Source organism: Helianthus annuus, chromosome 17 (genome assembly GCF_002127325.2).
Source record: "Helianthus annuus cultivar XRQ/B chromosome 17, HanXRQr2.0-SUNRISE, whole genome shotgun sequence".
Classification (NCBI taxonomy): Eukaryota; Viridiplantae; Streptophyta; class Magnoliopsida; order Asterales; family Asteraceae; genus Helianthus; species Helianthus annuus.
Window position 1 is genome coordinate 95,993,081 of NC_035449.2, and position 72,089 is coordinate 96,065,169.

A 72,089-nucleotide genomic window follows, 5' to 3' on the forward strand; every position below is an offset into this window, starting at 1 on the left:
CAAGCTAAACATGTTTAAAACATGTTTAACAAAGTTTGAAAACAAGTTGGATATCAAACCAAATGGTTTTGATACCTGAGAGTAGTTTGGTTACAAAATACGCATAAACACGCATTTTGGCCGAAACTACGACTCGTCACTACACCTAAACCACGTGGTAATCAGTAGGTATAGTCACTAGGGACTATAACCATCGTGATTACGCTCACGTTGCGAAGTTCAAATGAACTTCGTGTTGACCATTGACTAGTCAAATTAGAAAGTCAAACTGTTTGACTTTCACGACAAAAACGCGTAAAAGAACGAAGGAATACTTACAAAGGGTCCAAGAAGCAAATCTTGATCCAAATAGCTCAGGTATGAAGCAAAGGCTTCAACTTAGAGCACATTAGATCAGATTTGTGTGGAACAAGTGCAAAGGGGGTTGGGTATTTATAGATTTCTTAGAACCGTTAGGATCGTTTCTTGAAATCCGAGCTTCAATCTCAACCATCCACTTGGGCACATGGTATAGAATATAAGGGGCACTCAAATACCAGCCCATAGAATCAAAAATCAGAGATTAAAACCATGGGAATAGGTGGGAAAGACCAGATTCATTGTTTCTGCATTTTTGCTGGTCTGGGAGGTCCTTACGGACCGTATGGTCAACTGCATACAGACCGTATGCAGCCTGCAGACCAGCATCTTTCAAAAATTAACAGTTTAGCCCCTGCACTTGAGAAACTTGCATTTTGATGCAATTTTGGCACGTTTAAGCCCCGTTAACCCCATTTCAAGGCTCTAAAATGAAGTTAAAGTATAGGGAACTTGAAACATGCTCAAAAATATCTCGGATGTCGGTTCGTTTGGTCGTATAGTTGCGTTGTTCGGCTAATTACGACGGAAGTCGTAACGAACGCAAAAACGATCCAAATTGCGCGACGAATGGAATTTTATCATGCCAAACACTAAAATAAAATATTTTAATGCTTACGTAAATTTTTGGATGTCCGGATGTATTCAGAATGTAAGATATGTGCGAAAATGCAAACTTATGCACTTTTTGACGCTTTTAGTCCCTGAATGTGACACTCTAGGTTTTCCCGAGAAACCCTCTTTTATTAGCAATGTGTATGTACGAATTATTAAATGAAAGTTGTGATTATCTTGTTATGCTATGTGTTGTATGTATGTATAAAATATGTATGTGTGTATAATAGTGAACCGAGACCACAACGTACCCAACTCGAGACCACTCGGTCTCGAGTAAACAGTAAATAGTTGGGGCCGGTTGAGCCGCAAACTCCCTTAGCCCACTCGGAAACCCACTTGGGGTGCACCACCTAGTATAAAAGCCTAAAACCCTCACACACTCTCCTCTACCCTCTCTCTCTCACCTCATCTTCTCTCTAAAAACCTTAAACCCTAGCAACACCACTCTCTCCTCTTGTCTCGGATCAAGTGTAGCAAAGATCAAGCTCTTGTCCTAGCTCGAAGGTCCTCCTTTTGGCTGATTCCACACTATTCTCACACCAACACCATTCGGTTAGCATTTCACACTTTTAGAATTTGTGAAGCTTGATTGATAAATGATATGCATGCTTTGTTTAAATGTTTTCCATGAATAATTTGTATGAGTAAATAATGTAGATGATCGGTTAAGGATGTCGAGTGATTATATGTTCTTGGTTGGAAATGATCTACATGTTGGTTATGCGTTAAATTGAATAAGAATGTTATTAAAAATGGTGTGCAAGATTCTTATGACAAATGCATAAATACACTTGAATCTAAGGATGAACCGGTGGCTATGTGCTAGATTTAGGACAGATGATGATTGAATTGTGACCCGGTTTGGGGTTATGTTGGAATGAATGAACATAGGTTTATAGGATGAACATGTTTGATTTAAAATGATGAACTGTTTGAATGTGATATGAATATGATATGAAGATTTGAATTGTTGTGTTTGATCCATTTGATTAAGGTTTTAGACAAGAAAACATGTTTGTGTGATCTAATTGGTTAGTACACAAAATCATGGAAACAAACTTTGTTGGATAGTACAATACGGGCAGATGTATCAGAATCAACAGGCAAACGAGTCGAGACCACTGGTCTCGACTCGAGACCATGGAGCTACAACTCGAGACCGCAACGGTTGCGACTCGAGACCTAGACCAAGCAACTCAAAAACGGACTTCAGGGACTCGAGACCATCAAGGTCACGACTCGAGACCACATAGTGACAACTCGAGATTGGACTCGAGACGTCAGAGGTTGCGAGTCATGCCTGCACCACTCGAGACCAGCCATTACAACTCGAGACCTCCTGGTTGCGACTCGAGACCGCATGTCTCGACTGGGCTGCTTACTTTAGTTATTGGGCCACAACGTGATTTGTTTAGGCTGCCTGTTTAACTGGACTATGTGTTAGTTGTTACTTTTGACTTATCCAATAGTAGAGCAGGCCCAATAACTCAACATGTAACTGTATGCATGCTATGTGTTAGATTATGTGTAAAATATACGTGACATCTCTGCACCCAAACCTGACCTATACTGGTAACCATGCTAGGACGTGGTGACCAGCGTGCTTGACCAAGTAACCTAATCTGCCGAGCAACCCAAGGTGAGTGCACACACTAAGAGCATGCGTCCCAGGGAGGGACACGGACAAACTGCCAACTTTGGGGAAAAATACTTTTGAACTATTATTTTCGGGGGAAATCCGAATGGGTACTTACTATCTCCGGGGGAGATACATTTGGATATTATTTATAAATCACAACTAGCCAAGCTAAACGAAACTCTATCACCTTAAGTCCCTGCTTACAGTACCGATTAATCGCCGGGAGCGAACGGGTTATTAGTTGATAGCGCTATTAGGTTTGACAACCTCACACCGTGACCGGGGGGATCGGGCGTGAACTAGTAGGCCTTGCATCTTGGTCAATGATGATAGACATTGACTCAGGGCACAACAACTTTCCGTCAACAGTTTCGGTATCTACAGTTTAGTGAGCTTACAGATGGGGTAGCTCCCCACAACGTGATTATAAATGCTTTATCTAAACAACTTACGTTTTCGAAAACTAAAACTTAACACCCCGTGGACTCGCCAACATTATGTTGATACCCTACTGCATGCTTTGCAGGTACCCAGTGATTCAGGAGCTTACAGCTTGCGGATGTGTAGTGGTCGTCCAACCCGTGTGTTGGGTTCTAAACAAACTTGAACTAAGAACCTTGTTTTAAACTATTTTGTCTATGCTTCCGCTACTTATCTGAACTATTACTTAAACTTAATACTTTTGAACTTTGGCTATGATATTTGCTAACCTTGTGGTTGGTAAGTATTACTTATATTATTAATTAAATTGCTCAGTATAATTGGTGGTTGGATCCTGGTCAGTCACGCCTCCAAGCGGTGGTTCTCCGCATGTGGATTTTGGGGGTGTGACAGATTGGTATCAGAGCCATTGGTTATATTGAACTTGGTTTTAAAAAGGGGAAATCTTTTTGAGAAAAACCAGACTATAACCTGTGACTCGTGACGACACTACACTCCAAGTGCAAGACTCAACACATTAGACCTTATAGCTCGGACTAGTGTTTACTTGCTTGCTTGCTTTATGTTTTCTGTTTTGCTATGCGTACTAGTGTGCCTAGTTAGATAGATACACCTCCCTCTTCTATCTCATTCTCGCTACATTACGACATCACACTCATACTATGTTTTCTGACTATGAAGACAATGCGTGGACGTGGAAGAGGAAACATTAACATAACTCAGGCTCAATTCACTAACCTGCTTAACACGGTGGCTGCAGCATTCACAGCTCACCCTGGAGGTAAACTCGTTATTTTAGGATGTTTAGATCCTACCGCCGCATCGTCTTTTTACCCCTAAACCTATTCGCTTCGCTTCTCACAACAGGTCAGCATGCACCTGCGCAACCACACGTGTGTACTTTCAAAACCTTCATGGATTGCAAGCCTCTCCCTTTCAATGGCATAGAGGGTGCCATAGGTCTTCTACACTGGATTGAGAAAGTTGAAGCCGTCTTTGCTGTCTGTGAGTGTCCCCATGCAAATTGGGTGAAGTTTGCTACTGGTACGCTTGATGGAAACGCGCTTTCCTGGTGGAAGGCGCAAATTCAGATGTTTGGATTGCAAACTGCTAATGCTACTGCGTGGGAAGATTTCAAGGACATGATTAAGGAAGAGTATTGTCACAGGGATGACATCCACAAGCTCGAAAACGAGTACTTTGAGCTCAAGATGGTTGGATCAGAGATCGAGGCATACACCAAACAGTCCAACGACTATGCTGCTCTTTGCCCAAACATGTCTCGACCTATTTATCGAAGAATCGAATTGTACATCAAGGGTTTGGCTCCAGAAATCCGAAGCCATGTGACTGCAGCCAACCTCAATACCATTCAGCCGGTCGTTCGTCTTGCTCACAAACTCACTGATCAGGCCGTGGAACAGGGCAAGCTGCCCAAAAGGATCAGTGCTACTGCTGGAACTTCTAATGACAACAAGCGTAAGTGGGAAGGAAATCAAAGCAAGGATGCTAACCCCACTCAGGCTCCAACACAGCAAAGGAAAACTGAAAACAACAAGGGCCCTCAACAACAGGGTGGCTATCGTGGGAACCACCCCAAGTGCAACAAGTGCAATCGACACCACAGTGGGCCTTGTGGGAAAGTTCAGTGTCAGCGATGTAACAAGATGGGGCATGAGGCCAAGGACTGTAGGAGTCCACGTCCCGCAAGGCAGAACCAGCAGCAGTAGCAGCAGCATCATGGGAACGTCAAAGGTTGTTTCCAGTGTGGAGCTGAGGGGCACATTAAAAAAATTGCCCTGAACTGAACCAGAACTGCAACAACAATCAGGGAGCTGGAAACAACGATCAAAACAACAACAATGCTGGGAATGGTGCAAGAGGAAGGGCTTTTGTCATTGGAGCTGGAGAAGCAAGGAATGACCCCAACGTCGTGGCGGGTAAGTTCCTACTCGATGATCACTACGTTTCTGTATTATTTGATTCCGGAGCCGATGCTAGTTATGTATCCCTACGTATTAGTAAGAAACTTAAGCACCCGCCTGCATTATTAAGTTCTAAGCATATCGTCGAGTTAGCTAATGGTAGAAACATCGAGGCCTCACATGTTATCAATGACTGCAAACTAGTACTGTCTGGTCAGACCTATAGCATCGATCTTTTCCCTATCGTTCTTGGAAGCTTCGACGTCGTCATCGGTATGGATTGGTTAACCAAACATCGCGCGGAAATCCTCTGTCAAGAGAAAATGGTTCGCATCCCCCGCCGTTCTGGCAAACCCCTCATCGTACAAGGTGACAAAGGCGGAGAAGTCACAGGCATCATCTCGTTCTTAAAGGCCCAGAAATGTTTACGAAAGGGGCACACCGTTATCTTAGCACTTGTCACCAACACTCAGGAAAAGGAAAAGAGGATTGAAGATTTTCCGGTGGTACGCGACTACCCCGAGGTACTTCCTGAAGAACTACCTGGACTCCCTCCCCACCGTCAGGTCGAATTCCAAATCAAGCTAGCTCCCGGAGCAGCGCCTATAGCTCGTGCGCCTTATCGACTGGCCCCCGCAGAACTGAAGGAGCTCTCTACGCAACTACAGGAACTATTGGATAAAGGATTTATCAGTCCTAGTTCGTCACCCTGGGGAGCACCAGTGCTCTTTGTTAAGAAGAAGGATGGCACATTCCGAATATGCATCGACTATCGTGAGCTAAACAAGGTTACCATCAAGAATCGTTACCCTCTCCCACGTATCGACGATCTATTCGATCAATTGCAAGGATCGAGCTACTACTCTAAGATCGACCTGCGATCAGGATATCATCAGCTGAGAGTCCATAATGAAGACATCTCCAAAACTGCATTCAGAACTCGGTATGGTCATTACGAATTCCTTGTCATGCCCTTTGGAATGACTAACGCGCCTGCGGTATTCATGGATCTCATGAACCGAGTGTGTAAGCCTTACCTCGACAAATTCGTAATTGTGTTTATCGACGACATACTGATCTACTCGAAAAGTCAAGAGGAGCATGAACAACATTTGCGTCTCATTCTCGAACTCCTTCGCAATGAGCAACTGTACGCCAAGTTCTCGAAATGTGACTTCTGGCTTCGAGAGGTCCATTTCCTTGGGCACATGGTCAATAAGGACGGGATTCACGTCGACCCAACTAAGATCGACTCTGTAAAGAACTGGCCTACACCTAAAACTCCGACCGAAGTTTGCCAATTCTTGGGATTGGCAGGATACTATCGTAGATTTATCAAGGGATTTTCAAAGATTGCTCAGCCCCTCACGACTCTCACCCAGAAGGGCATTGCTTACAAATGGAATGAAGCTCAGGAATCCGCATTCCAGAAGCTAAAGGATAACCTCTGTAGTGCTCCTTTTCTCTCGTTACCTGAAGGTACCGACGACTTTGTGGTTTACTGCGATGCGTCTATTCATGGGCTCGGTTGCGTGTTGATGCAACGCGAGAAGGTTATTGCCTATGCTTCTCAACAACTTAAGACTCACGAAAGGAATTACACTACGCATGACTTGGAACTGGGAGCAGTGGTTTTTGCTCTTAAGATATGGAGACATTACCTGTACGGTACCAAGTGCACTATTTACACCGATCAGAGGAGTCTCGAGCATATCTTCAAGCAAAAGGAATTAAACATGCGACAACGTCGATGGGTCGAACTCTTGAATGATTATGAATGCGCAATCAAGTACCATCCGGGCAAGGCCAATGTCGTGGCAGACGCCCTCAGCCGAAAGGACACTGCACCCAAGCGCGTGCGAGCGCTACAACTTACCATCCAGTCTAACCTCCCTACTCAGATTCGAAATGCTCAGGTTGAAGCTCTGAAACCGGAGAACATCAGGGCTGAGTCCCTGCGAGGATCGAGGCAACGATTAGAACAGAAAGAAGATGGCGCTTACTATGTGCCAGGCACATTTGGGTTCCACTCTATGGAGATCTACGTGAACTTGTGATGGATGAAGCCCATAAGTCCCATTACTCAGTACATCCTGGTTCGGATAAGATGTATCAAAGGTAAAAACTTCTGGGAGGTACAGGGCTGGAACAACATTACTTGGGGATGGCGAAAGCTTCTGGCTCTATAGTTCGTCCATTTGTTTGGAAGTCTATTCAGAGCGGTCGTCAGACTAACGCATGGAGTGATAACTGGTGTACATGCAGCCCTCTAAGGTCGTTTATTACTCCGCGAACTATAGCTAGAGCGGGTTTTTCATTAAATACATCGGTGGCGGACCTTCTTGATGATAATGGGCAATGGCGATGGCCTCAAGAGTGGTATGATCTTTTTCCGGTGCTCATAAATCGTGATTCTGTTCATCTTATGCCCGAGTTGGAGGATCGGTTTCGTTGGAAAGATTTAGAGGGTAACTTACGGTTTTTTGGTTCTTGGGAGGTTTGGAATAACCTGAGACATAGAGATAGTAAAGTTATATGGGTTAATTCGGTTTGGTTCAGTCAATGCATTCCTAGGCATTCTTTCCATCTATGGTTGGTTATAAAAAATAAACTGAAGACGCAAGATAGGATGGCTGTTTGGGAGGCAGGTAGTGCTACCAATCTTCGGCTCATGTGTTGCCCCTTATGCAGATATGATCGTGATTCAAGGGATCACCAATTTTTTCAATGTTCCTATGCTTCTGAAGTGTGGGGTTTGGTTAGGGATATGGCTGATATGGGTAGTGTTAATAATTCATGGTCCTCGATTATTCAGTGGATGGAACGTAATGCTCACTCTAGATCTCTTGAAAGTATAGTTTCCAACCTTCTGGTGGCTGCTTCCAAGTACTTTATATGGCAAGAAAGGAACACCCGTCTTTTTTCTCATGAACGGCGGACTGCTAATGTGCTTTCGAAGGTCATCATTGATACGGTTCGGCTCAAGATTATGGGATTCCGCATTGGTGGAGATTTGAAGCAAAAGAAGTTAATGGATAAATGGCTAATCTCGAAGAAGAATGTGGATATAGATCCAGGCTAGCGATGTCATAGACTTCTAGCTTAGTTTTTATTTTTTGGGTTGTGTTGTAGTCTTCGAGTCGTTTTTGTTTTGGTTGTGACTTTTTGTCGTGTCGGGTTTGTTTGGTTTTTCCTAGTCTTGGTATGCCGAGACTAGTAGTGTGTATCGATGTCTTGATACACCCTGTTTTTATTTGGTTGATATATAAAATTCACCGGGGTAACCCTTTACCCAAAAAACAGTAGCAAACTCTTTTCACCTTTGAGTTAGATACTGAGAATAATAACATATAATGATTGTTGCTTTTTATGAGTTAATGTGGAAATTTTTGTAAACCTACATAAATAATGGCAATGAAAAATAAAGGACAAATTAACCATAGTCTTACATCAACCACTAAACAAGAAAACTCACAACGTGCCATTGTCGTCTTCTCTTTTGCACCCATTACCACCTAGAAGTCACCAAACAAGAAACTAAAACCATAGAAACTAGAAATTGAATAAGAAAATAATGGTAATTTATTATGCTTTCTTGCCTTGTTCAAAAACCATAAGATGCTTTCTAACTCTTTCTCTACAGAAACTGTTGTTATTCAAACTCAAAAACCCTAAAACATTTTGGAGGCCCCTTAAACATGGTGGCCATAAGCAATTGCCTCATCTGGATATCCCAAGAGTCATCCCTGTGACCCATCCCCGCTTCCATTTGGTTTGTTGTTGTTAATCATTACATTGTTGTGCATTTTGGGAAGTGTGGGATGATAGAAACCGATATTTTTGTACTTGGAAAGCTTTTGGGTTTTTCTACTCAATTAGTTAAACCTCTATGGATCTTCTTGCTTATCAACATAACGTTTGAATGTGCCCCTCCTTGTTACTATATCTTATTAACTACATTTGCTTTGGTTATCATATATTGCCATACCATAATTTTTTCTCTATGTTTTTTTTAAACCTACATTGTTCACCAACTTCTTTGAAGTTGACCCATGTTTTCTCACATATGTTTTAGGTGCTAATAATTTGTATTATCCAAGTTTGCTGAATGTAGGATTGGGACATTTTGTCTTAGTCTTATATAAATTATTATGTTCATGTTTTGAAACAAGTTGTTTTGTGTTGGTTTGCTTATTTGAAAACAATGTAATTTGGTTAAATGTTATATTTAAAGCTTATTTAGTTTCGTGTGCTATTGAACAATCTAGTTACGTGACACCCCGAGGTTTCAGCCGTCAGTTGGGGTGTTACACAAGGCGATTCTAGAAAAGCCCGATACTACTGAGCAATTAGCTAACTGGCCAATCAAGTTCGGGGAACAAAAAATCTCATGTGTACCTTGTACGACTATAAAAGCTCAAATCCGTGCAGATTTCATAGCTGAAATTTCCATCGATAAAGAAGGAAAGTGTGACACTTCGGGTTTTCACCACATGTTCTGTTATTTAATTAAATTGTTATGGAATTATCTTGTTGGGTTGATATATATATATATATATATATATGTATATATATATATATATATATATATTTAGAAGAATCCGTTAGGAACCACCCTTTATTGCGAGAACCACGAGAACCAGTGTGAACACAAACAGTAATACCTAAAAAAATCTAAAAAACACTCAAAAAAAAAAATTCTTTTTACTATTTTTTTGGAAAAATCGCTATATTTCGTTCATAAAAAAAATTTTGAGTCACAGTTATCCATGTCACACCCCGAAATATCAGAGCATTGGCGTGAGTGGACTGGTATCTTCATTGCACAGCAGAAGCAAAATAAGCTAAGACTTCTAGAAATTGAATGCCACTAAGTACTCGACTCCACATGGTTCTCCTATTCCAACTGTGCCATGGTTTTTGAAAAGTAACCTGAAAAAGAAATATGCGAAAAAACAACATAAAGTTGAGCGAGTTCATAGTTTGTTTGTAAAAGATTTGAAATAAATCTTTTGAATAACCGGTTTGTGAAATATTATTGAGAAAACGAATTTAGAAATCATTTTCTTGTCAAGTTATATGGAAACTTTGTATTTGTAACGCATTATGTTCGTAGAACTATGTATTTGTAAACTCTTGTATTTGTAAAGTTTGTATAACCGTCAATGCCCACCCTGACTTTGACTTTATGCCCGCCTAACCCTATGCTTTGAATTTGTATAAAACATGGTATGTAATTTGTAAAACCCCGGTATGAAAGCAACAAGGAAAAAGAGATCACCAATGGTTTGCAAGGCCATTGATATGTGTGAAGTGATGCAGGAAAACTCAAACTTAGCAAATTTGTCTCTGGGAAGAAGACATAGTCACCACATGGGCCACCCTGGTCCGCATGGGTATGGGCTCGCTACACCCAAATAGATCTATCACTCATGTCCCTCGGTCCTACAATGGCCTTAAGTGTTGTACCCACCACTCACATGATCTAAATGTACCCTTCCTTAGCTAACCATACCAATTGTAATTGTATGTAATCATCTTGTAACATGTACCCACTGGGAGTCCCGTTTCTCAAACGCAGACCCACCCAGTCCCATTATTATCACTAGACGGTCCCATCCCTTGTCATGAAAATCATTCACATTTCGATAATACGCTCTTGTTTTGTAAAAACCGGTATATTTAGTATGATCCATTCGTAAATCATTTGAGTTCCTCGAAATCCATTCGTAATATGATTTAGAAATATGAGTTTTTGTTCGTTCAAAAACTTTGTATGTTCTTGCAATACGTGCTTTGTCTAAAATATGCAGTCTTTGTTAGTCGAAAACTTTGTGTGTTTCTGCAAAACGTGCCCGTCTTTCCACCCCGAAAACATTTATAAAAATGTAAAACTGTTAAAAGGTGGGGTTATGAACTCACCTGAATTGCCTTGTAGAAAGCTAGCTAATTACGACTTCGTGATGTCGTTTCCAAGACGGGACTTGCTAGCGTGCATTCTACGATATTCCTAACACGGAATATCTTATAAGTTTCTAACTAAATTGACGTAGCTAAACTACGTGTCATCGAGCTCTACCGAATCGTTGATCGTACGATTCGACTGTAAGTTGTTAACTTAACGAAAATGATTAAGTTAAACTTTGTTTAGTTTGTTTATTGTCAGTAATAACTAATAAGTCTTAGAAAGACTTAATACTCGAGAGATTTAGAGTGTATAAATATTTATATAAAAATATATAAATATTTAGTTATAGTCGCGTTAGTCGTCTTCGAGAAGTTGTAAGTGTATGTAACGAATATATGAAAATAATATACAACTCGTATCATATATCGCGTCTTGTATATATTCATCAAAGTATATGTATATGCCGTTTAGGCGTTTGAAATAAATATAAAAAGTTATATTTATTTAATAAAAGAATCGTCGAGTTATTGTGTTTGAAAATAAATATATAACTATATTTATTTTTATAAAAGAATTCGTGTTGTACGATATTTGAAATAAATGTATAAACTATATTTATTTTTATAAAACAATTTCGTTTTGTCCGATATTTGAAAAAAAATATAAACTATATTTATTTTTATAAAAAGAAGTCGTGTTGTTATTCGAAATAAATATATAAACTATATTTATTTTTATAGCGGGAATCTGAGTTATTTGATGTTCGAAATAAATATATAAACTATATTTATTTTTATAAAGGAATTGTCGAGATTTCGAAATTTAGAATAAATATAATAACTATATTTATTGTTGTGAATAATATTCGTATCGCCGTTTTGTTTAAAACAATCGTGATAAACATATTTGTTTTGGAATTTAATTCGAATCTGTAAAGTTCGCTTTATTATGAAATACATTTTGTTTACGGGTTTTTCTCGAAAAACGGGCAGAGATTCCTCTGTTTTTTGACGCCCCGACAACACAAGTTGTCGTTATTTTTATCAAGATTCAACAATTCAACACATATTATATATATATAGTTTACGTGAAATATATCAAAACGCCAAATATTAAAACCAAGTCACTAAATGTAAAACCGTTAGTCAGGTCGAGCTCGTTTTCACGTAATCCATCAAAAACTATTATAAAACGTAAGTATTAATCTCAATGTTAATTATTTACCAATTCTTCATGTCGAAACGCGAAAAAGTTGACTGAGTTGACCGAGTCGACTCACCGAGTTGACCAGGTTTGCCTGAGTTGACCGAGTCAAGCCAAAATGCACTGAGTCGAACCGAGTTGGACTGAGTCGAGCCGAAATGCACCGAGTCGAACCCGAACCCTCCTTAAATCTGATCCGAACAAACCCGTGGGTGACCCGAAAAGCTCAAACCGTGGCTGACCCGAGACCCGAGTTGTTGACCAGCGTTGAATTATCTTGACCATGCCTGACCTGAACGAACCATGACTGAACCGAGCCGTGTCTGCTTCGAAGCTGAACCAAACTCTAAACCAAACTGAACCTGATCGGAAATCCCGAGCTAACATCTGAATATCATCACCCGGTGGGAAAAATAGAGAAATAAAATAAATAAATAACTAAACTATACGATCACTCTCCGGACCTCCGGCGGCCGTTGCCACCGCCATCGGACTCCCCACTCTTTTCTCTGTTTCCTCTTTCTTTCTCCGTCTCTCGCCGCCGTACGCCAGTAACCCAAATCAGAGAGAGAGAGAGAGACGAGGTGTGTAGGTGTGTGGTTACCGGAAAAGAAATGGTGAACGAACCCCGCCGTCATCAAAACCTCTTTCTCGGTTCTCTCTCCTTCCGTCTCCGTGTTTCGACTGGTTCCGCCACCTCGCCGTCGCACGGCGATGGCTCTTTGTCGTCACTCTTTCTTCCTGCTCTCTGTTTAGTCGCCGCTGACCACCACTTGGTGGTCATCTTCTTCAACAGACGGAGGGGGGGTTGGCTGTTTGTCGGGTGAACAAGCTGCCGCCGGTCGCGGCTCCACCGGTTTCACCGGCCGACGAGGAAGGGGGTGGTTGTGTGAGTGTCTGGTTTGGGTTTCTTTCACAATCAGAGGAGGAATGAGGTCTCTGCTGTTTGTTTATTATGTAGTCGAGAGAGAGGAGTAGAGATTGAGGAAATAAATGTCTGTGTATTGGAAAGATGAGTTCCTTCTTGTGGGTTGCAGGTTAAATCGAGAGGGTGGAAGGGGTATGGGTCTTTTATAGAGAGATTGAGATCTAGTAGAGATCTTATGTGTTTCAAATTTGTGAGACAAAAATCTCTTGCAGAGATTTTGTATAGATTTATAGAGATTTTGTGTAGATCTTTGATGCGTGTGTAGTGTAATATATTTTAGATATATATTTTAAGCTCTTTTTACACTTTTTAGCCAAGTTTTAAATTTATAAAACACGATATTTACTAACACTAAACACACATATGGGCAAGTGCACCCATCGTGGACGTAGTATAGTGTTGGTAAGATAACGAGGTCATCCAAGGACAAAAGAGCTTTTAGCACCGGTTTATCCTCAACGTCTAATCAAATCAAAATGTTAGAAAAAGATTTTTAAACTAAGAAAATAAAACTAACTAAATGCTGAAAAAAATAAAATAAAAATAAAACAGATAGACAAGATGAATCACTTGGATCCGACTCGTGTATTAGTATAACCTTTGATTATTTTCACACTTTTGCACTTGTTTAAGAGATTATCTTAGTTATTGTAGTAGGCCCCTCTTTTGAAGGCGACGTTACCCTCAACCCAGTAGTTTGAGTCAGCAAGGATACAATCCTAAAGGGTCGGATTATTGAAAGATAATTAATTAAGTTATTAATGCAAATTATGGTAGGCCCCTCTTTTGGAGGTGACGTTACCCTCGACTAAGTAGTCTGAGTCAGCAGGGATAGTCCTAAATAGCCGGATTATAGTATTAATAGTAGTTAACTTATGAGGGGATCAAAGAGTTTGGATCCCCGCCATCCAATACCTTTGGGTATTGAAGGAGGTCCTACTAAATTTGACCCAGGTCCCTTGCAGGACCTCTAAACGCTGAACAAGGGCAAGACCCTTACCAAACCGTTCCCTTAACCCCCGACCAGGTAGCCAACATACCTCCATATAGACCGTGGAGATATGAATGGTGAAAATCTTTTATTTTATATAGACAGTAAAATAATGCCAAGACACCACGGACAAACGATAAGGAAGAATCACCTTCAACATAAGAAACTAGTTATTAAAGTCATTAATACAAAACCAATTAAGAAGTGCAAAAGATTAAAAATAAAAAGTATTATACTAAACACTTGTCTTCACCAAGTGATGTAAGAGACTTACACACTCTATGATGGACCTGTTCCGGTCCTCGATGCAGCCCCGTCATCAGTAGCTAAAACCAAGGGCCCCATAAGGCCCCGGAAGTTGTATCTTATTGAGTGGACTTATCAGCATCACGCTGAAAAAAGTGTCCAACTCTGCGTGGATGATGGTGTTGTGATGGTGGTGGTAGTGGATGAAGTGTGAGAGAGGTGGTGTGCCAAGGGATGAGTTGCAATGAATCCAAGCACTCCTATTTATAGGCTGAACAGAGGCCTGGGCACGGCCCCGTGTCCGCTGGGCACGGCCCCGTGTCCGCTGGGCACGGCCCCGTGCCTGTCTGACACTATCTCTCTTCATTAATTGTAATTCGCAATTACAATTAATGCGCCTGCAGTACTTTGGGCACGCCCCCGTGTTCACTGGGCACGGCCCCGTGCTCGCTGAGCACAGGGGCGTGTTCAGCCTTCTGTCTTCCTTGTTTTGCTTGGGAGGATGCTGTCGAGGGGTCGGACAATCCACTTTTGTTCCTTTTCTTGTATTTATGTTAGATTTAGCTGTCTTTTTGCTTCTTTTGTTAATTTGAGCTCATTTAATCCTGAAAATACAAAAGGAAGACAAAAACACACTTTTTCCAACATTAGTACTTAAAAAGGGTTAGTTTTATGCCTCATTTGATGTAATTTATATGTTGCATTTTACACACATCAAATATCCCCACACTTGAAGTTTTGCTTGTCCTCAAGCAAAACTCTTTAATATGTGGCTTACACTCCCAAATGGAATGGGTAGAAGAGAAGGTTTTGGGCTTGTCATAGAGTGTCGGGATTTTCCAAGATTGTTTAGGTTTTATTTTTATTTATTTACAATACTATTCGTCATGATTTATTAAAAACTGTTCATAAGATAAATTATTTATTAAGGCATAACATACCTTTCTAAAATTCCATTTATATACAAGTTCACATACCTCACGGGGGAAATCACTCACATTCAGCCGAAGATGTATTTTTAGTGAATCACTCGAGAGCGAAATGGAACTTATTCCTACCATAAGCTTGCCAAGCAATCAGTCCTCCTCCTTTTTAACTTTATACATTTGTAAATATCAAGAGGACTTTTTTGGGTGAAGGGTTAGGCTTGGGCTAAAGGTGGTTAGTTGGGTTAGTGGTTAGTAGAAAAGGGCGAAAGTCGTAAAAAGCGTCGGTTTTCGTAAAACATTTTGTTTTTGTGACTTTTTATTTTTAATGAAGTATTTATTCAAACAAGCTTTTGTTTGAGGAGCTTTATTTGTTTATTTCCAACTTCATTGTAAAATATGTTTTTTTTTTCGTAGTCACACGAAAACCGAGCTTGTTACTAAAATAAAAGGTAAAAATAAAAAGGATTTTTGGTGGGTAAAAAAGGTTTTGGGTTAAGAAATGAAAAGGTTTAGGCTCAAAGGGGTTAACTAGGGGGAATTTTTGGGTAGGTGAAAAGAAAAATAAAAATAATGGTGTTGAAAGAAAAAGGGTTAGTCCTAATGCCTCTATCATTTACTTACTTGGGTTTAAGTTGGTAAGGACCGGGAATGTATTGTCATGGCAAGTTCTAGAGTCGTAAGAACCAAGCGGCTATTCACACAAGAAACGAAAAAATGAGCATTTAGCATAAAGATGTATATTTGTATGCTCAATAAAGGCTCAAAACTCACTTTTGTGGGAATGGGTTTTTTATGTGATCAAGTATATATAATCAAATTTTAACTAAGCTTGTCATGCCGTTTCATAATTTTCTTATGTTGGTTCTTTTTATCACGACGCTATCGGTTGTAAATTTGTAAAAATATAACCTTGTTAGACTTAGAATTCCCAACTAAAACATAGACAAGTAAAAAAAATGAATTTTTTTTGAAAAAATTTGGGGTGATTAGCAGTTCCAATAGAGTTGTGTAAGGCTTGTTATTAGGACTTGCAAAATTCAAGGTTTTAGCATCCCCCCCCCCCACACTTAAATTACACATTGTCCTCAATGTGTCCCAAAAATAAATTTTTAGGTTGATTGAATGTGTCAAATGGTGTTAAAAGCAAAATTTTTATGTTACTGGCAGTCTGGACACGGCCCCGTGGGGACCGGGCACGGCCCCGTGTTCAGGTGCCAGTAACAATAATTAAAGAAAAGAAACAGAAGCCTGGACACGAGGGCGTGTTCGGTGAACACGGCCCGTGTCCAGTTACCTGAACTGGGCATTTGTCTGCAGGATGTTCAGCATGGAGCCGTGTTGGCTGGGCACGGCCCGTGCTGAACTTACTGTAATGAAGAAATTGTTGTCGGTTGGCCCTGTTTTTGTGCATGGGGTTATGTTTCTTGTTTCCCTTGTCATCCTTGACCACCATGAGTGTGTTTTATTCCTGCAAATTAAAACTAAAAGATTAAACTTAAACTAAGGATAGTTCCGCGGATTGCCTCCGTGGTGCGCCACGTTTATAAGGGTCCTTGGCTAGACCCAAGGCAAGGTTATATGTTTTCTGAGCGGGATGTTTTGCATCCCATGTTGCACCGTCGGAGAGCATAATCCAAACTCGAATCAATAACCTTCATGTAATTGACCGGGTCATCGTCCTCTATTCTCTTCCCAACCCCGAACTTTACTTCATCATCCCCATATTTTAAAGTGAGTGTTCCGTCATTCATGTCTACCACTGCTTGTGCGGTGGCGAGATGGTCTCCCTAGTATGAGGGGGACTTCGGTGTCTTCTTCCATATCAAGTATGACAAAGTCGGCCGGGTAGACGAAATTGTCGACCTTGACTAGGAGATTTTCAATGACACCTTGCGGGAATTTGACGGATCGATCAGCAAGTTGTATGCTCATATTTGTAGGACTCGTTTTTCCTAGGCCGAGTCTTTTGAACATTGATGAGGGCATGAGGTTAATGCTAGCCCCAAGGTCGGCTAGTGCATTACGAACGGGGGAGTCCCCGATCGAGCAAGGAATTGTGAAGCTTCCGGGATCGAGTTTCTTTTGGGGGAGTTTGTTGAGTACGAGGGCAGAGCATTCTTCGCCTGAGTTAACTAATTGCAGTGTTTCAATTTTCCTTTTATGAGTGAGGAAGTCCCTCATGAACTTAGAGTATTTAGGCATTTGGGTTAGGACGTCAATGAAAGGAATGTTGACATGCAATTGTTTTAGTAGACTTTCGAATTTTGCGAATTGCTCATTGGTCTTTTGACGGATTAACCCACCGGGGTACGAAACTCGAGGAGCCTTGGTAGGCTCTGGTGAGGGAGGGGAACCCTTCTCTTGTAGGGGCGGTGTTACGGTCTCCTCGGTAGGCGGCGGGCCTTCCGTAGGACCCACGGTGCGGTTCCGTAGTGTTATGAGATGAACTTGCGCCTCTGGGTTTGTTTCGGTATTACTTGGTAACGCGCCTTGTGGTCTCTCGGAGAAATTTTGTGCTAGTTCACTTATTTGTTTTTCGATGTTTTGAATACTAGCTTGTTGATTTCTAAAATTTGATTCTAATTGTAGAAACCTATCCGAGTTTTTCTTTTCAGTGTCGGAGATGAGGCGAGATATAGTATCTTCAAGACTTTCTCGTCCACCTTGTTGTTGAGGGAAATTTTGTGACTCATTTCTTGGTTGTTGAAAGTTTGTTCGTTGGTTTACGCTTTGTTGGTTACTACCTTTGTCGGGTTCTCTCCAACCAAGGTTAGGGTGATTTCGCCATCCTTGGTTGTAGGTGCCCGTTGGAGGACCCGACGGCCTTGGTCTATTATCAATGTAGTTTACCGATTCTTGTTGATCGTCTGTTTCTTTCATACAACTCCAATTTTCATGTGGCCCACCACACCCTTCACAAGCCATAACCGAGACCGTTTTTGTCATTTCCAGCTTTTTTATTTTTGAAGAAAGGGCCTCGATTTGGGCTTGTAAAGAAGTGCTTTCATCAACCTTATGGGCGCCCGGGGCAATGGATTTATTGCCTCGGGGGGTGTGCCACTGAAAATTGGTTTGAGCAATTTCCTCAATTTGATTATATATTTCATGCGGGCGGTGATTACCTAAAAGTCCCCCGGAGCTAGAGTCAAGTGTACGCCTTGTGTGTGGCAACAACCCATTATAGAAAGTGGATACTTGTTGCCATATCGCAAGGCCGTGATGTGGACACTTTCGCAATAGCTCCTTGAACCTTTCCCAAGTTTCATATAAGGATTCCCCGTCCTCTTGTGAATATGTATTAATTTCAGTCATTAATTTAGCCGTTTTAGCGAGAGGGAAATACTTATATAGAAATTTTTGGGCTAGTTCATCCCAGGTGTTTACCGATCCAGCTGGGAGGGCGTTAAGCCAAGCTTTTGCTCAGTCTTTTAGTGAAAAAGGAAACATTCGGAGGCGGATGGCGTCATTTGATGCTCCATTGATCCGAAAGGTATCACATATTTCTAAGAAATTAGTAATATGTAGATGGGGATACTCGTCCGCAAGCCCATGGAAGGTTGCAGAGTTTTGAAGCATCTGTATCAAATGCGGCCGAAGTTCAAAGTTATTGGCTTCAACATTCGGTGCATTGATAGCGGCGCCGAGATTACCTACGGTGGGTCGTATATAATCCATGAGGGTACGTTGGTCCGCCATTGGAAGTGGGTTCCCCGAAACCTTCTCTTGGCTTTTAGCTTTTAGTCTTTTTCTGAGAAAGCGTTCGGGTTCTTCTAGAGGTTCTTTTATGTCTTTATTAGAACTAGAGCTCATACACTACGTAGAGGTGGCGTCTGGTTCCAAGTCCTGCAACAAAAACAAAAAAGAATGTTGGTCAGAAGGTTCACCACGGCCCTGTGCTCAGTGAACACGGCCCGTGGTCGGAGTTACAGTGATTGTTTTCCGGATCCCTGTTACTGGAGAGTTGGACACGGCCCCGTGTTGCACCGACACGGCCCCGTGGTCAGCCTTCTGTAACTCGGAAAACTAAAAACTGCCAGTAACACTGCTGGGCACGGCCCGTGTCCGACCAGGCACGGCCCGTGTTGAGCTCTGCAGAAGCTGAAAAATTAAGAAAATCCTAAAAAAATTAAAAAGAAAATAAAAAAATGATTAGGCCTTTGATTCCTAACTTTCTTAAAATCCTTGTGTCCCCAGTAACGGCGCCAAAAACTTGATGCTTGTGTAGTGTAATATATTTTAGATATATATTTTAAGCCATTTTTACACTTTTTAGCCAAGTTTTAAATTTATAAAACACGATATTTACTAACACTAAACACACATATGGGCAAGTGCACCCATCGTGGACGTAGTATAGTGTTGGTAAGATACCGAGGTCGTCCAAGGATACAAAAGCTTTAAGTACCGGTTTATCCTCAACGTCTAATCAAATCAAAATGTTAGAAAAATATTTTTAAACTAAGAAAATAAAACTAACTAAATGCTGAAAAAAAAATAAAAATAAAACAGATAAACAAGATGAATCATTTGGTCGACTCGTGTATTAGTATAACCTTTGATTATTTTCGCACTTTTGCACTTGTTTAAGAGATTATCTTAGTTATTGTAGTAGGCCCCTCTTTTGAAGGCGACGTTACCCTCAACCCAGTAGTTTGAGTCAGCAAGGATACAATCCTAAAGGGTCGGATTATTGAAAGATAATTAATTAAGTTATTAATGCAAATTATGGTAGGCCCCTCTTTTGGAGGTGACGTTACCCTCGACTAAGTAGTCTGAGTCAGCAGTGATACAGTCCTAAATAGCCGGATTATAGTATTAATAGTAGTTAACTTATGAGGGGATCAAAGAGTTTGGACCCCCGTCATCCAATACCTTTGGGTATTGAAGGAGGTCCTACTAAATTTGACCCAGGTCCCTTGCAGGACCTCTAAACGCTGAACAAGGGCAAGACCCTTACCAAACTGTTCCCTTAACCCCCGACCAGGTAGCCAACATACCTCCATATAGACCGTGGAGATATGAATGGTGAAAATCTTTTATTTTATATAGACAGTAAAATAATGCCAAGACACCACGGACAAACGATAAGGAAGAATCACCTTCAACATAAAAAACTAGTTATTAAAGTCATTAATACAAAACCAATTAAGAAGTGCAAAAGATTAAAAATAAAAAAGTATTATACTAAACACTCTTCTTCACCAAGTGATGTAAGAGACTTAGGCAAACATGGCCTTGATTGTCAAGAACTCTTACGATCAATCTTGGATCCCGAGACGACTCACACACTCTATGACGGACAATGGATGATGGTGGTGGGTGATGGTGTTGTGATGGTGGTGGGTGGTGGATGAAGTGTTAGAGAGGTGATGTGCCAAGGGATGAGTTGCAATGAATCCAAGCACTCCTATTTATAGGCTGAACAGAGGCCTGGGCACGGCCCCGTGTCCGCTGGGCACAGCCCCGTGCCTGTCTGACACTATCTCTCTTCATTAATTGTAATTCGCAATTACAATTAATGCGCCTGCAGTACTTTGGGCATGCCCCCGTGTTCACTGGGCACGACCCCGTGGTGAGCAATAGAAGCTTCTATAGGTTTGTCTTTTCTGCTACTTCTTGGGCACGGCCCCGTGCTCGCTGAGCACGGGGCGTGTTCAGCCTTCTGTCTTCCTTGTTTTGCTTGGGAGGATGCTGTCGAGGGGTCGGGCAATCCACTTTTGTTCCTTTTCTTGTATTTATGTTAGATTTAGCTGTCGTTTTGCTTCTTTTGTTAATTTGAGCTCATTTAATCCTGAAAATACAAAAGGAAGACAAAAACACACTTTTTCCAACATTAGTACTTAAAAAGGGTTAGTTTTATGCCTCATTTGATGTAATTTATATGTTGTATTTTACACACATCAATCTTATAAGATCTTGAAAAGATCTGATATATTATGTGTAGGTTTAGGCTTGTGGGTTTTGGGCGGGCCCACAAGCCCATCTCAAGTGTAAGTGGCCTGTAATTTTCTACGGAGCCCGTTAACAAAACCTGAACTCCGTTTAACGTCAAAAGATAAAATTTTAGTATTAGAATACATAAAATATGGTCGGTAGTCGTTGTTTGCATAAAAAGCGCGTAAAATGCTTCGTGTATTGTTTTTAATCCGTTTTTTGAGCCGGTTTCAACTACGATTGCTAAAATTTAATTACGAAGCTAGAATATATCGTAAAAATGTAATATTTGTCGGCGTTGTCAGTATTCTGCACGGTATCAGTTCGTTGTCGCGTAATATTCAGCAGATTTACCGTAAATCACCACACGCGCACTGTATAGTCGAATAAACGTTCCTGGGCACTCCAAGGGCCTGGTTCAGTTAATTAGCGTCGTAAACACTATTTATTATCGCGTTAATCACGTAATTAAGAGCCGTAAATCACCGGTTGTCACATTCTCCCCCTGTTAATGAAATTTCGTCCTCGAAATTTAGACTACGTTAACTCCTTAGAGTTACGTTATGTGTATGTAAATACGAATAGTATCAAAGTGAAAGATAATGAAATCGAATCAAGACTTATTCGAATCATATGAATCCAAGGACATTCCTCAACAATAAGAACCCAACGGTTTAAAAGAAATGTGTTTCAAAAGTTGATGTCAAAGGAAAACAAGATGTATAGATATAGTCACTAGTGTGACTAAGTTAACAGGAGTCCAACAAAGAATAGGAACTTCGACCAATCGAATTCCATATGAACGTTTACATGTAAATGAGTTCTAGAAGCAATAACATCCACTGGATGAACTTAGAATCAACAATCTCTAATGTAATAGTTTGTATGAAACGCTCGGTTGTGATCAGCACAAGCTGCAAGTTATACCGACGCCATAAGGTGTCGTAGAGAATGAAACGATTTCAATATAGTGGTGATCGAATAAGTATCACCTGTGTTTTGCATGAAACGCTCAATCATGATTAGCCCAAGCTACAAGTTTGTACTGACACCACAAGGTGTCGTAGTGACTTAAATAATTCAATAATAGATGTGATCAAACAAATTCACCGTGTTTGAAACCAAATGAAAGTGTAATAAAGTGAACCTGAAAGTTTGTTTCAAATGACATCATATGATTTTCAGTTGAAAATGGAACATCAAAGAAATAATGTTTTCGATCAAAGATGAAGAAGCAATGAATATCGCAAAACATTCGATCGATAATGAAAGAACCGTTAGTAGATACACCGGGATATAGAATGAATTTGTGTACCATTGCCTTAACACACAATTGTGTTAAGACTGCTGTAATATGATAAATAAAAGCGGATTTAAAGCAAATCAATAAATAAATTATTAAATCCGTGCATGAGATGCGTAAACGAGATTAGCGCAAGCTTCAAGTTAATGAAAACACCACCACAAGGTGTTGAAATCAACAAACGACTTAGTGGAGTCGTAGACCAAACAAGTCCACTACGACTCGGAGCAAATGAAACGCTTGTTAAAACGAATTTGAATGTGATGTTTTCAATACATCATATGGTGTTTTGAATTGAATGTGTGTAATGAACAAGTTCAAACAATTGAACTTGGTTTGACGCAAGCCGACAATAAATGCATGTATCGACAAGAAAACTTTCGGCATGGTCACAACGAAAAACCATGTATGTAACTTGAAAAGAAAAGAATTTTCAAGAAAGTGTGTTGACTTGGTAACAAAGGAGCCAACAGTTACAATAATGCAGGTCATTCGAATCACAAATCAATAATTAGATTTAGCGAAATAATATTTGAACTTCGATGAAGCGCTTATTTGAAACGAAACCACATGCGTAACAAACCGATGCATGTGTAACCTATGAATTTTCAAGAAATGAAGCAAATGAATATTCGCTATACTGAAAGAAATGATCGTGATACAATGACCATTAAAAGGAGTAGAGATACGAAAATCTACTCAGTAAATGTGAAAGTCGAAATTTCAATAAAGGAAATTTAAGAACTTTACCTGGGGTTTCATGTGATGTCCGGTTGTTAGGTGACATTACCATGAAATGTCGGACATAGGTATTCGTCGTTATTGAGTCAGGGAATGCGGAGACATACGTCTTCTCCTTTGCGTGTTTCGTGTCGTTTGCAGGACCGCGTGCCAAACCGCCGCTTCCTGATCGATAGTTTTCGTGCTGACAGGATTAGCATCATCGCTGAAATGCTCCACAGTGTCTTCTCGGTGACTTCACCTCGAAGGTCGTATGTGACGTACTTCAACCTCCGTTAATATATAGCTTAAGTTTCACGTATACATGTGCACTAGCGTTTCGTTCCGCGTAGAATGTGATGTACTCCGACATCCGTTGACGTGTTGATTGAGTTTCATGTAATTTGCACGCCCGTGCTTCGTTTTGCGTAGGTTATCTGCTCGGTTAACTAAAATAGAAAAGACGACATAGTAATGGCGTTTGTCCGAGTTAATAAACGTGGTTCCTACGCGACGATCTTTAATGAACTTCAACATAAGTTTCCGAAGGTCTTAAATGCATGTTTCCTAAACTCTCAGAGTTTTATGTATTGTATGTAATTGTTTTTGTGTACCATGTATGAAACATCACAATAGCGTATGTTTGAAAACAAAATTTTGACTGTTTGTTTTTCGGCAACAGTTGGAGACCATATTCGAGTACTAGGCGTTCTGTACGTATTCAAAGTCTTAATGATCTAAGTCCCAGAGAAAAGATGAGGTTAGAGCCTAGGTATTTCTATAGAAAACCCTATTCGATGTAACCTATAGCTCTGATACCAATCTGTCACACCCCGAAATATCAGAGCATTGGCGTGACTGGACTGGTATCTTCATTGCACAGCAGAAGCAAAATAAGCTAAAACTTCTAGAAATTGAACGCCACTAATTACTCGACTCCACATGGTTCTCCTATTCCAACCGTGCCATGGTTTCTGAAAAGTAACCTGAGAAAGAAACATGCGAAAAATCAACATAAAGTTAAGCGAGTTCATAGTTTGTTTGTAAAAGATTTGAAATAAATCTTTTGAATAACCAGTTTGTGAAATATTATTGAGAAAACGAATTTAGAAATCATTTTCTTGTCAAGTTATATAGAAACTTTGTATTTGTAACGCATTATGTTCGTAGAACCATGTATTTGTAAACTCTTGTATTTGTAAAGTTTGTATAACCGTCAATGCCCACCCTGACTTTGACTTTATGCCCGCCTAACCCTATGCTTTGAATTTGTATAAAACATGGTATGTAATTTGTAAAACCCCGGTATGAAAGCAACAAGGAAAAAGAGATCACCAATGGTTTGCAAGGCCATTGATATGTGTGAAGTGATGCAGGAAAACTCAAACCTAGCAAATTTGTCTCCGGGAAGAAGACATAGTCACCACATGGGCCACCCTGGTCCGCATGGGTGTGGGCTCGCTACACCCAAATAGATCTATCACTCATGTCCCTCGGTCCTACAATGAGGATTAAGGGACTTAAGTGTTGTATCCACCACTCACATGATCTAAGTGTACCCTTCATTAGCTAACCATACCAATTGTAATTGTATGTAATCATCTTGTAACATGTACCCACTGGGAGTCCCGTTTCTCAAACGCAGACCAACCCAGTCCCATTATTATCACTAGACGATCCCATCCCTTGTTATGAAAATCATTCACATTTCGATAATACGCTTTTGTTTTGTAAAAACCGGTATATTTCGTATGATCCATTCGTAAATCATTTGAGTTCCTCGAGATCCATTCGTAATATGATTTTCAAATATGAGTTTTTGTTCGTTCAAAAACTTTGTATGTTCTTGCAATACGTGCTTTGTCTAAAATATGCAGTCTTTGTTAGTCGAAAACTTTGTGTGTTTCTGCAAAACGTGCATGTGTTTCCACCCCGAAAACATTTATAAAAATGTAAAACCGTAAAAAAGGTGGGGTTATGAACTCACCTGAATTGCCTTGTGCAAAGCTAGCTAATTACGACTGATGTCGTTTCCAAGACGGGACTTGCTAGCGTGCATTCTACAATATTCCTTACACGGAATATCTTATAAGTTTCTAACTAAATTGACGTAGCTAAACTACGTGTCATCGAGCTCTACCGAATTGTTGATCGTACGATTCGACTGTAAGTTGTTAACTTAACGAAAATGATTAAGTTAAACTTTGTTTAGTTTGTTTATTGTCAGTAATAACTAATAAGTCTTAGAAAGACTTAGTACTCGAGAGATTTAGAGTGTATAAATATTTATATAAAAATATATAAATATTTAGTTATAGTCGCGTTAGTCGTCTTCGAGAAGTTGTAAGTGTATGTAACGAATATATGAAAATAATATACAACTCGTATCATATATCGCGTCTTGTGTATATTCGTTAAAGTATATGTATATGCCGTTTAGGCGTTTGAAATAAATATAAAAAGTTATATTTATTTAATAAAAGAATCGTCGAGTTATTGTATTTGAAAATAAATATATAACTATATTTATTTTTATAAAAGAATTCGTGTTGTACGATATTTGAAATAAATATATAAACTATATTTATTTTTATAAAACAATTTCGTTTTGTCGGATATTTGAAATAAATATAAACTATCTTTATTTTTATAAAAAGAAGTCGTGTTGTTATTCGAAATAAATATATAAACTATATTTATTTTAATAGCGGGAATCCGAGTTATTTGATGTTCGAAATAAATATATAAACTATATTTATTTTTATAAAGGAATTGTCGAGAGTTCAAAATTTAGAATAAATATAATAACTATATTTATTGTTGTGAATAATATTCGTATCGTCGTTTTGTTTAAAACAATCGTGATAAACATATTTGTTTTGGAATTTAATTCGAATTTCTAAAGTTCGCTTTATTATGAAATACATTTTGTTTACGGGTTTTTCTCGAAAAACGGACAGAGTTTCCTCTGTTTTTGGACGCCCCGACAACACAAGTTGTTGTTATTTTTATCGGGATTCAACAATTCAACACATATTATATATATAGTTTGCGTCAAATATATCATAACGCCAAATATTAAAACCAAGTCACTAAATGTAAAACCGTTAGTCAGGTTGAGCTCGTTTTCACGTAATCCATCAAAAACTATTATAAAACGTAAGTATTAATCTCGATGTTAATTATTTACCAATTCTTCATGTCGAACCGCGAAAAAGTTGACTGAGTTGACCGAGTCAACTGAGTTGACCGAGTCAACTGAGTTGACCGAGTCGACTCACCGAGTTGACCAGGTTTGCCTGAGTTGACCGAGTCAAGCCAAAATGCATTGAGTCGAACCGAGTTGGACTGAGTCGAGCCGAAATGCACCGAGTCGAACCCGAATCCCTCCTTAAATCTGATCCGAACAAACCCGTGGGTGACCCGAAAAGCTCAAACCGCGGCTGACCCGAGACCCGAGTTGTTGACCAGCGTTGAATTATGTTGACCATGCCTGACCCGAACGAACCATGACTGAACCGAGCCGTGTCTGCTTCGAAGCTGAACCAAACTCTAAACCAAACTGAACCTAGTCCGAAATCCCGAGCTAACATCTGAATATCATCACCCGGTGGGAAAAATAGAAAAATAAAATAAATAAATAACTAAACTGTACGATCACTCACCGGACCTCCGGCAGCCACTGCCACCGCCGTCGGACTCCCCACTCTTTTCTCTGTTTCCTCTTTCTTTCTCCGTCTCTCGCCGCCGTACGCCAGTAACCCAAATCAGAGAGAGAGAGAGACGAGGTGTGTAGGTGCGTGGTTACTGGAAAAGAAATGGTGAACGAACCCCACCGTCATCAAAACCTCTCTCTCGGTTCTCTCTCCTTCCGTCTTCGTGTTTCGACTAGTTCCGTCACCACGCCGCTGCACGACGATGGCTCTCCGCCGTCACTCTTTCTTCCTGCTCTCTGTTTGGTCGCCGCTGACCACCACTCGATGGTCATCTTCTTCAACAGACGGGGGGGGGGGGGGGTTGGCTGTTTGTCGGGTGAACAAGCTGCCGCCGGTCACGGCTCCACCTGTTTCACCGGCCGGCGAGGAAGGGAGTGGCTGTGTGAGTGTCTGGTTTGGGTTTCTGTCACAATCAGAGGAGGAATGAGGTCTCTGTTGTTTGTTTCTTATATAGTCGAGAGAGAGGAGTAGAGATTGAGGAAATAAATGTCTGTGTATTGGAAAGATGAGTTCCTTCTTGTGGGTTGCAGGTTAAATCGAGAGTGTGGAAGGGGTATGGGTCTTTTATAGAGAGTTTGAGATGTAGTAGAGATCTTAGAGTATTCACATCCAAGGAATCATATTATGTGTGTGGTGTATTTGAAATATGAAGAGTATAAAAAATGGTTGTGAGTGGAGGAGAGAGAAAATGTTACTGTTCATCTGTATATTTGGGGGGACACTGTTCCCCCTATAATTTTTTAATATATTTTGAAAGTGGTTGTGAGTAGAGTAGAGAGAAAAGGTAATGATAAAGGTATAAAAAATATTATTTAATTGAAAAGGAGAGAGAAAATGTAGTGTTTTTTAATGTAATTTAGGGTAAAAATATAATGGGTTGGATGTGAATGCTCTTATGTTTTTCAAATTTGTGAGACAAAAATCTCTTGCAGAGATTTTGTATAGATTTATAGAGATTTTGTGTAGATCTTAAAAGATCTTGAAAAGATCTGATATATTATGTGTAGGTTTAGGCTTGTGGGTTTTGGACTTGGGCCCAGGGCCCACAAGCCCATCTCAAGTGTAAGTGGCCCGTAATTTTCTACGGAGCCCGTTGATGTGACTGTCGTGGGCCACTCAAAAAATAATAACCTAACTTTACCTATAGACAGGGTAAGTCGGGTGTCGAATCCACGAGGAGCATGTGGTTAGTGTTACACGTTTTGTTTGTAAATTTTACTAAACTAACTGATGATTATAAAACTGATATGGAACTAAAAACACATGAAACAAGTTGCAATTAAGAAAGAGATTGAGTTGTAATAAACAATGATGAGAAAATGTGAGCACTCCGGGATTCAGATTCTGTAATTACTAATAACCTAGTTCTGATTTTATTGGATACTATTGATTGAATAGTAAATCTGTCACATCTACCAATTACCTATGCAGTTCAAAATCTTAATATTAATTGATCAGAGAAATATTAAAACAAACATTCATAGGAATCATTCAATCAACAAAAGCATAATTGGATTCAACACATAATTATAACTCTGACTGTCACTCAGGATTTGTCTGTCACACAAATTATATAATCATGCAAATAGTCGGCTGTCACCCGACTACAAATCCAAATCTCAATACAAAACAGAAACTAGAATTAAAAGTGTCTCACAAGAATCATTCACCCGAAGTGTCCACAAGAGATTTAGCCACTCATGATAGTCGTTCGATCTTCAAAAGCTTGAGAGAATGATGACTGCATGATTCGGATCTTGGTGGTAGATTAATGATGAGGATGATGAGATTCGAGAGCCAAAGAATGATGATGCGATCCCCACTGTTGTCGTCAAGATGTGATGATCGATGAGGCTGCCCTTTAATTCGATGATATATGATCCTTCTGTCCCCACGAATTCCCAGCTCAAAATAAGGTTAATGGCTGCTAATGATTTCGTGAGATGAAGCCCACTAAAAAAAATGAATGTTGTTCCCAATATCGATTTGGATCCAGCCCAAGAAGAAGTCCACTAGAATAATTAATGGCTGCTAGCAATATGTCTCCTCCAGCCCACTTGTCAAGAGATGAGATGTATTTTAATTTAGGATTTTAAAACCCATAAATTGGCCCACCATACACAATCACGTGCCCCTTTGCATGTGTTGTTTTGTCTTTAGAATATGTGCCGGCTCCTGTTTCTTTTGCTTGCGCAATCATCACTCCAATCCAAAATGGCGGTTGATGTGTCTTGATCCTCCACGTGATGTTGCCTTTCTTCTAAAAATCACTTTCCACAAAAGCAGCCAATATCCCATATCCTTAATAAACTTCAAAACTCCATGTCTTCATGCGATCTCTTCTACACAAAACTTCACTTAACTACACAAGTAAATATATTACCTCTTAAATGTATTCATTCATTGCAATACTAAAATTAATTGTGTAGTATATATATCTTCCCTGTTTACTCGTAACATCACAAACCCATTTAATCATTAATGGTAGTTAATAATAATAACTATGCCTTTACAAATTGTGAGCTTTGTAATTTATTATTTTCATCACTATTATTATTATTATAAAACTACCGTTTTAAACTCATTTTCTTCGTAACCAACTAAATACAAAACCCCACTAATGTAGCATATTTCATATCCTTATTGATGCATTTCTATTAAGATTTATATAGAATAAAGTGTGTCTAAAATGCATCAATCACATCCCCACACTTATCTTTGATTGTCCTCAAGCAAACCAATCCGGAATTACTCACCACGGTAACAACACCTCTAAACCCCTATACCAATGCAACAGTTTAAGTCCCAAGTTATACCCGTTCCATAGACTGACACAATCAAGATTGACAGTCCGATAAGCAATTGATGTAACTTCTAAAACTCAAGACTTGTCTATTCAAAACTAACAAGCTTAAGATTATACACATGCTACACGCCCCTCACAATCAACTCTCCTCTCGATTTAAAACTGAACTAGCGTGTAATGTGCTAGCATTTATACACTCTAAACCAAACATGAAATTCTGTAATCATAGGCTTGTATAACAATCATACATCCACTGTATCATATAACACGACACGCATCAAAAGGACTTTCGGTTTTGGGCTTAGGCTAAGGGTAGGAAATTTTTTTTTTATTTATAGATTTTTATGTGGCGAACAAACAAACGACCAAACCGTAACAACTTATTTGCAAAATGTAACATACTTTTGGGTTGGTTTCTACCCAAGAACGTAAACAATATTCACCAAACTCTATTTTTGTCTTTTTTTCTTTTTCTATTTTTTCTTTTCTTTGTTTTTTTTTATCAGTTATTCATAATTTGTCGTTCACGGTCGGTATCAAACATCTCACAATAGGTGGACAAACGAAAGGTAAACAGGCTCAATAGGGCTACTAAGGGTAATAACTAGGTGAACACGAAACAAACAAACAAACAGGTGTACGGGATATCCTAATGCCTTTATCATTTACGTGCACATATCAAACCACAGTCTCAGCATGTATCAAATCACACAAGTTCTAACACAGAATAACATGCGGCCTGCTCTCAACAAATGAAGTCATAATGTAAATCATTCTATCATTCTACAGGCTCAAAATTCTCACCAAGAAAGGGTAAAAGGTTACCGACATGTAGCATATGCAATCTAAAGCATGTTACCCCTAAATAGACATCTCTTCTCAATTCTTTTATCCTAAAAACACCTGTCGGACCTACTCTCATGAAACTTAAATGAACGACCATGACAAGGGACTATGTTAGTTTACTACCGGCAAGGAACCCATTAGTGATTGAAACATTCGGTTTTCGTATCCATTTAGTTCACTTAAGGCGATGAAATTCTTTAAAATTTTCAAAATTTTCAAATTTTTCTCAGTTTTCATCGTTTTCAATCACTTTCAACCTCTTTCAAACCTTTCCCTTCCCGGGTTTCCCATATCCCCACACTTGGGCGACATTGTCCCCAATGTATAGTGCTTTTAAAACAAAACCCGGGAATACCAACTAACAACCCCCTGAGTGGCTATCCCTAGCACAAATAACATAAACACATTCCCTAAACATAAATAGTTCAACACCACCAAAAACAAAAATAAAAATGCAATAATAAAAGTGGAACAGACTACCCTGGTTTAAAGCGTAGAATCCTCACGCGTCATGTTCTACCACGACCGTATAGCATTTCATTCGCGGCCGTGTCCAACAAGTACTCGGGTCAATCTCTACGATTAGTGTTCAGATCATCCCCGTCCAAATGGAGATTGAGTATGGACAGTTTTGACTGACTCTAATCCGTGCATTGTCCGCCACTGCAACTAGGACGTATTGGGATTTCACCAAACATCCCCACACTTGGACCATTGCATCCGTAGAAATTATTAACCTGGTAACCTGCAACAATAATCACGCAAAACAAAAAAAACAGAAAAAAAATACACTACTCTACATCCTCGGGCTGCCTCCCGAGAGCGCTAAGTTTATAGTCTTCAGCCAGACCGTATCTGGTTAAGCTCATGGTGGTTCATATAGTATCCCCTGTGTATGAAACACATGGTTATCATCCCACATCCATCCATCATCTCTTATGGCATCCCAATGATCCGGGTTATCTGGATCTGTATCATCGAAAGAATATAATAACTCGCCCGTACGTGTCTCTATGGGATTCTTCTTGGATTTGGTTGCTTCCTTTGGTGGCATCTTTTTTCGCTTGGCTAATTGCTTTTTAATTCTCAATTTGAGCCACCAAGGTGACTTGGCCTCTTTATCCTTCACGATCTTGTCATCTTTAGACCTGTCAATCATAGCAACACTCTCTTTCGGGCCATCGTCACACACTCGAGAATAACTCGTGTTAGTAACAAAATCCCATGAACAAGTATTTATAAATGAATAATCAAAAGAATGTGAAAGGAAGTCAATAGAAAGCTTACGGCTCCCGTATGTCATATCAACTGTACCTTTCCAGCAACAGATCTGAGCATCTGCAGTGGCCAAGAATGGTCTGCCAAGTATCACCCTCAGTTGTTCCTTCTCTGTATATGGATCTAAGACAACAAAATCTTCAGGATAATAAAAGTCACCTACCTTTACAGTCAATCCCTTCAAAATCCCTCGGGGCCTTCCTCGTGAGTATTCAGCTAAAACCATAGGATCATTAACCTGTTGCAATGGGCCCAAATCATACCTGTCATAAATATACCCGGGAAGAACACTCATACTAACTCCAAAATTCAATGAAGCGTTATCTGTCTTGAGATCCCCAAGTTGAATTGGGATGAGCGGTTCCCCTGGATCTCTATCTGTCTCTGATCCAGCATCCTCAACCAGGCTAACTGTAGCTTTTCTTTCTGCAAAATTGTCAAACTGATTAGTTAGTTGTTCAATTCGCTGGTTAAGTGATTCATTAATATTTTGCTGTTACTTGAGAGACTGGGTGAGTTCCTCTACATGCTTGAGGAGGGTTTTGAATAACTCTAAAATCTTATCTTCCTCAATTGCGTTTCGATTCTGCTTGTTACCGCCTTTATCGGATTGATTGTAATTTTGATATCCTCTGGAGCCATGATCCGGGTGGTAAGAACGTCGACAATCTTGAGCCCAGTGATTGTGACTCCCGCAACATGAGCATGCTTCAACATCATAATCCCATTCCATAGTTGCTGCACAAGTAACAAACTAAAAGTAGTACTGAAAAAAAATAAATAAAAAAAAATCAAATAAAAGATATAACACTAAGCGCACTAGCTCCCCGGCAACGGCGCCATTTTGATGTGACTGTCGTGGGCCACTCAAAAAATAATAACCTAACTTTACCTATAGACAGGGTAAGTCGGGTGTCGAATCCACGAGGAGCATGTAGTTAGTGTTACACGTTTTGTTTGTAAATTTTACTAAACTAACTGATGATTATAAAACTGATATGGAACTAAAAACACATGAAACAAGTTGCAATTAAGAAAGAGATTGAGTTGTAATAAACAATGATGAGAAAATGTGAGCACTCCGGGATTCAGATTCTGTAATTACTAATAACCTAGTTCTGATTTTATTGGATACTATTGATTGAATAGTAAATCTGTCACATCTACCAATTACCTATGCAGTTCAAAATCTTAATATTAATTGATCAGAGAAATATTAAAACAAACATTCATAGGAATCATTCAATCAACAAAAGCATAATTGGATTCAACACATAATTATAACTCTGACTGTCACTCAGGATTTGTCTGTCACACAAATTATATAATCATGCAAATAGTCGGCTGTCACCCGACTACAAATCCAAATCTCAATACAAAACAGAAACTAGAATTAAAAGTGTCTCACAAGAATCATTCACCCGAAGTGTCCACAAGAGATTTAGCCACTCATGATAGTCGTTCGATCTTCAAAAGCTTGAGAGAATGATGACTGCATGATTCGGATCTTGGTGGTAGATTAATGATGAGGATGATGAGATTCGAGAGCCAAAGAATGATGATGCGATCCCCACTGTTGTCGTCAAGATGTGATGATCGATGAGGCTGCCCTTTAATTCGATGATATATGATCCTTCTGTCCCCACGAATTCCCAGCTCAAAATAAGGTTAATGGCTGCTAATGATTTCGTGAGATGAAGCCCACTAAAAAAAATGAATGTTGTTCCCAATATCGATTTGGATCCAGCCCAAGAAGAAGTCCACTAGAATAATTAATGGCTGCTAGCAATATGTCTCCTCCAGCCCACTTGTCAAGAGATGAGATGTATTTTAATTTAGGATTTTAAAACCCATAAATTGGCCCACCATACACAATCACGTGCCCCTTTGCATGTGTTGTTTTGTCTTTAGAATATGTGCCGGCTCCTGTTTCTTTTGCTTGCGCAATCATCACTCCAATCCAAAATGGCGGTTTATGTGTCTTGATCCTCCACGTGATGTTGCCTTTCTTCTAAAAATCACTTTCCACAAAAGCAGCCAATATCCCATATCCTTAATAAACTTCAAAACTCCATGTCTTCATGCGATCTCTTCTACACAAAACTTCACTTAACTACACAAGTAAATATATTACCTCTTAAATGTATTCATTCATTGCAATACTAAAATTAATTGTGTAGTATATATATCTTCCCTGTTTACTCGTAACATCACAAACCCATTTAATCATTAATGGTAGTTAATAATAATAACTATGCCTTTACAAATTGTGAGCTTTGTAATTTATTATTTTCATCACTATTATTATTATTATAAAACTACCGTTTTAAACTCATTTTCTTCGTAACCAACTAAATACAAAACCCCACTAATGTAGCATATTTCATATCCTTATTGATGCATTTCTATTAAGATTTATATAGAATAAAGTGTGTCTAAAATGCATCAATCACCCGTTAACAAAACCCGAACTCCGTTTAACGTCAAAAGATAAAATTTTAGTATTAGAATACATAAAATACGGTCGGTAGTCGTTTTTTGCGTAAAAAGCGCGTAAAATGCTTCGTGTATTGTTTTTAATCCGTTTTTCGAGCCGGTTTCAACTACGATTGCTAAAATTTAATTACGAAACTAGAACATATCGTAAAAATTTAATATTTGTCGGCGTTGTCAGTATTCTATACGGTATCAATTCGTTGTCGCGTAATATTCAGCAGATTTCCCGTAAATCACCACACGCGCACTGTATAATCGAATAAACGTTCCTGGGCACTCCAAGGGCCTGGTTCAGTTAATTAGCGTTGTAAACACTATTTATTATCGCGTTAATCACCTGTTAATCACGTAATTAAGAGCCGTAAATCACCGGTTGTCACAATCCATGCACATGTGCATTTGTATCATGTCTTTGACAAATTCTGTAATTCATTACAAATATTAGACAATTGCACTTTCAATTACACTACCACGTGTAATACACTACTTTTTACGTTAACAATATTAGAAATGCACATGTACATCTATATGTATCAACATGAAATAAGTTGTGTTGGTACACTACTTTCTCTTTCATCTATCATTCCATCCATAATACACAAACATGCACATGTCCATTTTTGTCATTTCTTTGACAAATTCTGTAATTCATTACAAATATTAGACAATTGCACTTTCATTTACACTACCATGTGTAATACAATACTTTTTACATTACCAATATTAGAAATGCACATGTGCATCTATATGTATCAACATGAAATAAGGTGTTTTGGTACACTACTTTGAATACACTTTCCCTTTACCATCCATAATACACTACCATTATCTCCTACCATCCATAATACAATACCATCACCTTCTACAATCCATAATACAATACAATTACCAATATTTTCACTTTATTACATATATGTAAACACTATTTATACCATCCAATCAACATATTACATAATAAATTGACAACTATAACCAAACCATCAACCACTAGATATAACTAACCAAAAACATGTATATGGGCCTACTTCTCCATTCAAAATCATAAACTTTTTGTACCAAAACACGTTATATCATGGTTATACCTAATGATGCACACGTGCATTTTGAATTTTGGTATTGTAAAAAGTAGTGTATTACGGATGATATTGTAAATTTAAGTGCAATTGTTTATTCCTGATAACGTATTACCGAATTTGTCGAAGTAATGATACATATGCACATGTGCATGGATAACTGTTACTCGGAAAAAAAAGTTTTGTTTTTTTTAACAAAACATAGCGATTTTTTTTAAATATTAAAAAAAAATTTGAGTGCTTTTTTGATTTTTTTAGATTTTATTTTGTGTTCTCGTGGTTCTCGCAATAAGGGTGATTCTCGCATGTACCTTACCATATATATATATATATATATATATATATATATATATATATATATATATATATATATATATATATATATATATATATATATATATATATATATATATATATATATATATATATATATAGGTAGAGGATCCTGTAAAAAGTCCAACTTTTGTGAGAAGTGTGAGAAATAATTTGTGAATGACAAGTGTCCCTTATCTTAATTAATTCAAAAGGGTATATTAGTAATTGTCCATTCTTATCAATTAATTGATTTCCAAAGATAACTGCCAAAAATATCAGGCGATATATTAGGGATGTGATTCGAATTCGATTTGTTCTATACATTTAATTGTTTATGGTAAGTTCTTGTTGTAGTGTTATATTCCCCAGTCAATAGTGTTATATTATGTACAGGTATCTTTGATCTCCTTTTCATAGTTTTTTATCCCCATCAATAGTGTTTTATTCTGTACAGTGTCTTACAGTAAACAGATAGTGTTATATCTTTCTATAGTGTTTTATCATGTAATATACTGTTCCTTTTCATAGTGTTTTATCCTCATCAATAGTGTTTTATTCTGTATAGTGTCTTACAGTAAACAGATAGTGTTATATCTTCCTATAGTGTTTTATCATGTAATATACTGTTCCTTTTCATAGTGTTTTATCCCCCATCAACAGTGTTTTATTTATGTATAGTGTCTTACAGTAAACAGATAGTGTTGTATCTTCCTATAGTGTTTTATCATGTAATATACTGTTCTTTATAGTGTTATAAAAAGTTGTTGTGAAGGAAATCGAAGAATTTATTTCAGTACGAGAAATTCGCTGATTTTTTAGGAGATTGATGGGGGTTTTGAAACAGCTACCATAAATCGCTGATTTATAGAAGATTGATGGGGATTTTGAAACGGTTACCATATTTGAAACGTTGGAAAAGTCACTATTGCCCTTTAATTTTACATAAGATCCTTCTAATTAAAACAAAATTTACATTTTATACCCTATTGATCTCAATCATTAGATCAAATATCCAATGGTTTAAAACACTTCTTACACTTCTCATATTTTAGACACTTTTTACCATATCCCTACCATATATATATATATATATATATATATATATATATATATATATATATATATATATATATATATATATATATAGCGTGAGTTTCATTGGGGAACACTAAAAAAGTGGGGAACTAGGGAACACTGTTAAAAATTTAACTTAACATGTTAAAAATTAATTTTTAAACATCTTTTTCGGTGCTTCTCCTTAAATATACTTGTAGAAATATTTTTAATAAAAAATATCAAAAACTAAAAATATTAAAAAAAACAATTAAAAAACGGCTAATATTTTTTTTTTTAGAAAAATTAGTTTTTTATTCGACTAGTTTCTCCTCCTTTTTTATAAAGAAAAGCGCTAATTTTTTTTTTAAAATAGATTGATTTTTAACATGTTAAGTTAATTCTATAAGATATAACTGTTTTTTAAACATTTTTTTTATATTTTTAGTTTTTGATTTTTTTTATTAAAAATGTTTCTACTTGTATTTATAAAAAAAGCGCCAAAAAAAATTTAGAAATTTTTTTTTAACATGTTAAGTATAATTTTTAAGAGTGTTCACCCGTTCCCCACTTTTTTAGTGTTCCCCAATGAACCCTTCCCTATATATATATATATATATATATATATATATATATATATATATATATATATATATGTATGTATGAATGATTGTGAATACTATTTAAATAAAGTGATTAAAAATATAAATCCAACCGCACAGTTTAAACAGATGTGTGCTACCAGATGGTGCAGCCGCACACCTCCTTATTTCGTCCACTCCTTGTTCCACTTGGCCCATCGCACACCACAAGTGTATTGGGTCAGGCCCAATACCAGTGCACGAGAAACCCTAAAAGGCCGCACACTTGTGGGGGTGCACACTTAAATGTGTGCGGCATCTTCATGTGTGAGTATAAAAGCTCCGTGTCAGCTAACATTTGGGGTTATTTGTCACACCCCAAAATACCACCTAGGGAGTGTCCCTGTCAGGCGTGTGACAAACCAATAACGAGCCACTAATCATATTGAACCAATCACAAGTGTTGAATAAAATCATCAATTATTACTGAAAAGTACCGTCAATAAGTTTAAATGAAAACCAACATGTTCAACGGAAGCAAATAAAAGAAAACATAGTTAACTGTTTCAAATTAAATGTTTGTAATCAATAAACCCATCATTTGTATCCAATCAGCACGACCTATGACCACTCCAGCTACTTCAGACAGCAAGTTCCAAATCCATATAATCTAACAACCTGCGAGCATGCAACAAGTGTATCAGACAACGCTGGTGAGTTCATAGTTTTACGAAAACGTTAGTTACCAAGTGATTAGTTATTCCATTGAATTTAATTCCGAAAGTAATGTTGAAAACAATGTTGATAATACCCCAATACAAGACGGCTTCTGATTATTTTGCCCTTTCTCCAATGCTCCTATCAAAGCATTGGTCATGACTAGGTCATTAGTTCAACACCCGTCCTCCCAGGTACGGGGTGAGGTTGCCAAACCTAAGTAGCGCTACTAACTAATACCATGTTACCTTCCAGGTAACCAAACAACACGGAGGGACTTTAATGGTGATAGGAAGAGTATATTATCCAACATTCTCGTTTTTACCCAAAAGACTTATCCCTCCCAAGGATACCCACTGACTGTCCCAACCACCGGGACGCATGCTCAAGAGAGATGAACTCACCTTTGATTTGCTCGGTAAGATTATCTACTTAATTACCAGTTGAACAACCACGCCCTAAAAGGGTTACCGATAACAATCAGTCATATGCACATAAATCACATGTTTCACGTACAACAAGTCATGTATTCACTTATCACACAGTCATGATATATGTAACACACCCAATAACTTAAACAACCCCAACCCTGATGTAGTTCTTAACACTACTCGACCCTTACAAGGATGTGGCCTATTATCATTATACTAATGAATTTCTTTAATACACAAATTTTATTATCTTAAGTATCCATTTTTTTATTAGCTTATCCCACACACTCTAGAACCAAACAAAAGTGAAACATGTAGTTCATGCAAAGCCTCACAACCATATCATCATATACGTGTCATCACCATGCATTTCCCCTTCATCTATATATATAAACTAGGTTATCACCCGGGTGCTACCCGGGTTGGAGAAAACTATTAAGAAAAATATCAAGTGTATAAATAAAATAAAAAACAAAGTCTGATGTTGCATAAATTAGTGATAGAGGGGATATACAATTTAAAGATAGTCGAGTCCCTTTGAAGATTCATATCCTTCGAGTTACCAAAATCTTTCTCTTAGTAAATTAAGTTCCCTCTACAAAAAAACAACCAAATTATAAGTGTTATATACGTTTGTGTTTTTTTAGTAAGACTTTAACTTTCATATGTTATTTTACAAAAAAAAAAAAAAAAAAAAAAAAAAACCGGGTTGACCGGCCCGGGTTCACCTAGGTTATCACCCGGGAACTTCCCAGGTAGGAAAAATTAATTTATATTAATCGAATTATGTCACGAAATAAAATAAAAACACATGTTTTCAAAACCAACCGGAAAAAAAGGGGTAGATGCACGGTACCCTTAACCGCGGAAGTGATCCCACTTCCCAAGCTAGCGACCCGGATATATTCATCTAACTGTTCTCCAAAACATGTATGTTGTGTTCACCCTTATATTAAATTTCATCCACAATATTTTTTTCTTTGAACCAATAACCAAAACTCATCTTCTAAACAGTGGCGCTAATCGAAAAACGCCACTTTGCCATCTTTTCACTTCATACAGTTCATGCCATGCTTGTATTATCTCGTCAATGTCAAAACCTAATCCTGAAAAAGAAAAAAAAACAACCTTCAAGGTCTAAAATTGCTTCCAAAATCTTTTTGAAAATTATTCTAATAAATACAGTTCTAGGGGCAGCTCCATATATACACATAAACCAGTAGATTTTTCTCATGTTTGAACCCATGATCATAGGTTGAACCACAACTCATAACCAGTAATATCTTGACGGCTACAAGCTCGTTGTTTGGCATTACCCCTTTGTAAACAACTCCAATTCCCCCATTACCAATAATGTTATCTTCTTTTAAATTATCAAGAACATTCTCATGATGAAGTCTAATAAAAAATTTCATTAACTCATTTTCATTCACGCATAAACACAAATAACCTGGTGTGCATTCAAAAAGATAAAAAAATTAAAAAGTTTTAATACCTGAATGATTGTACCATTTTTACACGATTCCTCGTCGATTACGACTCGAGGCGGGTTCATTCTCCGGATAAACTTCTGATACTCATCTTCCATGTGTCGAGAGTAACTCGTACCTATAGTTTCTAAACAAATAAAAAAACCATAAGAATCACAAACATTTCATAATTTAATCATGAAATAGAGGATTTTGAAGCAAAAAAAAAAAAAAAAAAAAAAAAAAAAAAAAACTCACCAATTGCAGATATTGATGCATATGAGACACGTGACCTCTGTTTTCTTAACTTATCAAGGTTAAAACCTGGAAAAAACTTTTGAAAGCTATGAAAAAGGAATTCTTTGGATCAATAACAATCACATTATTACATCTATTTGATAAAGAAAACTCAAATTCAAGCATGCATTAACCCTACAATTCATAATATAGTCAAAATTAAATACTAAAATAAGAAAACAATATCACAAAAGTTTGCTTTTAGCAATAACCTTATAAAACTTCAAGACGCCGCCAATGACAAATAGATACATCTTTACCAGCACCCGTCTGAACTGTTTCCGAATACCTTGGGTTTATTCATGTTGTTAACGGTTAGTTTTTCACTTTCTCCCTGACAATCACATGAAGTATTAGTTTGTTTACCGGATAATAATTCTACAAATACAATAACATTGGTAAATATTATGAATAAAAAAACAGTACAGCACCTGAGTTTATGGATCATATCATATGTTTTGGTTGAAAGTTTGTTTAGATTTATTGTTTATATATATCATATCGTTTTGTTTGCATATTCTATATGCCATATATTAATATATACAAAGATGTAATGGATTGTTCCATTGTTAAAAAAAATTAGTTATTTTTAGCTAGACGTAAATCATAGTTAATCGACCATAACCGACTCGCTATAACCTCTGAAACCGATTAATCAAAACCGTCATATTCGGTCGGTTGTGGTTATGGTTAAAAACTCATGACCCATAATTCAAGAAAAAGGTTAATTCAGGTTCATTTGTCAAAATGGGTCACTTTTATTGAACTTGCCAACTTAGAAATTAGAACTGATGGTCGAAATGGGTCAACACCACCCATCGTCACCCTTTGATGCCACCACCTACACCATGCTGTGGTTGTGTATTAAGCAAGGCTATTGGATTTAAGAAGCCGTTTATGAAAACAACCTGTTTCAACCCGAATCCATTTTATCAAAACCAATTTTGACCCGAATCAAATCGGCACCTTTTAAAGCAACCCGTTTGACCTGAACACATTTAACCCATTACCCAACCGGCCATTTTTGCTGGACTTACTTTACACCATTAACATATGGTATGTCTTATGTTTAGAAAATAAAGAAAATGGTAAAAACTAAGAATGAAAAATAGATAGTGAAGGAATAATTAACATTCATGGACCCTAATATGCCTGTTTCGATGTTTTTTAACCAGGATTAGGAAGAAAATGCGATAAATAGTAATTGCAATTGGCAAGAAATTCAACTTACGGATGCCAACAATCGCTTATTATTCGCGCAGCCACATGATCAACATGTTCCGGAATGTCGAGGTGTCTGAACTGAAAACCAACAGCACCAACGACCTGCATTGAGTTTATCTCTGTCCAAGGTATGCACAAAGTTGCCAACTCCCATAAAATTACACCAAAGCTATATACATCAGACCTGCATACCATTCCTGACGAAAGTCAGCAACAACTAAAAACGAAAAGCATTTATACGCGGTTGAATTGACAGGAAACACTTTACATAAATAATTACTTTTAACACATAGAAGTTAAGACATAAAAATAACCCGAATTGACTAATTGTTATAGAGGATGGTTCTTACTTATCATTGGACGGTTCATTCCTCATCACTTCTGGTGCCATCCATTCAGGCTGCAACAAAACAGCATGTCGTCAGACAACCGTGTAAAACTTTCATCGAGAAGTGCAGCTTCACTTTTTTTTTTAAAGTAAAATGCCATTTTCCTCCTTGAGGTTTGGCCACTTTTGCGACTTTCGTCCAAAGGTTTGTTTTCGCATCTGGATCCAAAAGATTTGAAATCTTGCAATTTTCATCCGACTCATTTAACTCCATCCATTTTTTTACGACAAGTCAGGGGCATTTTCGTCACTTTAGCTATATGTTTTGTTTTTTTATATCAAAATGGCAAGATTAAATGAAGAAAAATACCCCTGACTTGTCGTTAAAAATGGATGGAGTTAAACGAATCGGATGGAAATGGCAAGATTTCAAACCTTTTGGATCCAAATGCGGAAAAATAAACCTTTGGACGAAAGTCGCAAAAGTGGCCAAACCTCAGGGACGAAAACGACATTTTAGTCTTTATTTTATTTCTCGTGGGCTGGTAATGGTCTTAAGTTTGGAGATAACTTACAGTTCCAGCGGTAGATTTAGAAGACAGAAAGGTATGGTGTTTCATTTGTGACATCCCGAAATCACATACCTGCCATACATTCAATACACAAGTTAAACATTACACATAAAATAATATAAAACCTTAACAACTCTAATTCGAAAGGAAAGACCAACCTTAACAACCCAATTTCTATCGACAAGAAGATTTGGTGTCTTCAAATCCCGGTGCACAATCATTGGATTGCTCGTGTGCAAATAGTTCATTCCCTTTGCCTAGAAGCATTTCTTATAATTATTAAAAAAAAGAATATAGAAATAAAAAGCAAAGTATAACACCAGAAGTAACATTCTACCACATCAAGAGCCATGTGCAGTCGCCTCATTTCATCAAGTTGGACATTAGAACGATGCAACAATTTAAATAGACTACCTCTGTATTAAAAAAAAAAACAAAGAGATAAATGGTTAGAAATAGTTGAACATGAGAAATACCGACGAGTGAGACGTCACCGTACTCGCAAGAGAGAACCAAATTATATATACTATAAATATAAATATGCTATTTTGCACTCCCTCCTTTGCTACAGGATCAACCAAAGCTCGTTAAGGCACCATCTGGATTTTGCATAGTTCTTCAACAGTACAACTATGGATGCCCTAGATTTGATTATTATCGTCTTTATTTCCGAAGTCAACCTGAACAATCAAACCTAAATGAACGATTTGTATTAGTTAAATCAAAACAACCTCCATTCTAGTTCCTATAACAAAAATTGCAAAAACAAAAAAAATACAAACCTGCTATTAGTTAAGTCATCCAGTTCTTTAGCTGCTAATATAATCGCCCTTTCAATAAATTTCACCTATTTTCCATTTCTGAAATCAACTCGTCGAAACCCTCGCCATCATCACCGGATAAGGTCACCTTAGTTGCTCCATACAAAATCCTGTTTCAGACCTTTCATAGAGCGGGTTGTAAGTCAGCAGGTGTTTTCATAACCCGCCAATAAGGTCACCTTAGTTGCTGAGATAGATGTTTTCTGTATATCTACAACGAATCTTGAATGTAACCACATAAAAACTTGTCAAACCATTCAATTAAGTCAACAACTTAGAAAATCTAACAAAACCCCTCATGTCATAGGTAGTGCTACTGAACAAAGTCTGAATCTTCCACCCTCTCAGATGATAAGAATTTAGTAGGGTGATATATGGAATCCCTTTAGTTCGGACATAATTCAAATCGAATCCAATAGGTTTAAACCGGTCGAAATCAATAAAAAAGACTAAAACTTCATTGTGGCATATGATCGAGCAACCTATGTGCACTTCAATGCAATTAGTTTCAACATATAAATCAAAATATTAATATACGTAAATGCAAAAAACCATAAAAGCATCCATTGAAATCTAAAAAATAAACCAAAAAGAAACAATTTAACATACCTCTAAACAAATACCACCTACAATTGATAGAATCAAGCAGACAATGGCTGAATGTTGTTCATGTAGTCTGAAAAAAGAGCAACAATCAGAAGTGAAGAATTAAGATACAGAGACAAAAAGAAACGTACCTGGATAGAAACAACTTTGAACAAAAACTGCTGGATAGAAACGTACCTGTTGAAATCGCTGGTGACAGAGTGGCGGCGGCTGTGGAAGAGGTGGACATGACGGTGAAAGCAAGAATCACAAATATAGACAGACCTTAATTCCAAAGAAGTATCGATCGGTTGGCTTGCCATTAGGGTTTCTTATAGGAAGGATGAAGAAAAACGAAAAAGAAAACTGTTCACCAAAAAGAATACGCCAAAATTCAAAATCATCGGCTTTTAATGGACGAACAAAAACCATAAAATAGAAGGGATCGAAAGAGAGATGAAGAAAAAAATATGTAGGAAGAAGATGTGAATCTAGGGTTTTAGAGAGCGGCGTATGAGGGAAATGGAAGTGTCTCCATATTCACTTGAAAAAAGGGTTTAAATAAGATCCATATTTGTCGGGCCAAATTATTCAATTCGGGTCTCGGGAGAAGGGGAAAAAGCACGGAAGTTTTTGGAGCCAAAACCAAAATTTAGATGGTCTTAGGAGATGCCACATCATCTCTCAAGCCCTTATAACATGACACCTAAGCCCTTATTTATCATGTTTATATATATATATATATATAGATTTCATTTAATTCCTTACAAGATTGCAACCCATGCACCAATTCTATTTTACAAACCATACAAATAACAGTCTAACATAATAAACCTGCACATATACTACTCAACCATTCATGCAACCCAACAGTAACATATGCCGCCCATTAAGGTACCCAAACCATTCCGCTATCCAATCACAACCGTGGGCCACTGACCGGCGTGCGACCCGACCCAAATTTCTGGCCCACAATGTCAACCCCCAGCCTGCACGGCTGGAGTTAACTTCACAGCCCAGTTGCACCCTAGGCCCACCTGGATATGCGACTCTGTATAGGAGAGGCCCAAAACATACTCCAAGTAATTTACAACTGCACCAGAATATTAATCTGTTCCTTTTCTTTTAAATCCCCTTAATAACTAATTCATATGTGATGACCTCAGGCTTTGCTACGCATACATATCCAAAATAAACACATTAAATATTAACATGCGCTGACCCTAAATCATCAGTCATTAACGTGAATCATGTTCCTAAACTTAACAATTCGTAATTAACATGGATTCTTTAAGAGCCTTACTATCATGCAAATATTATATAAAAAAATCTAAACCAACCCTAGACTCAAACATATCCAGATCTCCTGAAGTTCACGTATAACTCTAGGATCATGTTTCAATCTACACATTAACTACCCAATCACAAATCACCAAGGATCATTATGTGTTCTCGTTAACAGTTAATTACATACACATAACTTTGGTTAATCCAGATTACACATAAATATAATCACTAATTAAAAGTTAACATAATTTCGAATCTACTAACCAGAACTTGGCTGATCCAGGTGCTATCTCGAACAGGGGGGTGGGGTTTGCTACTGTCTTCGCAAGAACAAGAAGGGAGAAGTAGGGTTTGTTATGGTTGAGTTTTATGTTAATCTCTACATAATACGTATTTCTAAATAGTCAAGATCTTTGGGGCGGTTCCCTTCTTAACCGAGATGGGCTCAAGCCCATCCAATTGGGCTATAGCACAAACAGGAAGGGGGTAGGGTTGTTATGTTGTGATTGAGAAACATGAAAGGAGGTTACGTATCTTAAGTTAGAGTGCCAAATTCAAATAAGTGGGCCGATATCAAGGATCTTCACAAGAATTGGGCCGAGATGACATTTAACAAGCGCGCCGAGATCAAGATTAAAATGCATAAAATGTGAATTGGGCCAAGATCATGAAGTGCGAATATGTGGCCCTAGTACGCGCGGCCCAACTCATTCGGTTTTCTAACTCAGACGAACGACACACAAAACGTTTAACAATTCTCCGTATAGTTAATCAGTTAAACATACGCAATCATAAAGTGATGCACGAGATAGGTAGATAGCATAGAGACACACACTAAAAGTGGTGGGATTTCAAGCAATGTTAACCTTAATTATCCGGATTGTCACATCATCCCCAACTTGAAAGAAATTTCGTCCCGAAATTTGACAAGTAAGCACAGAAGAGTGAAGCGATAGAAACTCTTAATTAAACTATATGAAATACTACACAAATAATAGTCACAATTAATAATCAAGCATTACACACAATTACTAATCATCCAGATAGCTACGCAGACACTATGTAAACCAATTTGTAAAAACAGGATCGCGAAGTCAGTTGGGTGCCACATCATCCCCAACTTGAAAGGGAATTTCGTCCCGAAATTCGCCAGTGATTTCGAAAGTTGGTCCCATCGTTTGAACAATCGGAGATAATAGGGCTTCACCTGATCTTTGTGTTCTAATAGGAACTTCGGTCCACGTCTTGTGTTCCAACGAACTCTCACGATTGAACTTTGACCGTGTTAAAAGTGAGTTTCTCAACAAGGGTATCACAAGTGTTGCGTCAAACAGACGCTTATTTAGGTTCATGACATAAATGACATTGTGTACGTTATCGAATTTGTAGGTTACGCTACCGATCCTTCCCAGACTGTTGAATGGTCCATCGTGACGTCAGTTAAGCTCTCCATGCTTCCCAAGCATTCCACACCCTCCCAGGGTGTTGTGTATTGCCTGACATAGATCATGCATAGATCAAATTCAGGGATGACAGGAGTTGGCACCTCGTGCCCTAAAGCCGCCTCTCTCAGAGGAATATTCACAAGCTGTGAAGACTTGTCAGTTCATCGATTGCAAGAAAGTGTACCGGTTGCATGAGACAATCAACGACCACCTAGGTGATATCGGTTCCGTTCTGAGTTTTAAGTAAACCAATGACAAATCCACGGTAGTCTGTTCTCGTCTCCATGTGGGTGTTTCTGGTTGCTGACCCAAACCATAGGTTTCTGGTGTTCCACCTTGACTTTCGCCCATGCTAAACATTGTTCATATTCAGTGCTATGGGGGCCTCCCTGCCCGGTCATCAATACGAGGTTTAAAATTCTAATATCTCCTATCAAACCCAGACTGCTAGAACATCGCGGTAGGTGTGCTTTGGTAGGTATAAGTTCCGTACGGTTACCGTATAGTGGGATCCACATTCGTTCCATGAGGTAGCAAATATCGTCCGCCTTGCCAAAAGTTGCTCCTCCATGTCCTGCACGAACCCAGCTTGGGAATTCTCTTCCTTCAGTGCTTCGACTTGGACAGGGCAAATCTGATCGTGTAGGCTAGAGTCGATGGTGAGTTGCAAGTTCATACGCGTTTAGGTTCCATAGTCGTATTCGCTCAGGAGTTTCGTCCAGCGATGCCATCACATAATTAGCTCTCTCAAACAAAGGTGCACGGAAGGCCTCTTGTGATCGGTCTAAATGGTGCAATTGGTACCGTCCAAGTGATGCCTCCATCTTAATTCCAAGGACCATGGCTTCCACCACAGGTCGTGAATCGAGCAGTTCTTCCTGTAAGTCCACCACGTGGCCATCTCCCTCTCATGTTGCATCAGTGTGTTACTGGGACTCTGATTCGAACCATCATGGTATACCGCCAGATCCTCAGTACCCTCGAATGGAAGTGATGCTCAGTGCGTTGCAGGGTTGGGTTTCAAAAGTTGAAAAGACGTTCCCCTGTTTTATTTCCCATTAATTCACAGCTCCCCGCTGTACTAAGGAGGTTGAAGTTGTGCCATCTTTCGAAAATCCCATGATAACTCTGCGGTAGTATCCAGTGAACCCAAAGGAATGCTATATCCCAGAAGGAAATCAGGATTTGCATAAGGTCAATCTGAAATTCCACCTAACGATGTGGAAGTAAACCAGGTAACTCTTCAGAAGACACGTCAGAAAATTCACGACTGAGACGATGCCAACCATGGCACCACTATGATGATCTTGAACTGGTAAGAATCCCCCACTGGAGAGAGGGATACGCATGATTTTCTTTTCACAGAGAATTTCCACTTGATGCAGAGATAACCAAGTCTATCTCAACGACCACGACAAAACTTACAAGGGTATCGAGAAGTAGGTCATTGTCGAACACTTGACCCACGAGATCAAGTTTACAACGAAGAAGAACATGAGAAGTTTCTATCGATTTACTATCAGTTAATTCTACTACATGCTTATTTTACAAGAGGGGTGGGAGTCAGTCCTAACTGACGACTGAACCCTAAGGCACATAACTCCAATCGAAACAAGAGTCAAATAAAACAGAAGCAGAAAAAAAAAAGATCATTCAAAGAAGACGTACCGGTCTCAACATTGCCATCATTGCGAGTTTCCCCCAGCGCCAATAGTAAATGCTCTTCCACTTGCCCTGCTCCCACCATGGTTCCCATTGTTGCTATTCCCAGTATTGTTGTGGTTACCCGCATTCTGATTAAGCTGAGGGCAATCCCTCTTAAAATGACCCTCATCACCACACTGAAAGCACCCCTTTTGATTTCCCCGATTCTGTTGAGACTGTTGCCTCTCCTGTTGCTGCGGCTTTGGGAGCCAGACCCTACAATCTTTAGCCATATGGCCCACCTTGTTGCACCTATGACATACCCGGGTGCACGGTCCGCGATGGTGGAACATACACTTATTACACTTTGGTAGCTTTCCCTTATAAGAACCCTGATTTGAATTGTTACTCTGATTCTGATTCACAGAAGACGGCTGGCTGAGACTACGGTGGATGTTGTTGTCTACCCTTTTTTGAGATTGGCTGGCACTGGTTGCTTTGTCAGTATCGTTCCATTTGCGCTTGTTATCACTGGCAGGTGTGGTAGCTGTAGCAGTCGAGGTAGTAGCAGAAACGCGTGGCGGCAAGTTGCCACGTTCGACCTCTTGGTCAGTAATCTTATGTGCCAGACGGACGATACGGGGTAGATTGTCTAGGTTTGCAGCAGTAAAATACCCCTTAACAGCTGGTGCTAAACCCTTGAGATACAACTCAATTCGCCGATGTGGAGGTCGAGACATGTTAGGGCACAAAGTTGCTAAATCATTGGACCTCCTGGTGAATGCTTCAATCTCAGATCCCTCCATTTTCAGATTGTAGTACTCGTTTTCCAGTTTCTGAACCTCATCACGAGGACAATACTCTTCTCGCATCAACTCCTTGAAATCATCCCAAGTAGTGGCATTTGCCATCTCAATACCCAACATCTGAACCTGGGCATTCCACCATGTCAGGGCACCATCCTCGAGTGTGCCCGTAGCATACTTCACTCTGTCCCCAGCAGGACAGTTACACATTGCAAATACCGATTCTGCCTTCTCGAACCATCGCAGAAGTCCTACAGCCCCTTCCGTCCCACTGAAGGTCTGTGGCTTACAATCCATGAACATCTTGTACGTACAAGCAGGTGGAGCAGGTGGATTGTTTTGATTCGCAGGTTGCCCTAAAACGAAAGAACGTACAACGTACAGGTAAGATTCGAGTATACGACACAAGGATAGAAAGTAATTGGCACATATCGTACCAGCCTGGTAAGCCGCTAGGGCTTCAGCTACACGAGTGTTGATCAGATTTGTCAACTCAGCCTGAGTCATAGCAATGTGTCCACGTCCATGGCCTCGTCCACTCATGATTCTATACAAGAAGAGGAAGGATTTAAAATGCAAGTTCGAGTAGGAGTCAAGTATTACTATGATCTCTATAGACTTCTGAATTCTAACATAAAGCCAATCAACAGAGCGGAACCCTTTACACACTCGTTAAGCCTCACTAGGACTCACATGCACCTCACGTTATTATTATGTGTGCACCCATAATAATAAGGCAACCTGCATGCTTATCTTAGTGCCTCTCAACTTGCGCTAAGAGGTTCCCCACATTCAAATAGCAAACGAAAGGTTGTACAGGATCATGAATAACAATAGTCGAAGGGTAGTGTCACACTAACAGTTCACATAACGGGATTGATAACAAAGGGCTCATACTACAGTGTCAGGTGTGCATTCACGTGTAATGTTATTCATAAACAAACACGAGATATGCTATGCAATAATAAACAAGAGACGAACCTTGCAGTCTGGAGCTGAGTGTCATGGTCAATTTCGGTACTGTTCGGTTATAGTCTGGTTTTATAAAAACGTTTAAAACCAAGTTCACTATAACCAGTGGCTCTGATACCAAACTGTCACACCCCAAAATACCACCTAGGGAGTGTCCCTGTCAGGCGTGTGACAAACCAATAACGAGCCACTAATCATATTGAACCAATCACAAGTGTTGAATAAAATCATCAATTATTACTGAAAAGTACCGTCAATAAGTTTAAATGAAAACCAACACGTTCAGCGGAAGCAAATAAAAGAAAACATAGTTAACTGTTTCAAATTAAATGTTTGTAATCAATAAACCCATCATTTGTATCCAATCAGCACGACCCATGACCACTCCAGCTGCTTCAGACAACAAGTTCCAAATCCATATAATCTAACAACCTGCGAGCATGCAACAAGTGTATCAGACAACGCTGGTGAGTTCATAGTTTTACGAAAACGTTAGTTACCAAGTGATTAGTTATTCCATTGAATTTAATTCCGAAAGTAATGTTGAAAACAATGTTGATAATACCCCAATACAAGACGGCTTCTGATTATTTTGCCCTTTCTCCAATGCTCCTATCAAAGCATTGGTCATGACTAGGTCATTAGTTCAACACCCGTCCTCCCAGGTACGGGGTGAGGTTGCCAAACCTAAGTAGCGCTACTAACTAATACCATGTTACCTTCCAGGTAACCAAACAACACGGAAGGACTTTAATGGTGATAGGAAGAGTATATTATCCAACATTCTCGTTTTTACCCAAAAGACTTATCCCTCCCAAGGATACCCACTGACTGTCCCAACCACCGGGACGCATGCTCAAGAGAGATGAACTCACCTTTGATTTGCTCGGTAAGATTATCTACTTAATTACCAGTTGAACAACCACGCCCTAAAAGGGTTACCGATAACAATCAGTCATATGCACATAAATCACATGTTTCACGTACAACAAGTCATGTATTCACTTATCACACAGTCATGATATATGTAGCACACCCAATAACTTAAACAACCCCAACCCTGATGTAGTTCTTAACACTACTCGGCCCTTACAAGGATGTGGCCTATTATCATTATACTAATGAATTTCTTTAATACATAAATTTTATTATCTTAAGTATCCATTTTTTTATTAGCTTATCCCACACACTCTAGAACCAAACAAAAGTGAAACATGTAGTTCATGCAAAGCCTCACAACCATATCATCATATACGTGTCATCACGATGCATTTCCCCTTCATCTATATATATAAATTTCATTTAATTCCTTACAAGATTGCAACCCATGCACCAATTCTATTTTACAAACCATACAAATAACAGTCTAACATAATAAACCTGCACATATACTACTCAACCATTCATGCAACCCAACAGTAACATATGCCGCCCACTAAGGTACCCAAACCATTCCGCTATCCAATCACAACCGTGGGCCACTGACCGGCGTGCGACCCGACCCAAATTTCTGGCCCACAATGTCAACCCCCAGCCTGCACGGCTGGAGTTAACTTCACAGCCCAGTTGCACCCTAGGCCCACCTGGATATGCGACTCTGTATAGGAGAGGCCCAAAACATACTCAAAGTAATTTACAACTGCACCAGAATATTAATCTGTTCCTTTTCTTTTAAATCCCCTTAATAACTAATTCATATGTGATGACCTCAGGCTTTGCTACGCATACATGTCCAAAATAAACACATTAAATATTAACATGCGCTGACCCTAAATCATCAGTCATTAACGTGAATCATGTTCCTAAACTTAACAATTCGTAATTAACATGGATTCTTTAAGAGCCTTACTATCATGCAAATATTATATAAAAAATCTAAACCAACCCTAGACTCAAACATATCCAGATCTCCTGAAGTTCACGTATAACTCTAGGATCATGTTTCAATCTACACATTAACTACCCAATCACAAATCACCAAGGATCATTATGTGTTCTCGTTAACAGTTAATTACATACACATAACTTTGGTTAATCCAGATTACACATAAATATAATCACTAATTAAAAGTTAACATAATTTCGAATCTACTAACCAGAACTTGGCTGATCCAGGTGCTATCTCGAACAGGGGGGTGGGGTTTGCTACTGTCTTTGCAAGAACAAGAAGGGAGAAGTAGGGTTTGTTATGGTTGAGTTTTATGTTAATCTCTACATAATACGTATTTCTAAATAGTCAAGATCTTTGGGGCGGTTCCCTTCTTAACCGAGATGGGCTCAAGCCCATCCAATTGGGCTATAGCACAAACAGGAAGGCGGTAGGGTTGTTATGTTGTGATTGAGAAACATGAAAGGAGGTTACGTATCTTAAGTTAGAGTGCCAAATTCAAATAAGTAGGCCGATATCAAGGATCTTCACAAGAATTGGGCCGAGATGACATTTAACAAGCGCGCCGAGATCATGATTAAAATGCATAAAATGTGAATTGGGCCAAGATCATGAAGTGCGAATATGTGGCCCTAGTACGCGCGGCCCAACTCATTCGGTTTTCTAACTCAGACGAGCGACACACAAAACATTTAACAATTCTCCGTATAGTTAATCAGTTAAACATACGCAATCATAAAGTGATGCACGAGATAGGTAGATAGCATAGAGACACACACTAAAAGTGGTGGGATTTCAAGCAATGTTAACCTTAATTATCCGGATTGTCACATTATTTTAGCAATCACTATGGCGGAAATCCCTAGAACATTCCCTCTCTCTCTCTCTCTCCATCAACTTTCTCTCTCTAAAAACCCTAAAACATTACTATTCTTCTTGGGAGATTAACGGCAGAAAATCCTCAAGAACAACGGCATTCCATTCCATTCTTTTGGAGCATCATCCTCCTCATCTTTATTGCACATTCTTACATCTTTATTCCCAGCTTAGTGTGTTCGTTATTTGCACCCTAGATGAACATACTTGATGAAATAACTGCTTGAACGATTACACATACTGAGTGTAAACAAAATAAAGAACTTTGATAGATTGATGATTCGTTTGATGACATTTCTAGGTGGTGTTTATAAATGTGATATATTTGTTGTGAAAGTTTAGACATTTATGAATAGTTGATGATGATCATGTTCGAATTTGTTCATGATGCTTGAATAGATGTTTAGGATGATAATGTGTCCATTTACGAAGTATGTGAGGATATTCTAGTGTTTTCTTGATAAGAGTCTATGAAGATGAGTCCAAATCTATGCTTGATTTTGAATGATTGTTGTATGTATAGATCCAATTATGCAAAGAAGAAACGCGATTGTTATGATGAATATATAGGAAGGTGCATTCGATCTGAATGATAATAAATGATTGTTGTTTATGATCCAAGTAGTTTTGATGAAATGCTGATAAATATAATGTTAGGATAAAAAAGATTGATTCTAAAACATGTGTTTGATCTATTTGAGAAGTTTACTGTTTGATTTGAATGAGATGCCGCACATTCCTAGAGGGTACAACTTAACATGCGTACTGTACAACATGGGTGGCACCCCGCACACTAGTGAGGCCACGTGTATCGCACACTTGAAATGGTACAATCACAGGTGCACCCCGTCCAACCCAGTGATGCTTAGTCGCACACTCGGATGAGCGTACATTTCTGCTGTACAATTATCGATGCACACGGTACAACTGCATATTGCATGACCGCACACCAGCAAGTGGTCGCACACTTGCTGGTGGGCTGCACACTCTCTTTGGGCCGATAATTCATTGGGCAGCATACCCATGTTCTGGACCAAATGATTTACTGGACCGCACACACCTTCTTGGACTGTTTGATATATTGGGCCGCATACTCTCATAATGGATGACACCTTAATTGGACCTCACACATACTTGTACACTGATTATGAATTGGACTGCACACTCATTAATGGGCTGTATATAAATGGACCGCACACTAATGTGTCAAATTTGTGGATTGTCTGTATTATTGATCATCTGTGGGCTGACTATATGGATCCGTATGTGACCGTATGTGTATTTATTGTGTAGAATAATGATAGTGTGCTACTTGCTAGAATACTTGCATGAATACGTGAATACTTGTATATGAATCAAATTAGACTTGGTAACCATAGTAGGACGTGGTTGGCCCAATGTCAAAACAAGTAAATTATGTAGGACCGGTTTTGACTCCGAAACGATTGCGAAACGAACGTATAACGTGCGGAATCCGTACACGAACGCGACCTAACACACACGATGTAATATAAACGTGATTCTATTAGAAATAACAAGAACAAGCACCTTGAATCACTTTCTCTCTCCAGAATCTCTCTCTAGATCTAGAGCTTTCTAAATGTCAAATGAGCAAAAGTTTCGAATCTAACATAAAGGCTCCTATTTATAGGCCTTGGCTTTTAATGAGATTTCTCATTAATTACAGAACTGCCACCTTGCCTTTTTGACTATCTATCTCTAATATTACAATATAAATATCGTTTTCTTCTGTTTCTCGCTACGGCTCGGATTGACGAAGGCTATAGACATAAATGCACTAATAGACTCCCCCTTGGATATTGCCGCAGTCAATCTCGTAGCGTCTTGTCTTTCTCTCTCTCTTTGAGTCTTCTTGAAGCTTTAACACGTTTTCATCAACGTAGACTCTCTTTTGTTTGAACAGAATCCCCGGGGATCTGTTTTCAGCTTCGGCTTCTCCTTCTCCTTTCTATAGACTCTTTTCTTCGTCAGGCTCCCCCTTTCGTCAAGCTTCCGTGCTTTGGGATCGACACCTTGCTTTCCGTATACAAGCTCCTTTAGAATAGTTACATGGCTTCTTGAATCCATGCTTCCTTTTGCGTTGAGCTCGTCTTCAGACTCCCCCTTAGACTCGGCTTTCGGGATCGTAGTCTGGTATAACATCTGCAATTCTCAAACATTTATAAGTAACAACATTTTGAACATTCAATTTTCCAGAAATCGTAATCTGGCACTATTCAACTCTCTAAATCACTCCCCCTATCAACAATCTTTACAGATTTGGCAGTGTTAAAGAATCCAACTCCCTCACAGTTAATCGTCCAAGTCCAAACTAATGACCTTGGAGATATCACAAACTGTTTTTGAAATTTTTGATTTTAATTCAAGTATTAAATTAATGAACTTGTTTTATATTCAGAAACACAATCAGCTTAATTAGATTTTGAAACTCAGCATTTCAGACATCGGTTGTTGAAAATAAAGTAGAATCAAAAATCTTTTTGTATTTTATGAAAATATAAAGCAGTAAAGAAATATATACAAACATATTTACAGACAATATTTTTGTTTGAGTATGCGTCAGAGGATCATATCAGTTTTTGACAAGTCACAAGTACCGTTGAGCTTAATTACACATTACGAATTAAACAATTCACTTAGATTGTCGATATACTGATCCACTTAAATTTTCATACAACTTTCAACTGATTCAGGATACGAATTAGATGTTTTAAGAACTTAAGCTCATTCATGTGTCCCACCTCTTGAATATACTCCCGTATCCAGATCCCAATATTCAGTCTTACAGGTGAGTATACCACAGATGATATCTGTAAGGGGTTAGATGCGAGGGCTGTGAGAGCTCAGGTCGATACTTCCGTATACGCAGAGAGATGACGGCTTCGACTTTTCGGTGTATCCCCTTTAGAGGATCTTTTTTACAACAGCAAAGATTATCAATTTTATTGTTTCATCAATTTGCTGAGGGTGATGCTATGTTTCAAGCAATGCGGAAAGTATTATTCGGGGACTAGGTCAGAACTTCAGCAGAAGTCCCGGAATAATACCCCAGATATCACTGAGTATAAAGACCTAGTATCTCAGAAAGAGGGACCTTTCAAACGAGATTTCAGGGGTTACCTATATATCCAAGTAGTGTTCCCCACGAAATAAGTAAGTTTGAATTTAGGTTTATATCCCGAAAAGTTTACTAAATGTATAAAAACCTATAGGCATATCATCAGTGAGACTGTTTAACGCTATTTAATCATTACATTTCTTTACCATACTGTAATTGTCTACTGATGTACTATCATTTCCTCTTTTTACGCAACAACTCAATTTTTGAATTTTATCATGTTTTTGGCTTTTTCAAATTTTCTAATGTTTTTGTATTTTCTGATAATTTTTCTCCCCCTAAAATGCAAAACCATTAAAGGAAATTTGACAACACGATGCTGATAGCTTTGTCTCGCCATCCATGTTCTGCTTCTCGTGTACCAAATTACACTAAAATCAGTAATTACCCCCATGATTTACAACACACTGATTTTTACAGTTTGAAAACCGTTTTTTAATCTGGTGAAAGTAATCATGTTTTTTCAGCCGTGAGGGTTTCGGCGTATTCAATCAACACATATTTTTGAAATTTTCTATTTTTGACAAAAATTAAAAACAAACATATTTTTGGTTTTTAATTTTTCAAATTTTTAGGGTTTTGAAAATATTGTTTATTTATGTACAGAAAAACATATAAACTCCCTGTTCAACCAAACCAGGGTCCAGCAGCAGCCTCCTCCTCTTGTTGTGCCAGGCTGCTCCAACCTCCAATCTCACAATCTTTAGTATTCTTGAGCACCTGCACATACAACTAACTCAATTACTTGAACAATTTAGCCCAGTTCTGTTGAACCTTAGGTATTTCAACACAATAATTTTCATTCCATGCTGGAAATTCTTTATCATTTTTCACAAAAACTTTCTCAATTTTAACTTCAACTTTCTCATCTTTTACTAAATCAACATGTTTCTTAACACTCCATGTTTGACCTTTCGGTGTACCACGTTTGTAAAAATGTGAATCTTTTTGAACACTTTGGTTTTGAACAACATTTTTTGGTTTCTAAAACTCTTGGGGTTTTGTCATATCAACTGATGTTTTCCAACTTTGTGTTGTTCTGAATCTGGGTGTGTGAGAATTCCAGGTCTGTCTTGAATCAAACCTGTTCGGGTTTGATTTCCAATTTTGATTCGAAGCAAACTTATTTGTGTTGTACTTCCAAGTTTGTTTTGAATCAAATCTGGTTGACCTTTGTCTCACATTCTCAGATTTTTGTTTCTCAGAATCAATCTTCTTGTTGTCAACATCCACAGGTTTTAGATTTGGACACTTTCGTGCAAGATGTCCTTTTTGATCACATTTGAAACATGTTCTCATGGACACATCTTTGACCTGTGGTTGTTGCTTTCTCTTTTGTGCCTCATACTCAGCATTAGACTGTCGTCCAATTTTAAGTTCTTTCTCTTCAGCTAAACTGTTTCCTTGAACAAAACTCATTTTTGCCTGATAATTTGGCGTCTCATTTTTATTCCGATGTTGTTTCTTCTTACAACCCAACCCAGCCTTCATGTTTTTCTTCTTGAAACCAGGTTTGTTATATGAACCTTTACGACTCTTACCGACAAACTTTGAAATCTCAGATTTCTCAATCTCAACCATTTTGAAAACTTTATCAACCTTTTCTGAAATCACATTCTCAATTGGGAAGACAACATCTAAGAATAATTTGTCTGATCCAATCATGGTATAAACCAATCCCTTTGAATCATCATTCAAATTTTTCTCGGATTTTGTGTTTTTCAGACATCCATCATGAAGATTTCCTTCATCTTCATCCTGTGATTCAGATTTACCTGTAATAATCGACTCTTCTTTCAACACACTTTCAATGACTTTACCTACCACCTCTGAATCATGAGAATCATCAGATTTGGAATAGGTTATGTCAATATTGTCTGGCAATTGGTCTACCATGTTGAAAGCTTTTTCGACCTTTTCCTCATCATAAAATGCAAACTTTTCCGGTGGTGGAACTTGATGAAACTCTGAGCCAATGCCTTTCTTGTTTTGCTCAGACTCACCATCTCCCGGTTTTATATTGAAAATTCGTTCAAGCACATATGACGACACGTGGTAACTTTTTAACTTGTTGTTATCCTGTTCTAAATCAGCAATCTGTCGCTTTAACTTAGCAACATCCTCAATATAGGAATTAAAAACATCTTGTTTTATAGCATACATTCGTTTAAGCTCTTTAGTTGTTTCAGAAAGATAATTCATTCTTGATTGAGCATATTTCATTTCATCTTTCACTTTCTCATATGACTCTTTCATAATATGATATGCTAATTTCATTGAGTCATATTCCTTTTTCATTTCTTGACAAGCAATTTCTTTTTGAGAACACTCTTCTGTCATTTTAGAAACATTTTCTTTGAAAACTTCATTTTCTTTTTCTATCTTTTTACATTTTTCGGAAAGTTTTTCATCATTTTCTTTAAAAACTTTTTCTTTTTCTAGCATTTCTTTGCATTTTTCTTTGAAAATGTTTTCGATTTTTGTGAATTCAAGATCTCTTGTTTTGAATTGCTCATCTTTTTCAATACAAGCTCTGCATGGTTCCATGCATTTCTTGCACTGTTCAATTGGTTTTAAGTACAAGTCTTCAGAATCAGAATGTACCTCAGTGATTGGCACTTCGGTGTTTGTTGCAGTTGTCTCAGTTTGCTTTTGATCAGCATCATTCAGCTTTTCTTCAACCCTGACTTCATTACCAGCATCACCAATATCCAAATTCTCATTCTTCTTTTCGTCTTCTTCTGTCTTCACCTCTTCTTCAGTTTGCTGTTCTTCAGTAACAGCTTTCTTAACCTCTTCATTCACCTCAACTTCTTCACTTTTGATTTCCTTCACAGCTTCAACTTCAACAACTTCTGTTTTAACCTCTTCAGCAGCTTTCTTCAAATCGTTCACCATCTCTTCAACACTCTTCTTCATTCTCTCTTCATCCCTTTTTCTCAGACATGATGTCATGGCATATCTGATCTCCTTTTCAAGCCTTTTAGCATATGTTTCATCTTTCATCACATTTCGATAATATTCGGCTCTCAACGGGACTAAGAGAAGAACATCATCAAAATTATGTCTTTCATTGGAACAACCGGTTCTCCTTCTCTGTTGTAATAACACTCTCTCTTCTTATCCCATCTTCTGTTGCTGATAGCACTTTCATACTCTTCCTGCATGTCATCCATTCTGTTGTAGACCACGTCTCTTTGTCTGTAAGTCTTCTCACTCAAGATCTCTTCTCGAGTTTTCTTCTTGATTTCAACAACATTTTCTTCTTTGTTTTCAACTGTTTCTTTGTCTTTGTCATCTTCTTTAATTTCAGCCATAAAAACAAACTTTCTTTCCTCTGTCATAGTTCTCCCATGGGCTGTTTTTCGAACATTCTCCAAACGATCTTCTGACCAATCAAAACCTTCATCATCGTAAATTGCAGCATAAGCTATTGATTTTTCTTTTGGTTTATCTTCAATCAACTTTGGCTCTTCTCTGCTTCGATGGTAGATCGCTTTTCGATAATAGTCATCGTTGAAAGGACGCTCATTTCCTTCAGTAACTTCAGAGTTTTTGCATTCTCTTTTGAAATGACCTTTTTTCTTGCATCTAAAGCAGGTCACCTTGGATTTATCGAATCCAAGCTTTGTTGATGCTCCTCCTAGAGATTGTTTCCCAGTAATCTCCATATACCTCTGAGCTCTGCGAATGCAACTAGCTAAACACCAGCGAATGTCAATGAGTTCCATTTCCTCTGGCTCAATCTGGTCGTAGTCTTCTTTGGTTAACTCAGAGTTTCCAATTTTGCCAGCTACAAGACCTTCATATGACTCCAGAACAGATGCAAGGAAACTCATTTGCTGCTTTGCTGCATTGATGCTCATTGTAGGAGAATTCTTCAGTTTAAGAGCAATGTTGCATAGAATCTCTTCAGTTTCATCAGAATTTGATTTTGAAGATGAATGGTATCCAGAATGATGAGTTGTTGAAGTTGTTGGTGGTTCTTTCATCTTCTCACTACTGAATGCTGTCCTTGGTGAACCAACACCTTTCTCCGAAGGTACACTGCCTTTGTAGTACAAGCCTACATTCTGTTGATGTGAAGAACCAGTCATCTTGTTCTGTTTCTGCAGCTCCAGATCATGACTCTCGATCTTTTCAAACAATGCATCAAGAGAAATCGTATCATATAAAGCATCATTTTTCAAAATAAACACAAACGTTTGCCATTGATCAGCTCGTGGTAACGCTTCAAACACTTTATCGATAAGTTCCTCTCTTGTTTTCATTATCTCAAATCTCTCAAGTTCAATTTTAAGATGACAAAATCTTTCTATCATTTGCCTCACCGACTCTCCTTTTAAACTATCAAACAGATCAAATTCTTTTTTAAGTAAAGCAATTTTGTTCTTTTTTATCTGTTTACCCCCCTCAGCTTTAACACGTAAAGCTTCCCAAACTGATTTAGATGACCCATCATGATTCAGCAACTCAAAGATATCATTTCTGATTGCTGACTGGATCAATGCAATCATTCTTTGTTCAGCAGCAAACTCAGATTTATCTTCTCTGGTAAATCTCTTGAACGGTAGTTCTTCGCCTTTATCATCTTTTGGCCGTTCATACCCAAACTCCAGACAGAACCAGCTTTCATGCGTATACGCTTTCGCCAAGTTAATAAACCGTTCTTTCCACCATGTATAATCTTCAATGCTTTCCAGAGTTGGTGGCTTTGAGTGTGTTCCGTAGAAGTTATCATGCTTGATGTTCTCGTTGATGGCTTTCGTGATGGTCTTTGGTGTAACAGTTGTTGTTTCGGAAGAATCGGATGTGAACGCGTTGAAAAACGTGTTGTAGAATTCTTCAGCCATGATGCGAACTTCTTGAATTACCTTGAATATCTCGAATTACCTTGAATCAACAAACAAACAAACACTTATCAGTTTAAACACTTATCAAACAACTGAATCAAAATAATACTCGAACTGGTGAATATTCTGTGCAGACTGAACTTGATGCGAACTGAGATTTAAGTTGTCAAACCGTACAAAGTGCTATGACCCGGATCAAATTCAAACAACCTGACAAAACCACACGACCTGGGACTGAACCACCTCTTGTGAACTAGTAATCAAATTCAAACTATGTGAGAGAGAATTCACTTTCAAACTACCTTGACCCTTTCAATCTGTGCAACTTTCAATACTTTGAATAAAATGTCTTTGAAAAAACGACAAAGTGTAATGACAAATATGGCAGGCAACCTCTTTAACTAGTCAACATACTCATGCAAAGCTTGTCTTTAATCAATTTATATGTTCTCGATAGAACTAAAAAAAAACTAACACTTCACATGCAAAGTATTGGGCCGATGACAATCTTCAACTATGGCCGACAAATCCAAAAGTTAACAAAATATGATTGGGCCGCTTTTATTACATGTAACAACACCTTTACACAGATTCGATTTTGTGATTTTGTGATGACTTTCAATTCAACTTGCACATAATCAAAGAATGATTGGGCCGGACATATTAAAATCCGACAATCCTCAATTAACCAATTTGTTCTGATTGGGCCGCAATCATCACACACATATGGGCTATACTTAATATCCGAACCGACAAACTTTATTTATATGTAAATTCTGATTGGACCTTTTTTTTTTATTACATGAATATTTATAGGGCCGCCAATTCTTTTTTATGCAAACTATTTAAGCTTTATACACAAGACTCTTGCACATGGGTCGGTGACAATGAACTCAATTTGATTCGGCCGATGATTATATATTCAAGATGATATCAATTCACAATTCCCAAACAATTTGCTTTTAATTACCGACAAATTCTTGTGAGCTTTTAATGACCAATAACCACTTGTTACAATTTAATTTGACCAAATAAATGTATTCAGTCATCCTATCTTGATCTTGTGTCTTCCCCACCCGGCAGTACCCTTCTTAGGTTCTCGTATTGCATCCTCCTATTCCCTCATTTCCCGTAGTGGTTCCTGGATCTCTTCGGGGCTTAGTGGGTCTGATATTGGTCGCGGCTATCTGAGTATAGTTCAGCTAGATCGATTCGAATTCCATTAACACCCTTAGGGTCGAGTTGCCATTGCTTCGTTTGTTGTTTCTGGAGGGTTAGGGGTGTGCATCCTTTAGTTGACTATAATGGAATACGGAACATCATGGGGAGGCGGTGGTGATGGAGAGGAAGGTCCGTGGACGGAGGTTCAATACCAAAAAAACAGGGAAGGTAGAGGTAATGGTGTGGAAATTACTTTTCTGGTGCAAAACTTGTGTGACCGAACGACAAAGACACAATTAAGGCGTGCGTTTCAACCTTTCGGATTCGTATCAGACGCGTACGTAGCTCGTAAGAAAGATAAGAGAGGAAATTCATTTGGTTTCATTCGCTATGTGGGTGTAGACGATATCGATGCAACATTGGTGGCAATGAACTCTGTGAAGATACTGGAAGCAAAGGTGGTGGTGTCACTGGCCAAGTATGACAAAAATCATAAAAAGTTTATCTACACTTCCAAGATTGTTGGTGAAAAGACATGGAAGCCAAAGGAACGGACATACACGAACAAACAAGCCCAACAGGGGACCTACTCGGGGGGAGCAACGGTCAAAGAAGGAACATCGTTTGCAGACTTATTTCAAAAAGGGTTTCAATCTCCAAACCAAGGTACTAAGTCGATCTCCATATACGATAAAGGGTCGAAATACCCACTGCACTGCATGGGCCGCTCCATACATGGCATAGTAAAAGACATTAATACCTTTAATAGGTTGAACCACCTGCTGGACAATGGGGGTTTGGAAAATTATGGACTGTCATACATTGGTGGATTAAGTGTATTGCTCACTCTTGGAGAACCTGGGAGAGTTAAGGACACTATTAGTGAATTTTCGGATTGCCTGTCATCTATTTTTAGTAATTACCATGTCTGGAATGGAGAGGATCTCCCCATCGACCGAATAGCGTCTCTTAGAATAAACGGAGTTCCTGTTCATCTAAGAGACAACACAATTTTTGACCAGATCGGAGGATTGTTTGGGAAAGTCGTACAGGGCTCGTCATTTTCCTGGACTGTTTCAGACAATTCGGATAGTGCAGTCATGGTCCTAGTTCCGGCCGGTAAAAGAATCGAAGAAACTGTGGTCATTAACTGGAGAGAAAGAAGGTTTGTCGTCTGGGTCACGGAAGAACTGGGAGCCTGGAAACCAGATCTAGATGGTGGAATATCGAATAGTGAATCTGAGTGGAAGATGGATAATGGTGTCGATGACTATGAAGAAGGGGAGATCAGAGCTGGCGAGCCACCGGAAGATGGCCGGAATAATCCGGAAGGCGATCAGGTATCACCAGAAGCTGGAAAGTCACCGGTAAACAATCAGTCACCTGGCCCTGACCAGACAAACGGTAACGACCTTCTGCATGGGGACGAGGAAAGGTCGGATCACATTCCTAGGGAGGATCCCCAAGAAAAGCACGTGCATGGGGAAGATGTGGAAACGGTTAGGTTTCCTAGAGAAAATGATGACCTAGGTTCTGATCTGGGGGCTTCACCATGGACCCACCAGGATAATACCTTAACTGGGCTTGATAAGCATATTGGGCCAAACAATACTCCTGGGTTTAAAAAGCCTCAACTTGGAAAAAGGGATAGGAATGTTAGGAGCCCACCATCTGTGGGCTCTGTCCAGGGTAACGCCACAAGGCCCAGACATAGGAGTGAAGACACCACAGAAGATTCTATTGATCTCAATCGTCCTGGGAGCAATCAAGGCTCTCCTACTCAGGTGAACCACACCTCACGTAATATCCAACCGGAACCGGATTCCAGCCGACTAATCGGGCACAACAGCCCTCGTCTTGATCCCCAAGCCTCGGATTCGGATCAAGAAATTGGGGCAACCATCGATATTGGGAAGCGAATCGGTATCAACTTGGATGGTTTCGAGGAAGAATTGAGGGAAATTATTAATGGCGAAGGTGTACAAATTGGTTCATCATGAATTTTCTATCAATAAATCTCAGGGGCGTCCGGGATTCCCGGAAATCAGATTGGATTCGGGGGCTGAAATCTTGTCATAGTGTTCATTTTCTTTGTGTACAGGAAACAAAAATAAGTGATCCACAGAGGTATGCTTTTAACCAGCTGTGGGGCAGGTCTGTTTTTCGGATGGCTTCGGTAGACTCACAAGGGAGATCCGGTGGTCTGGCATCAATATGGGATCCTACTGTTTTCTCAGATTCGGAGCATATATCACACAGGTATTTCCTCTGTGTCTGCGGCTTCTTAATTCCATCTGGCATTCGGTTAAATGTGGTAAATGTCTATGCTCCGAACGACGCGACCTTAAGGAAAATTCTGTGGTCGGAGTTGTTGTCCCTAAGGAATTCACGACAGGGTCTATGGGTTTTTTTGGGGGATTTTAACGATGTCCGGTATCCCGAGGAACGGTTAAACTCAGAGTTTGTGACTACAAATGCGGAGGCTTTTAACACTTTCATTCTTTCGGCTGGGCTACAAGAATATGACATGGGTGGGGCCAAATTTACGTACGTCTCGGATAATGGCGAAAAACTGAGTAAGTTAGATCGTGTGCTAGTATGCATTGGATTTATTGAAAATTGGCCTGGAGCGGCATTAACTGCACTGGAGAGGTGCTTCTCTGACCACAGACCGCTTCTGTTGTCTGCCATTCCAGCAGACTTCGGCCACGTCCCGTTTAGATTTTATAATTCATGGCTGGATTGGAACGGTTTCGTGCCATTTGTTCTAGGGAAGTGTGAACAGTTTTATTTCAATGGGCCAGCAGACCTCGGCCTAGCCACAAAACTCCGGTGGCTAAAAAACAGGATTAAAGAATGGGTTGCAGCGGAAAAAAGGAACATTGAAGGTTCGTACAGTACTTGGAAAGCTAGGGTAGCAGAGCTAGAACTCCTGGCGGAAGAAAGAATTTTGCAACAATCAGAACTTGATCAGAGACTTGAATACAAACAGCTAATGCTTGAGGTGGAGCGACAAAAGCAAGCGGACTCGAGACAAAAATCCCGGGCTAGGTGGGCTATAGAAGGAGATGAAAACACTAGCTTTTTCCACAGTATCGTGAACGCCAATTTAAGCGCGAACCGTATAAATGGGATGATGGATGGAGATGAGTGGATTACAAACCCAGCAATCATTAAGCAAAAATTCCACGACTTCTTCGCTCACCTTCTAGCTGAACCAATGGAATCTCGACCAGTGATCAATTGCCCTAACATATCGGTATTAGCTCCGGAAGATGGGGACTATCTTATTCGTCCTTTTTCACTGTTGGAAATAAAGGACGCGGTTTGGGAATGCGACGGTGACAAGGCTCCGGGACCCGACGGCTTCAACTTTAAATTTTTGAAGAGATGCTGGAATGGTCTTCAAGGTAACTTCGTTAAACTTTTCGAGGAATTTTACGCGAACCCGCATATCAGCAGAAGCTGTTCATCCTCCTTCATTGCTCTTATCCCTAAGATAAAAGATCCCCTAATGCCATCCGATTTCCGTCCCATCAGCCTTATAGGCTGTATTAACAAAGTCATCTCCAAAGTATTAGTCAACAGGCTGAAAAAGGTAATTGGGCGGCTTATCTCTGAGGAACAAACAGCGTTCTTGAAAGGCAGGAACATCACCGACGGTCCGCTCATGTTGAACGAAATCTGTGCTTGGCTGAAAAAATCGAGGAAGACTGCCATGATTTTCAAGGTCGATATTCACAAAGCATACGACTCGTTGTGTTGGGGTTTTTTGAACGCGATAATGGCACAAATGGGATTCCCATCGAGATGGCGGGAGTGGATCATGGCAACTCTTAAATCAGCTCGTGCGTCTGTCCTCATAAATGGGTCGCCTACAATGGAGTTCGAATGTTCACGAGGCCTTAGGCAAGGTGACCCACTCTCCCCGTTTCTGTTCATAATTGCTATGGAAGCTATTTCTGGGATTATGAAGAGAGCATTGGTGGATGGCATATTTCATGGAGTTAAGTGTAATAATACGGGAATGACACTCTCACACTTCTTGTACGCGGATGATGTTGTGTGCTTGGGAGAATGGTCGGAGACAAACGCAGCCAACCTTCGACGTATTCTGAGATGTTTTTACCTATCGTCAGGCCTTCAAGTGAATTTTACTAAAAGTAGGGTGTATGGGGTTGGTGTACCAGAAGAGGAACTGGAAGCTTTAGCAAACACACTCCGTTGTAGACAAGGATCATTTCCATTTAAATATCTCGGGCTTTATGTTGGTGCAAATATGAATCTTGTGAAACATTGGAGGCCAGTCATCGACATCTTTAAAAATAGATTGTCAATCTGGAAAGCTAAGAAGTTGTCGTACGGCGGGAGGATCACGTTACTGAAATCGGTGCTAAGTTCGCTTCCCACCTATTTTTTCTCGTTGTATAAAGCACCGATTCAAGTGTTGGATCAGTTAGAAAGGATGCGACGAATCTTTTTCTGGGGTGGTACGGAAGAAGTCTCTAAGATGAGCTGGATGGCTTGGGAAAGTGTGGTTGCACCAACTAAGTATGGGGGATTGGGGTTTGGGTCTTTACGGGACGCTAATCTTTCGATGCTTGCGAAATGGTGGTGGAGATTCAAGACAGAGCCGGGAAATATGTGGAGGAAAGTAGTATGGGCCATCCATAGTAACTCAAGGGATTGGAATACTATACCGGTTAAGTTATCATGTGCAGGTCCGTGGAAACAAATTCACAGTATCGCTCCAATTCTGAGGAATAAAGGCGTCGACATAGGAAGGAATTTAATAGGTGTGGTTCACGAAGGTACGGACATTGCGTTCTGGGTAGACACCTGGTGTGGGACAGAGCCGTTTTTCACAAAGTTCCCAGCCCTCTTTCAAGTAGAGAAAGAAAAATGGTGTTCAGTAGCAGATCGATTGCAAAGCGGGGTTAACGGGGTTGTCTGGAGATGGGAGTGGAGGCGGCATTTGCTGGATGGAGAAGAAACCTCGCAATTTCAGCAACTAACGTCAATGCTAGTAGGCGTCTCGGCTGGGGTCGGTCGAGACAGTTGGCAGTGGAAGTTGGACTCCTCCCTTCTTTTCACTATCGCTAGTGTTAAACATATTCTTCAATGTCATAATCGGTCAGCTCAAAACTATGTTGTGGAATGGAACAACTGGATACCGAAGAAGGTGGGTATTGTCGCTTGGAGAGCGGAAAAGGAAAGGCTTCCGACAAAGGACGCATTGGCTAAGCGAGGTATCACGGTCCAGTCTTCGGAATGTATTATTTGCAGAAATTACCCGGAAACTAGTGAGCATCTGTTGGTCTCGTGTGAATATGCTCAAATCGTCTGGCAGATTATTTTTCAGTGGTGCAAATCCCACCCTATCATAACTTTCAGCTTAAAGGATATACTTGAGTCGCATAAACAGTTTGGTGGATCAAGAAAGAAAAAGAAAACCTTTCATGCTGTTTGCCAAATAACCATATGGAGTCTTTGGAATATGAGAAATAAGCTAATGTTCTCAGGGAAATCAACTTCTGTAACCAACTTAGTTGAGGAGATTAAGAGCAAAAGCTTCCTTTGGATAAAGAATCGGTCCAAAAACTCGGAGTTGACTTGGGACCAATGGCGGGTTTTCGATGTATTTTAATTAGTATTTGTATTGGGATATCGGTGGTATAATTGGTGTATGTAATTTTGGTGCTAGCCGCTGGCTAGGTTTTAATAAAATATTTTGTTGGCCGTTCAAAAAAAAAAATATCTCACGTGAAATCAATACTGTCACATTTAAAACGGAATCAGATTTTGAACTTTGAGCGGAATCAGAAGTGATGTTTTAAGAGCGAAACCACCTACACCCCATTTGAACTTATAAGCGAAACCACTCTTTGACAGAAAAGCGAAACCAGACTTGTCCGTATAAGCGAAACTACGATGTCCGAATGAGCGAAACTACAGTGTTCGTATGAGCGAAACCTGACTTTTTTTACGCGAAATCGGACCGAAAACCTTCGATTTCTCCTAAACGGCTAGGAGTTTGGATCTGAAACTTGGTAGGGTTATAGATCAGGTGTTTTCGCACAACATATCAAAAAATCAGCCGATTCGGACCGTAAAATCCCATTCAATTTGACGAAAATCAGTAAAAACGTGAAAAATATGAAAAAAATGAAGAAATAGATGAAATCCGGATCTGAAATCGATGAAATCACGAGCGGAAATGTGTGTTGGATCAGTGCAATCGAGCTCCTGCTCTGATACCACTTGTAAGACCGGTTTTGACTCCGAAACGATTGCGAAACGAACGTATAGCGTGCGGAATCCGAACACGAACGCGACCTAACACACACGATGTAATATAAACGTGATTCTATTAGAAATCTAACAAGAACAAGCACCTTGAATCACTTTCTCTCTCTAGAATCTCTCTCTAGATCTAGAGCTTTCTAAATGTCAAATGAGAAAAAGTTTCTAATCTAACATAAAGGCTCCTATTTATAGGCCTTGGCTTTTAATGAGATTTCTCATTAATTACAGAACTGCCACCTTGCCTTTTTGACTATCTATCTCTAATATTACAATATAAATCTCGTTTTCTTCTGTTTCTCGCTATGGCTTGGATTGACGAAGGTTATAGACATAAATGCACTAACAAATTACCTGCCGAGCAAAACAAAGGTGAGTTCACACATACGAAAAGCATGCGTCCGGGGGAGCAAATGGTTGAACTACTATCCTTAGGAATGCCACTTTAACACTGCTATTCCCAATGGGAATACAATCGGATATTATTTATAAATCATGTCTAGCAAACTAAACGAAACTCTATCATTAAGTCCCCACTTACTATACCGATTAATCGTCGGGGGCGAACGAGATATTAGTTGATAGCGCTGTTAGGTTTGACAAACCTCACACCGTGACTGGGGGGATCGGGCGTGAACTATTATGCCTTGCTACTTGGTCAATGATGATATACATTGACTTGGGGCAGAAACAACTTGACAATCACCAGTATTCGGTATTATGCAGTTTAGTAGCTTACATATGCGGTAGCTCCCCATAACATGATTATAAATAAACGATTGAACAACTTACGTTTTTGGAACTAAAACTGGACAACTCGTGAACTCGCTAACTTTATGTTGACACCCTACTGCATGCTTTGTAGGTACTCAGTGGTAGCTCAGGAGCTTGTAGCTGGGGAGTGTAGTGGTCACGTTAACCCGTGTTGGGTTTCCTATTAATAATTATGAACTTTAAACTACTGTTTTAAACTGTTAAACTTATGATTTCGCTGTTGACTATACTTACTGCTTTTAAACTATGAACTTTGAACCTTAGTCACTAATCATATTGGTTGTGATGAATACTGCTTTATTGTTATATTATTCAATATAATTGGTGGCTTGATCTGGTCAGTCACACGCCTCGCGGTAATACTCCGCATGTGGAAATTGAGGGTGTGACAGATTGGTACCAGAGCCATTGGTTATAGTGAACTCGATTTTAAAAGAGAAGCCTTTTGAGAAAAACCAGACTATAACTCGTTTTGTACTAAGCAACTCGCAACGACACTACACTCCAAGTGCAAGGCTCAACATTCTAGACTATGTAGCTCGGGCGTGTGTTTACTTGTTGTTTATTTGGTGCATAGTTGATGATATATGTACTAGTTTACTTAGTATATGAAACATTAGCTATACAATAAGTACTCGTGTGTAATGGTCAAACTTTCCTATACTTTTCTTACGACACTACGACGCCATTCTCATACTATGTTTTCTAGATGTGAAGACAATGAGCGGACACCGAAAAGGCAACGTTAACATGACTCAGGACCAGCTGACGGACCTAATAAACGCCCGGGTGGCTGAGGCTTTGGTAGCCCATCCCGGAGGTAAACATGTCTTACTAGGATGTTTAGATCCTACCCTCGTATCATCTTATCACTCTTAACCTTGCTCGCTTCGTTTTACGTGACAGGTCCACAAGCACCCACTCAACCACGAGTTTGCACTTTTAAAACCTTTATGGATTGCAAACCTCTCACCTTCAGTGGCACCGAGGGAACGATAGGCCTCCTACACTGGATTGAGAAGGTCGAATCTGTGTTTGCTGTGTGTGAATGCCCTACTAACAACTGGGTGAAGTTTGCTACTGGTACACTCGAAGGAAACACACTTTCTTGGTGGAATGCGCAGGTTCAGATGCTTGGATTGGCGGATGCCAATGCCACACATAAGTATAGATTTGAGGATACCTTCAATGAATAACACATGTCTAAAAGTTGGTTTCTTTTATTATAGTAGACTAGCGGTAAGACCCGTGTGCAAACACGGGTTGTTTCTTAGAAAACCATGCATAACACATATTGATAGAACATATAGATACATGTATAGATATTGTACGAAAACGTGTTATCTATTATAGTTAAAAGACAACTATAAGTACATATAAAAGATGTCTAACAAACTTAATAAAAGATGTCTAACAAACTTAATAAAATTCATCAGTTACATATGATTATTTCCATTCTCTTATTCAAAAAAGAGAGTATCCACCCATTGACAATGTAAATTGTTATAAACATAAGTACATATAAAAGATGTCTAACAAATTTAATAAAATTCGAATACAACTTAAGTTTTAACAAACATTAACTAAGAATATACGATCACCTGCCTAAACAACACATATCAAACCTCAGTCAAGAATTATCCATTGATTATCTTATCAATTTAGGTTGCAGTGCTACATGTTGTGATCTGGTTAAATATCCTACTGGAGATAATGTATCAGCTGCTGATCCAACAATCTCCCTATACAAGAGATGATACGAAAACCCTTCTTTATTACTGATTTCTCACCAACATCTCCCTGATTTGTCCATTGAATTGTAGTTCAAAGTCCAGGGAGAACACGTCTTCTTCATCATCCCTTTCAAGTTGAAGGTCCAACAAATCTTGGAGATCGTATGCATTCAGATTATATGCACTATCCATTTTAATCTCTTCAACACTACCATCTGATCTGATCAAAGTCAATACTTAGGTTTTTGAGCATGACTTCCACTTTACTATTTTTGGATCAGTTGGTTTTCTTGGACAAAGAATTATTGAAGATGAGTTTGGTGATTGTGGTCTGCTAACTAAATTTGCAATTGGTTCAGACAAATCAGATGATGAGAGAAGGTTTTTTGGAGTATCTATTTTTAGAGACAGAGCAGTAGTTGTAGGATAGACTGGGTTTTGAAAAACATTTGAATCTTCACCTCTAAGTTCTTCCAACTTTTTGTAGGTCTCAGGTATCTTCAGTTTAGACCATCTGGCAATGGATCTAGCTGGACCATAACTAGCAGCCACAAGCTTTGCTCCCATTCTTTTAAACTTCAATGCCTCATTTGATTCCACTGTTTGACTTTCTTCCAATTAGGTGGAGTTGTCTTTACCAGAGGATCATTGTGCATTTTTGTGATTCTATCGATCTCTTCTCTAAGAGCATCTGCTGACCAGTTTTTGAATTGATCTTCAGTTGCCTTATATGGTTGGTACGTCATAATGTGAGCAACATAAGCATCCCTCAGTTTCATCTGAAGTTCAGGAATTACTGGCCTCGCAGACATGGATTTACTCATGTCGCTAGCATAGTATTCAAGTTTTACGACTTTGCTAAGCTGAAATGATAAAAACCTGTGGTATTCCCTGTCATCCATCCCTGTGCCTTTCTCTCTTGCTATAACCTTAGCCTGTGATATTTTTAATTTTAGATACTCATCTAAGTTTTGAGGCTTCTTATAGCCATAAAGAGATGGGAAGGATCTTTTAGATGGATCCTCTATTGTGAAGAATGATTCAATTTCACTTTTAACAATGACTAATTCCAATGGATATTGAGCTTCCAAAGGAATGACTGATGGTAGTGTAGCAATTGTAAGAGATGAAGTAGGTTCTATGGGTGGAAATGACGAGCATGGACTGTTTCGATTGGAGGCAGATGATACAGGGATTGCTGATTTAATCTCCTCATCATCTTCTAACACAATATGAATTTTTCTCTTATGTGTGGAGATGATTTATGGTGAAAGAGAATGTTTTGGTAGTGAAGATGAATGTATGGGAGATCTTTGTGACGTTGGAGGTGGTTGGATTGTGGTTGGTATAGTGAAAATGATCATGGCAGATGTTTGACAAACTTCTGCTGAAACAACCGGTGTCTCAGCAGCTGTTTGGTAAGCATCTGCTTATACTTTTGTTATATCAGCATCTATT

General features: G+C 38.9%; 2 protein-coding genes, 2 long non-coding RNA genes and 1 other non-coding gene across 5 annotated transcripts; 2 read left to right on the forward strand and 3 right to left on the reverse strand.

Annotated features, from left to right (window-relative positions):
- Positions 1-7,144: 7,144 nt before the first annotated feature.
- On the forward strand, positions 7,145-8,062 carry LOC110924502. Its single transcript, XM_022168505.1, has one exon. It carries the CDS (start codon positions 7,145-7,147, stop codon positions 8,060-8,062), a length of 918 nt encoding a protein of 305 aa, XP_022024197.1.
- Positions 8,063-18,396: 10,334 nt separating this feature from the next.
- On the forward strand, positions 18,397-18,503 carry LOC118489488. The gene has a single exon (XR_004887508.1). It is a non-coding gene; the product is annotated as a small nucleolar RNA R71 (small nucleolar RNA).
- A 7,656-nt stretch (positions 18,504-26,159) lies between these two features.
- On the reverse strand, positions 26,160-27,418 carry LOC110923601. The gene is made up of 2 exons (XR_002584181.2): positions 26,808-27,418; positions 26,160-26,735 (listed from the first exon to the last, which is right to left on the reverse strand). It is a non-coding gene; the product is annotated as an uncharacterized LOC110923601 (long non-coding RNA).
- Positions 27,419-38,356: 10,938 nt separating this feature from the next.
- LOC110923446 (probable serine/threonine-protein kinase SIS8) lies at positions 38,357-43,202 on the reverse strand. The gene is made up of 12 exons (XM_022167534.2): positions 43,192-43,202; positions 42,844-42,870; positions 42,682-42,760; positions 42,503-42,601; positions 42,348-42,416; positions 41,795-41,844; positions 41,452-41,628; positions 40,433-40,554; positions 40,182-40,247; positions 39,950-40,071; positions 39,283-39,560; positions 38,357-39,049 (listed from the first exon to the last, which is right to left on the reverse strand). The coding sequence occupies exons 1-8, from the start codon at positions 43,200-43,202 to the stop codon at positions 40,536-40,538; spliced, it is 531 nt and encodes a 176-aa protein (XP_022023226.2). The 3' UTR covers positions 38,357-39,049; positions 39,283-39,560; positions 39,950-40,071; positions 40,182-40,247; positions 40,433-40,535.
- Positions 43,203-43,234: 32 nt separating this feature from the next.
- Positions 43,235-44,280, reverse strand: LOC118489241. Its single transcript, XR_004886862.1, has 3 exons — positions 43,949-44,280; positions 43,775-43,841; positions 43,235-43,286 (listed from the first exon to the last, which is right to left on the reverse strand). It is a non-coding gene; the product is annotated as an uncharacterized LOC118489241 (long non-coding RNA).
- Positions 44,281-72,089: the final 27,809 nt, after the last annotated feature.

Bases quoted from the DNA above. Each gene is read 5' to 3' on its own strand.
- LOC110923446 (XM_022167534.2), bottom strand. The intron at 42,761-42,843 runs GTACGGTGACGT...TTTTTAATACAG, and splicing joins AATTTGGTTCTCTCTTGCGA to AGGTAGTCTATTTAAATTGT. The intron at 42,602-42,681 runs GTAGAATGTTAC...AAATGCTTCTAG, and splicing joins TGCACATGGCTCTTGATGTG to GCAAAGGGAATGAACTATTT.
- LOC110924502 (XM_022168505.1), top strand. From the start codon at position 7,145: ATGGCGAAAGCTTCTGGCTCTATAGTTCGTCCATTTGTTTGGAAGTCT.